The sequence below is a fragment of the Pongo pygmaeus genome, chromosome 5 (assembly GCF_028885625.2).
Source record: "Pongo pygmaeus isolate AG05252 chromosome 5, NHGRI_mPonPyg2-v2.0_pri, whole genome shotgun sequence".
Taxonomy (NCBI): domain Eukaryota; kingdom Metazoa; phylum Chordata; class Mammalia; order Primates; family Hominidae; genus Pongo; species Pongo pygmaeus.
In genome coordinates, this window is record NC_072378.2 from 49,921,222 (window position 1) to 49,993,310 (window position 72,089).

General features: G+C 39.2%; 2 protein-coding genes across 2 annotated transcripts; both read left to right on the plus strand.

Annotated features, from left to right (window-relative positions):
- Positions 1 to 4,927: 4,927 nt before the first annotated feature.
- GLYATL3 (glycine-N-acyltransferase like 3) lies at positions 4,928 to 34,657 on the plus strand. Its single transcript, XM_054491763.1, has 6 exons — positions 4,928 to 5,046; positions 16,942 to 17,047; positions 20,635 to 20,742; positions 22,440 to 22,566; positions 28,218 to 28,344; positions 33,064 to 34,657. Exons 2-6 carry the CDS (start codon positions 16,970 to 16,972, stop codon positions 33,488 to 33,490), a joined length of 867 nt encoding a protein of 288 aa, XP_054347738.1. The 5' UTR covers positions 4,928 to 5,046; positions 16,942 to 16,969; the 3' UTR covers positions 33,491 to 34,657.
- A 20,695-nt stretch (positions 34,658 to 55,352) lies between these two features.
- C5H6orf141 (chromosome 5 C6orf141 homolog) lies at positions 55,353 to 60,141 on the plus strand. Its single transcript, XM_054493017.2, has 2 exons — positions 55,353 to 56,393; positions 59,624 to 60,141. Exon 1 carries the CDS (start codon positions 55,511 to 55,513, stop codon positions 56,243 to 56,245), a length of 735 nt encoding a protein of 244 aa, XP_054348992.2. The 5' UTR covers positions 55,353 to 55,510; the 3' UTR covers positions 56,246 to 56,393; positions 59,624 to 60,141.
- The last annotated feature ends 11,948 nt before the right edge of the window (positions 60,142 to 72,089 follow it).

The following is a 72,089-nucleotide window of genomic DNA, read 5'->3' on the forward strand; positions in this document are numbered from 1 at the left end:
CTCAGAATGGTAGAGCAACCAACAGCTTACAATCTCAGCCTGGAAGAGCTGCAGGTATTGGATTCCAACCCACGAGAGCAGCTACGTGGGCTGCACCCAGCAAAGCCATGGAGATGGGGATGCCTGAGGCTCTGGAACCTACCCCTTGAACCAGTGTTCTTAGGATGCGGGACATGGAATCAAAGCAGATTATTTTGGAGCTTTAATATTTAATATCTGTCCTGATAGGTTTGGGACTCACATGGGGCCTATTACCCCTTTCTTTTGGCCTATTCCTCCCTTTTGGAATGGGAATGTCTGCACCACCATTGTATCTTGGAAGTAAATAACTTGTTTTTTTGTTTTCCAGGTTCACAGTTGTAAGGAACTTGCCTTGAGTCTCAAATGAGACTTTAGACTTTTGAGTTGATGCTGGAACAGTTAAGACTTTGGGGGATGGAATAATTGTATTTTGCAATGTGAGAAAGACATGAGATTTGTTTTTCATGCCACCAAATCTTATGTTGAAATTTGATGCCCAATATTGGAGGTGGGGCCAGATGGGAGAAATTTGGGGACAGATCCCCCATGAATGGCTTGGTGACATTCTCCCAGGAGTAAATAAATTCTCTTGGTTCCCATGAGAACTGCTTGTTAAAAAGCCTAGCACCTCCTCATCTCTCTCTTGTTTTCTCTCTCACCACATGATCTGCAAATGCCAGCTCCCCTTCACATTCCACCATGAGTAGAAGCAGCCTGAGTCCCCGGCCAGAAGCAGATGCTGGCACCATGCTTTTTGTGCAGCCTATAGAACCATGAGCCAAATAAATCTCTTTTCTTTATAAAATACCCAGCCTCAGGTATTCCTTTATGGCAACACTAAAGAGACCCAAGACAAGATCCAAATAAAATTAAACTGCCGGGCGCAGTGGCTCACACCTGTAATCTCAGCACTTTGGGAAGCCGAGGCGGGCAGATCACCTGAGGTCAAGAGTTCGAGACCAGCCTGGCCAACATGGAGGAACCCCGTCTCCACTAAAAATACCAAAATTAGCCGGGCACAGTGGCGGGCTCCTCTAATCGGGAGGCTGAGGCAGGAGACTCGCATGAACCCGGGAGGCAGAGATTTCAGTTAGCCCAGATAGTGACACTACACTCCAGCCTAGGTGACAGAGTGAGACTCCATCTAAAAAAATAAAAATAAAGAAATAAATAAACTTTGACTATACATGGTCCCAATATTTCAAATAACAGTCCTCCTCTGTAGTGCCCTCAGGCATCTAAGTTCTCCCATGCACAGCCCATGCCAACTATGATACATCTCTTCTCTAGTGACTGATAAATGCCAATGCCAGAAACTTAAACAACAACAAAAAAATATATACTTTTGGGATAGAGGATATATTGTATTAAAATGTAGCATATGATAAAGATAACATTTCAAATGAAATACAGAAAAATATTTATTAATCAATAAATGGTCTTCATAAAACTCGCTAACTACATGATAGAGGGTGAGAGGATGTTTAATATTCCTACTTTATGCCTAAATACATTCCCAGTAAATAAAGTTAAATATAAAAATAGAAGCTAAAAAGAAAGAAATGAACAGTGGATGTCAGGGTAGCAAATGCCCTATTATGCATATAAGCAAAAGTAAAATCATGAAAGATTACATAATATTTTGAACTTTTTGAAATTAAGATCTTTAAAAATACAAAACCGGCCGGGCATGGCAGTTCATGCCTGTAATCCCGGCACTTTGGGAGGCTGAGGTGGGTGGACCACCTGAGGTCAGGAGATCGAGTCCAGCCTGGCCAACATGGTGAAACCCCGTCTCTACTAAAAATACAAAAATTAGCCGGGCATGATGGTGCATGCCTGTAATCCCAGCTACTCAGGAGGCTGGGGCAGGAGAATCGCTTGAACCTGGGAGGCAGAGGTTGTAGTGAGGTGAGATCATGCCACTGCACTCCAGCTTGGGCAACAGAGTGAGACTCTGTCTCAAAAAATAAAAAATAAAAATAAAACAAAATTAAGCCAAAGACACATCACAAACAGGAAAACATCTACAATATAAATAAAATAAATAAAACTTTTTTTAATAAAGAGCTCTAAAATATCATTAACAAATAGGTTAAATACAAATAGGAAAATGGGCAATTCTCAAAGGAAGACATCCATAAGTATTTGAAAGATGATCAACCTTAACTTCACCATTTAAATGCAAATTAAAACATGTTTTCACCTATCAAATTGACGAAGATGGGAAAAACTAAAAGAAAATTGCTGAACATACTGAAAAATGGGCACCGAGTACTTGTGCTGAAGGAAGGTAAATTGGTAGAACTGTTTTGAGAGGCAGACTTTACAGATATGTTGCAGAACCTTAGTGTAATGTCAGCCACTTAAAATTCTTACTTTATATGAGCCCTTTGATTTTCCCCAACTCCCAGTTGGGCATATGTTCAACAAACAGGCTTTGTTTAAATATGAGCCACCTGCACTGGAACCTAAAATTAAAGGATTTACTTTTGTTTATTTGGTTGGATAGAATTTCTTGGCATTCCCTGTTTACCAAAAATATGCAGTTGCACCTGTCAAAATTAGTGTTTGAATTATACGGGTTGGCTTAGTTTCTAAACATAAGTCTAAATCCTCTCATGTTTCATTCATTGTTAAGAAATATTTAGCTTTGAGAGAGAGAAAGGAAAGAAGGCAAGCGAAAGCAGACAGAAATTTTAATTTCTCAGTTGGGTTTTATTATGTCAAAAAGTGAGCTATTTTTGTTTTCTAATTCACAATTTTGGTTAAGAGTTGTTACTAAATATGTTTCTTCACAACTAAGCCACCATAGAACCAATTTTTCTTGACTTAGGTGTTTGCTGTCTTATTAAAGTAGCCTCTGTTCTTATCAGGGCTGTGAAGTTGCTTTAGCAACCATATCCAAAATTGGATATAATAGTTGTTAAAACTAGACAAAGAAAAAGATAAAAGAGGGACATTTTCTAAATTCATTAGAACTACAGTAGAGCACATTTTTAAAATTAAGTTGTTCATTTTTTTTTATACTTTAAGTTCTAGGGTACATGTGCACAACGTGCAGGTTTGTTACATATGTATACATTTTTAAACTAATAGAAATAAATATGCCTTAGCCAATTTTGCCCCATTTCTACCCCCTAGAGGTGTCCTTAAAATTACCATAAGTTTTCAAATAGTACAACAGGGATATAAGACAGTAATAGCAATGAGAAAAATGGCTGACATTTATTGAGTGCTTGCTACATGCCAGGTGCTAGTCCAATCCCATTACATATATACATGTATTTATGCCAATGTTTAATCTTAATGACAACCCTATGGGAATTAAACCTCATAACATTTATTATTATCTCCATCCTGCAGGTGAAGAAACTGCGGCACAGGGAGGCTAAATAACTTGAGATCACACAGATAGTAAATGATAGAACAAGGAAGTGAAAAAATAATTGAACCTCTTAGGAGTTTTCTGATAAACTACAAGTAGAAGGGGCTAGTGAATCTAATGAGTAACCCCTATTACAGCAAAGTACAATCTGACGTATTTTTCTGAGTAGAGTGATAATATGTATTGCGGATTTGTTCACCTGGGTTTTCAGAAGACAATTCCTTTAAATTAATCTTACATTGGGAATCTCCTTTTTTCCTCCTTTTTCCATTAATCTCAGAGTTAAAAGTTTGCCTTAGCCTAATATATATAAATATCTCAAATTTAATTACCTTCAACCATACTTTCCAGGAAAAGGAATGTTTTGCCTTTTTATTATTTTTTTCTTCAGGCAAAAATTAGTTCCAATTAGTTCTGATGTTTTATAAAGAACAAAGAGCTCAAGTTTCTGTTTTAAATGCACTTGGAAACAAGATGTAATCTAAATTTGGGGAGACTTTTACATGTCTCAGAGTTTATAAATAACCAGACCCCAAACTTTTTAAAGTTTCCCCTAGGATATTGCACTTACTGTCTAAAGGAGTTCCTGTTTTGCAAATAAAAGCCTTAGCTTAACTTTTAAAAAATCTATTTTACTCAGTTAATATTTAGAAAATTATATATAGGCTCCTTAGGGCCAAGAGTAGGTACACTTTGTTCTCAGTAACATCTTTTAAAAAAGAAGTTATCAATGTATACAGCAAGATCAAAAACTCTTATTTTGACATCTAGTAATTGACATCTAATACAATTTCTCCACTCGCTGTCAACTACTAGCGGCCCATTGTATTACAAAGCTCAGTGTCCTCTAGTGAAGAATGCCCTACCTTAGCATTTTATGAGACCTAAAGGTGGTAAACAGAATCCTCCCATGTGACCGCATTCAAATTGAAGCACTCTGCATATGCCGTTGAGACATTTGTGTTGCATATTATTTCAAGATGTAGATATTGAGTGCTGAGATGTCCAAGTAAATACTTACATGGTGGTTGAAATTGCAGTTTTTTGAAAGAAGTGAGTAAACTCTGAATGACTTTTCATTTAAAAGAATAGGCTGAAGTAATTAAAATTCTTGAAATTACTCTCATGTGCTTATGTATCCTCTGTAGAGATTACCCCCTTTCAGCCTTGGAAGTTTAGGACAGCAAAATCATTTTCTTCAGAATATATAAAAAATAACTAAGGGGTCAATACCTTTATATTATTTTCTTATCGTACTACCATTTGCCTGGGTTCCTTTTCTTTTTATTCTCGTTCATGAGATACTGATTAATAGACAGGTTTTATGGCTAGAAAATACCTATCGCTAAATCAAGATTAGTATTCATTGGCTTTTACACCATAAGGCTAAATGTGATAAAAAGGAAGAGATGGAGTGGAAATGCCTGTGTTGTATGTGAGATGATTTTCACCTGATCAACATCATAAACTCCTCCCCCTCTACAGGTGTAGGCACTTTTTTTTTAACTCTCCCTCCTCTTTCCACTAAGGGCTAATTAGGGAGGTTGCCTTGAAGAATAAACTTACCATTTATATAAAAGGGCTACTGGACTGATACACAGCTGAAAACCCTCAGTTCTGGACTGAACTCCCAGCAGGTAAACATTTATTCATTAATATAATACATTTCAAGTCATAGTTTATAATTGCAGAAAGGGATGGGAAAAATAGAAAAGGGATGAAATCCAACCTTATACAGAACGAATACATTGCAATTAGGTTTCAAGGAAAGATATATTTTGTTTTGTTTCTTGGTGTGTTTTTGTTTGGGTTTTTTTAACTCTTAAATTTTGATATGAGGAAAATTTTTACTCTTAAATTTTGATGTGAGGAAAATAAGCATTACCAAGTATAAATTTGTTTGCATTGTGATATGGGCACAACTAGAACAACCTCTCTGAACAAAAATCCTAACATATGAAAAATAATTACTAGCATTGGATTGCAAGTGCTTAAAAAAATGTATTTCCTCATTAACAAATACCCACCATTATATTGTAAATATTGTATTACATTACAAAAACAGAGGTCTTATGTTTTATTGCTTACAAGACTTAAAAGTCTCCCAGGAGAGTGTAATGCTTTCATTGTTATGATAAATATTAATCAATAAAATATTTTAGATGCTTGCTCTGTGCTTATAAACACTCAAATGCCCCCAAAGAAACTTCAGTTTCTAAAACTTACATGATCATAATTCTTTTTCTTGACAAATACTTTCAAACAGTGAGTCTATTGGTTATAATTTGGTTAAAGGAGTTACCAACCTTTAACTTCCAATTCCAGAACATACTGATTATGGACAGTAGTAATCAAGTGGTAAAGATATGACATTCTGCTCTTGTAGCTTTCAGAGTTAATCATCATTATGACTCTCTAACATGTTACAAAAATGTGTAGAAAATATTTTCTGCATCAATGAGAATTTTTGCTCTATTTTGTGGCATTAAAAAAATTTCTGTTTAATGAAAGATCCTTATGAAATGAATCACTGTTTACTGAAAGGGTATTGTCAAATGTAGATTAATTGTAGTGTCCTCTCTGCATGAACCCATGGGGCAATGTCTCTGATTTTAGTTTGTCACCCTGAGTAATTTGTGAGTTGCAAGAGTATAGTCTAGAAGGGTAAGTTGAAGCCAATTAAGTAGAGGTTTTACTATTAAGAAGCTAGAGGCCAGGCAGGGTGGCTCACACCTGTAATCCCAGCACTTTGGGAGGGCAAGGCAGGTGGATCACATGAGGTCAGGAGTTCGAGATCAGCCTAGCCAACATGGTGAAACCCCCATCTCTACTAAAAATATAAAAAAACTAGCCAGGCGTTGGTGGTGTCTATTGCGGGAGCTGGCTAGCAGCCCGCAATGCAACGGGGCCCTCTCTTTGTTCCTAGGTGGAGCCGCAGGTCAAGAAATAATAGACTCACACAAGGTAGTGAAAGCAGCTCCCGCAGTGCCGCCAATGCACTGACTATACCAGCATCTATTATTAAGTTTAGTGAGGGCGGCGGTAGGTTAGTGAGGGATTTAGGGTCATTCGATTATAAGGTGAGATGGTCACATGGGGATGAAGTAATTCTTTAACATAATATCTGTATGCAGAAGTACAGTATACAGAGATAAGAATTTACAATATAGTGTGTGCATCAGTAATTTCTAACAGAGCCTTAAAACAGAAACACAGTCTTTCCATAACCTATGATTAGCAGGATATTAATCAGCAGTAACAGTTGCAGCAAAAGCTGGTTACAAACAATCCACAGAAACAGGATGTGAAGCTAGACAACTGGCTAGACTAGAAATCCTCAGAAGGAAATATGTCTTAACCCTAAAGAGGCCTAGAAGAGCTGTGGCAAGATGAGGGTGTTATAGCCCTAGCTTATCCATATGGACAGGTGCCCCTCATTCGTCCATTTATAGGCTATCCATAAGGGTCGCATTCCATTCCCAGTGCTATGAACATCTGCTCTTCTGGGATAGGAATCTTGTTGATGTGAAACCTCCCTGAATGCACGTCCATTCATAGGCTCTCTGCAGGGGGAAGCACATCACGTGCTATTGGCTCGTTCTGGCAGTCCAACCTGGCATTGTCTTTACACAATCCTGCATGCAATTTTGTATTTACAATAATCAGGAGCATTTCATCTTTTATTCCATAGCAATAGTTTCAGGGGATCTCCCTACATCTCCTCCTTTCCTCTGATTTAAATGAACCATAGCAATCATAGCTTGGCACTGATCACGATTGGATTGAAGAATATTTTTTCCAATTTTGCATATGAACAATAAACCAATAGCACAAATTATACACAGAACAAAATTAACAATAGTGGATCCTCCCAAGGATTTTACCCATTGAATGGGGTTGAGATTAGATAACCCCTCAGAGATACCATCTAAAACTTCAGCACCGGGTAAAGCAGTTAAGTGTGCTTGAAAGGCCTCAAAAATCTGTTCTTTTAGCTTGCTTATGTCTAAACTTAAATGATCTTCACTTCCTTGTAAATGGCATTTTACTGATTCCCAATTGTGAACAGACTCATTACACTGAAACAGATTTATAGAAAATCAGAAGTATTCCAATCACATTGCATTTGTAATCTATGTTCTAAACTTATAATTCTATCTCCCATCCATATAACAGTTTGTCAGGTTATTAATTTGATTGGTCAATTTTTGATCAATACCTGACTGAGAATTCCACATCCAAGTAGAATCTTTTTCCCATTTATCCACAAAATGAAGTTTGAATAGATTGAGGTAATGCAACTCCAGCAGCAGCAGCAGTCGCAGTAGCAGCAGTTGCAGTAACAGCAATCAAACCATTATTACTGCAATTAATGTAAAAATAAATAATTTACTCCTTTTAATAATTTTCTGTAGAATATTATTAATAACATGGATAGAAGGGGAAGATTCCCAAGGCCTATGTAAGGCTACGGGAAGCCAAATACCTTCTCTGGCTCTGACTATTAAAATACTATGATATTGATTAAAGGATGAGTCAATCCAAGTATACAAGTAACAACTAACACATGTAATTACATTGGTTTTTGAACTAATATGCATCTTTCCTACTAATAACATATATGGTGGTTTAACACAACTTTTAAGTGGTATAGTTTTATTGTACTCCATATAGATAGCATATTTATTTTGGGATGGTACTCTTTTTGTGAATGTGTGGTGGGGGGAATAGGTTGTATGAGAGGTGGTGAGGGGACATTAGCAAAGGGGGGGGATATAAGTCCTCATCATCTTTACTGTCCCATCTTTGAATTGACCTTTTGACGATTGCCATAGTGATATTTTTGGCTGTGTGAAAATAGTAGTGTAAATCAATCTGTTGTCTTAGTTTTCAAGGTGACAAGGTGGATTTACTTATAACACTTTCTCCAGCCCAAACTCTCATACCAGTCATAGCTATGGTTAATCTCCATAATTCTGAATGTTCAGGTCCTAAGTGGGGAACAATGAGCCTTGGCTTTGGAGGGACAACCCCTGCCCCTTTCCACCTAAAAGGAAAAAAGCTGTTAAATCTATGATATAATAGGGGAGGGTTGTCACTACTTTTTTGGTAAGTAATATCATAGAGAAAGTGTTGACAATCTCTGTGACCTTGAGAGCAATCATTAGTGATATGACTTTTAGGAGCCCAATCAAGAACGGTGTAGTGAGAAGAATTAAATAACACACTCCTTCTGAACTGACGCAATCCTTCCATATTAATTTGTCAGCATTTGAAGACAAGTTGAGAGGACATGCAGGTCCTAAAGGCTTATATTGGGATGTGTGAATATAATCAGAGATTCCTGTTTTGATCTGTCTTAGAGGTTTTAATGAGAGCCCTGATACCAAGTGTCCTAAAGAGTGACCAGATGGTAGTGTGACTGCCCAAATTTGAATATCTAATGAGAGACATCCATTTGTGGTTCCCAGGCACAAAAGTGGATACCTAAAACCTAAAGTGATAATGAAAGAAGTTCCTTCTTCTGAAGGTTGGGCAGGACAATGATCATCTACAGAACCAGGCATCCAAATACTATCATTAACATAGACCTCAGTAGGAGCGTCCATCCATGTCATGGCTCGAATAAGAGGAAGAAAAGGAATATAGGCCCAATGTGTATAGTTTTTAACAGTCTGTGGGGTGACAGAGGGTAGAAGGATCAGTGTAATCAGGAGGAGGCAGAGGTTGAGCCAGACCTGGATCACTGGAGGCAAGTTGTTCAGGATGGCTGACTGGATTGTCTGTTGTAAAGGAGTTAGCATGGTTATTTTTTTTCTTTTCTTTTTTTTTTTTTTTTGATGGTTGGATGTGTTAGTTGTTTTTTGCTGTGGCATTTTTTCAGCAAATTTCTCTGTCTCGTTGTTGCATGCATCTTCAGGACACAATTTCAGGTGTCTAGCAGGAACCAAAACAGGAGATTGGTATTCACTTGGGGAAACACAAGCATAGCCTCTACACCACGTTAAAATAGAGCCTTTTGACCATATATTAGATCGAACATCTTTCCACCATACTTCCCTTCCTTGGTTTACCGTGGGACAGTTACCAGAGAAATGTTTTTTGGCAGCAGTAACAGAACTAGATTTAGGAATATTAAGAAAATTTAATGTGAGCAATGCCAAGTTTAATTGTATGTGAGGGGTAGACAACCCCTTATCCCCCTGTTTTTGTTTAAGTAATTGTAATTTTAAAGTTCTGTTACTTCTTTCTACAATAGCTTGGCCTTGTGGGTTATAAGGAATACCAGTAATATGTTTAATATGCCACTGATGAAAAATTTTTTTAACAGCTTTACTGCAATAGGCTGGATCATTGTCTGTTTTGAGCTCACTAAGAATTCCCATAACCGCAAAACATGAAAACATATGTTTTTTAACATGAGAAGTGGCTTCTCCAGTTTGACAGGTAGCCCAGATGAAATTGGAAAAGGTGTCAACTGTGACATGCACATAAGCTAATTTTCTAAAAGAAGGAACATGAGTAACATCCATTTGCCAAATAGCATTAGGAGAAAGGCCTCGGGGATTAACTCTGGGAGATTGTGTGGGTAAGACAAGAACCTGACATTGAGAACAGTGTTGTACAATTTGTTTAGTTTTTTTCCAGCTGAGAGAATATTTATGTTTAAGACCCGAGGCATTAGTGTGAGTGAGTTGATGAAATTGTTCTGCATCTATAATGGCTAGAGAAACTAGAGTATCAACTTTATGATTACCACTGGATAAAGTTCCAGGCAAATTAGTATGAGAACAAATGTGAGTGATGAAAAAAGGGTGGTTTCAGTTTCTAACAGTTTTTTGTAACAAAGAGAACAAGGAAAATAGATTAGTGTCAGTAATATTTTTGATGGTAGCTGTTTCTATTGCCTTAGTGGCATGGACTACATAAGCTGAGTCAGAGACAATATTAAGAGGCTGATTAAAATCCTGTAATGCAGAGATAACAGCAAACAACTCGGTTTTTTGAGCAGAAGTTTATGGAGTAGAAATGACTTTATCTTTTGGTCCTACATACCCTGCCTTTCCATTACTGGATCCATCAGTAAAAATGGTAATGACTGCCTCTTCATGGTGATGAATGAGTAAGTTTTGGTAGAATCCAGGAAGTATTTCCTAGAAATTAAAAGAATTTTGACTTAGGCAAATGATTATCAATAGTGCCAATGAAGTCAGCCAGATTAGTCTTCCAGCACAAAGATGTAGAAAAGGCATTTTAAACTTCATTTTTTGACAAAGAGACCACAATAATGTTTGGATCAAAGCCAGAAATTTTAGTGATACGTTGACATCCTAACCCAATCAAAGTGGCCATTTCATCAAGATATATTGAAAGAGTCTTAGAGGCTGAATTAGGAAGAAATACCCATTCAACTAGAGAATTATTTTGTACTATAAGTCCCGTAGGAGAGTGGATGGAGGGAAAAACTAAAAATTGTAAAGGGAAATTTGGGTCAATACGAGAGACTTGTGCCTCTCTCACTCATTGTTCTACAAAAGACAACTCTTGTTTTGCTGGTTCAGTTAGAGAATGAGGACTGTTTAGATCTGTATTTCCTGATAAAGTAGCAAATAGATGAGATAATGCATAAGTAGGGATGCCTAGGGTTGGTCTGAGATAATTGATGTCACCTAGTAATTTTTGAAAATCATTTAAGGTGTTTAAATTGTCAGTACGAAGTTGGACTTTTGGGGGCTTAATGGAGCGAGCTTCTAGCTGCATTCCTAAGTACAGAAAAGGAGTGGCTTGTTGAATTTTATCAGGAGCAATGTGGAGTCCTGCATTGGCAACAGCTAATTTTAAAGAGGTAAAACATTGAATTAATTCATCTTTAGTGGGGGCAGCAATTAGTATATCATCCATATAATGAAGAATGTAATTATTTTTAAAAGTCTGTTGGATAGGTTGTAACACAGTACCAACAAACAACTGACAAATAGTAGGACTTTTAATCATTCCTTGAGGTAAAACTTTCCATTGATATCTAGCTGCAGGAGCTGAATTGTTGATGGAAGGTATAGTGAAAGCAAATTTTTCACAGTCTGACTTGTCTAAAGGAATATGAAAAAAGCAGTCTTTAAGGTCAATGATAATTAAAGGCCATTCCTTAGCAATCATGGAGGGGGAGGGCATACCAGATTGTAATGCCCCCATAGGTTTAACAACTGCATTAACAGCTCTTAAATCTGTTACCATCCTCCATTTTCTTGACTTTTTTTTGTACAACAAACACAGGCAAGTTCCATGGAGACAAGCAGGGCTCAATAGTGTTTGCTTGTAGTAAATCATTAACAATTTAAATGAAAGCCTCTAATTTGTGTTTGGAAAGTGGCCACTGCTCTACCCAAACAGGTGACTCACACATCTATTGTGAAAGGGCAGAGGAAAAGAAGGAGAGTGAAGGCACCGGGACGTGGACTGGGGAAAAACAGGATTCTAAGCCTCTGAAAGAAGGGGTCCCAGAGTGTTGAAAGAAACAGTAGGCTTAGAAGAGGGGAGAGGTCCAAAAGGATGATGGGAATGAGAAACAGGCCATTCAGATGAATGCCACACATCCTCCTCTGGCAGAGGGGGCAACGGCTTAGTAGAAGAAGAGTTAACATATAGAGGTTCCAAGATAGGAGGCAGAGGGTGGGGATCATCACCAGGTTCCTTCTCTTGGGGAGAAACCAAGGAGAGATCAAATTCTTCCTCATCATCAGAAGGAGGACTAGTAGGGGAGTCAGCTACCCAAGGTAAAGGGAGCAGTTCATCATCCACGTTAACTTGTGGCAGTTGAAGAGGATCACCAGATGGAAAAGGAAGTAAAGCAACATGAATAACAGCCCAGTCAGTCCAAACAGAAATAGGAAGTAAAACACCATCTCTCATGAGCTGGTGGAGAGAGGCACCAACTCTATCCCAGTCTAACAGGTCCATAGAATCTTTGTCAGAGAACCAAGGACAATATTTTTCAATAGTCTGAAATAAAAGAATAAGGTTGCTGGAATCAGCCTTGATTCCACCCTGTTTAAGAAGAAGTTTAATAAAAGACAGATAAGCCTGGTGTTTAGACTGTGATTGTCGCATAATAACCCTGGAATAATACTGGTCGACAAACCTGAAAAGAGGGGAGAGCCGGAAAAGCATACCCAGGGACCTTACTGTCGAGACTGAAGACTAGTCATCATGAACCTGCATTCGGAGTGCACTGAGCAGAAGAACAAAGAAGGCCACCTTGGGCGCCAGATATTGCGGGATCTAGCTAGCAGCCCGCAATGCAACGGGACTCTCTCTTTGTTCCCAGGCAGATCGGCAGGTTGAAAAATAATAGACACACACAAGATAGTGAAGGCTGGGTCCAAGGGGGTCACCACATTCTGGTCCCGCAGTGCCACCAATGCACTGAATATACTAGCATTTATTATTAAGTTTAGTGAGGGCGGGGGTAGGTTAGTGAGGGATTTAGGGTCATTTGATTATGAGGTGAGATGGTCACATGGGGATGAAATAATTCTTTAACATAACATCTGTATGCAGAAGTACAGTATACAGAGATAAGAATTTACAATATAGTGTGTGCATCAGTAATTTCTAACAGAGCCTTCAAACAGAAACAGGGAGGCTGAGGCAGGTGGATCACAAGGTCAGGAGATCGAGACCATCCTGGCTAACATGGTGAAACCCCGTCTCTACTAAAAATACAAAAAATTAGCCGGGCATGGTGGCGGGCGCCTGTAGTCCCAGCTACTCGGGAGGCTGAGGCAGGAGAATGGCGTGAACCCAGGAGGCGGAGCTTGTAGTGAGCCGAGATTGCACCACTGCATTCCAGCCTGGGTGACAGAGTGAGACTCCCTCTCAAAACAACAACAACAACAACAACAACAACAACAAAAACCAGAAACACAGTCTTTCCATAACCTATGATTAGCAAGATATTAATCAGCAGTAACAGTTGAAGCAAAAGCTGGTTACAAACAATCCATAGAAACAGGATGTGAAGCTATACAACTGGTTAGACCAGAAATCTTCAGAAGGGAGTATGCCTTAACCCTAAAGAGGCCTAGAAGAGCTGTGGCAAGATGAGGGCGTTAACAGCCCTACCTTTTCCATATGGTCAGGCGCCCCTCATGCATCCATTTATAGGCTCTCCACAACGGTTGCATTCCTTTCCCAGAGCTATGAACATCTGCTTTTCTGGAATAGGAATCTTGGTGGCATGAAACCTCCCTGAATGCACGTCCATTCATAGGCTCTCTGCGGGGGAAGCACATCACGTGCTGTTGGCTCATTCTGGCAGTCCAACCTGGCATTGTCTTTACACAATCCTGCATGCAATTTTGTATTTACAATAATCAGAAACATTTCATCTTTTATTCCATAGCAATAGTTTCAGGGGGTCTCCCTACAGGTGTGCGCTTGTAATCCCAGCTACTCAGGAGGCTGAGACAGGAGAATTGCTTGAACCTGGGAGGTGGAGGTTGCAGTGAGCCAAGATCATGCCACTGCACTCCAACCTGGGCAACAGAGCGAGACTGTGTCAAAAATAATAATAATAATAAATAAATAATAAATAAAAATAAGCTAGAGTATTGGACTTTAGAGATGGCATAAGTGAAAAAACAAGTAAATGTTAGAGGAAAGAGTGTAAGGAGGACAATTTTCTGGGCAAACTGAATCATGAAATGAATCATATTTGTTTCTCTTTGTGTTAGAAAGTTTAGTGTCAAAAGTGGCCTCTCACCTGCTGCAAGTACAATTGATTCTCATTGTGGTAGTTATTTTCAATAAAATGATACCAGACACTGACTTAGTCAATACTGAAACATTGTTCCAAGTAGAAATACAGTTAGGTTCCTGTCAGCCTCTGGTTATGGTATTTTCATCAGCCGGTCAGTAGTAACCTTGTTTTATATGTGTTTTTGTTGAAAGACACATTAATATATATTGTTGATTCAAGAGCATTGTAACTCATGTCCAAAGGAAACTTACCTAACACATGTATTTCCTCCATTATTCACATCACAGCCTTTTTGCACTTAGAAACACCAGTACAACCGATAAGTGCTATGCTTTTGGTCCATTTTTAAACAGCAAAATCAACACAAGGCACAAAAACTTGAAAAACTTAGCACTAAACAGACCATGAAAAGGGCACTTGTTTACAGTATGAGAACAAACAAGAAGACAGAGCATTCCCTGTTCAACCTTAGCTGGAAACATGTGAGTTAGGAAACCCAGTTCTTTTTGCTGCTGTATGCATGACTGCAAATGACTGTAAAAGTGCCACAAGTATTGAATTGGGAATTACAAATAAATTTTAGAAAGCAGGTAAACTTTCAAATATGAAATTCATGATTAAGGATGATCAATTGTATACATAGGATTATGTTCCATGCTCCATACTTTGCATATTAACCTCACTTTTGACTCCATATTACTTTGTCCCTCTATTTCTCCTTTGCCAAATTTTAATTTAAACTTAATTATTTTTCTTGATATATTTTACATATTTTCTTTCTTTCTTTCTTTCTTTCTTTCTTTCTTTCTTTCTTTCTTTTTCTTTCTCTTTCCTTCCTTCCTTCCTTTCTATTTTTTTTTTTTTTGACGGAGTTTTGCTCTTGTTGCCCAGGCTGGAGTGCAATGGCGTGATCTTGGCTCACCACAACCTCGCAACCTCTGCCTCCCAGGTTCAAGCGATTCTCCTGCCTCAGCCTCCCTAGTAGCTGGGATTACAGGCATGTGCCACCACACCTGGCTAATTTTGTATTTTTAGTAGAGACAGGGTTTCTCCATGTTGGTCAGGCTGGTCTCGAACTCCCGACCTCAGGTGATCCACCCGCCTCAGCCTCCCAAAGTGCTGGGATTACAGGCATGAGCCAACACGCCCAGCCTATGTATTTTCATAAATGGCTTTAGATCCTTCAGGGAACAAACCAGGTAATAAAGAAGCAAATTATCAACAAATATTCTAATTCCTACTCTTTTCATTAGCTACTTCAGTATTCAGGCATAAAAAAATCTCTAGACATCAAACCTAATTAAGAGGTTCACATTCCACTGCCCTTTGAAATAATTTTGTTTTGTTTTCTATCAGGATATATTGAATTAGAATAAATAAATGTATTTCAAATAAGTATCTATTACAAAGTTAAAATTATATTTAGAGATGACACAAATGAGTGAAAAGTCAAGCAGATGAAAAAGTGAAGAGATGATGGCTGTACTTCTTTCTTTGCCATCCTGAAGTCTGGAAACTCGATCTTTTCAAAGTTTCTAATATTGGTCCAGACTGGAATTCAAAAGCCTCTTAATGTTTGGGTGCTGCCCTGGCCCGTGCAATCTCTTCTGACTCCTGCAGAGAGCACAAACACCTCAAGTGTACCACTCAGTGAACTAGAGCCCACAGGGCTTGATCATATGCTTTCCAGAAGTTCAGGCTTACATAAACCTCATGATAGAATTTTACAGCAGATTTTATGTAGATTACAATTGAATATTCAGGGTATCTTGTAATCACAGGGGTATGCCACATAGAGAAATTGAGTAGAATTTTCTCTACCTGGAAAATATGTTGTAAAGGAATGATCCCAGCTCTCCACCACAACCCCAGAGGCACCACGTTCTCCTGTCTAGCTGAGTTCTCTTTGCCATCCTAGTGCCTGTCTGCCAGATGTAAGTTGATAAGCTCTGCTACATTTAATGTAGGAAATATTTTTTTTCTTTAATTCAGTCCATCCCTGATTGGAATGCCAGAAAAAGTTTTCTTTGGAACAAAGCAGGGGAGGTGAAGCCCCCAAATCTAAAAAAAAATCTAATTGCATGAGAACAGATGACTTTGCATACATTATATTTAGGCCCTTCTTTTTTCTTTAATTTTATCAGGCTAAAACGAGTCTCAGCCTTTGACCACTTCTGATTCTTCACTTCATTCTAGGTATTTCTCTCCAGTTGTTCCTCATAACGACCTGACCCACTCAAGTCTTTCTCTAGTCTTTGCCCCACATTGTGAAAAAGATGTTTTCCAACTTAGCTCGAGGTTCTTACCCTGAGCTTCATATTTGCCATTCATCAAATATTTAGAATGTCCCTACTGTGTGCCAGGTCCTTTGGCAGGTGCTGTGGATACAGTCGAGCACAAAGAAGGCATCGGTCCTACTTTCATACAGCTTATAGGTTACTCAGGATGGATTTAGATCAAATAAAATACAAATAAATACAAAATTACAACTGTTATACATGCTCTGAAGACAGAGTTTAGAGTACAATCAATGTATATAATAGACTTAACCAAGGATAGATATGCACAACTGTTCGGGATTAGGTCATTAACACTTCCCGTGTATTCTCCGGTTTACCCATCCCAGTGCCTCCCCATCTTCCTTTTCCCTCTTCAGAGGGAGCAATGGCAGTCAGAATTATACCCAATGAAAATAGAATTACAAGAATACTCCTAAATAGATCCAAATATTAACAGGCAAAAATTAAATGCCTACCTTCAAGTTTCTAATTAGGTGTGGAGTTGCAAGAGCTCTGGAAAAGATGTTGGTGCTAAACTGTTCTACCAAATTACTGATACTGGAGAAAATGTTGAAGAGTTGCTTTCCTGAATCACTCAAGGTACCATAAAATTAATAATTTTATTTTATTTCTTTATTGTGTTAATCTTAAAATAATGTCAAACTTGTGGCTATTTTCCTTTTTTTCTGATAATAAGACTCTCTAGGAGCACTTGTTAAACATACAGCTTCCCAGCTCCCTCCTGCTGCAGACAGATTGAATAGATTGTGGATAAGGCCCACGGAATTATACTTTTCTTTTTTTTTCTTTCTTTTTTTTTTTTTAAACTTTAAGTTCTGGGATGCATGTGCTGAATGTGCAGATTTGTTACATAAGTATACATGTGCCATGGTGGTTTGCTGCACGTATCAACCCATCATCTAGGTTTTAAGCCCTACATGCATTAGGTATTTGTCCTAATGCTCTCCCTCCCCTTTCCTCTCACCCCCTGGAAACTATGCTTTTCATAGTCACCTGGATGACTCCTAAGGAAATTTAGGTAATTTCTAGATTATTTCTAAATAAATTTGAGTTCTAAAGTATTTTAAATAGCAGAAGGGTATAGACTAGGTGGCACTGCAGTTAAGAACATAATCTAGTTAAAATAATAGAACTGAGGTTTAGATCTTGTTATAAATGCAGTGAAATTGCCTTTAAGAGCTGAATTTCTTGAGCAAGGAGACTGCCCTATGCCTGGTTTTCAAATGTGAGTGGCATGCGAATCACCCATGAGAGACATAACAAATAAGAATTTGTGAAGACAGAGACTTGCATTTTTACCAAAGACCCTATTTAATCCTTATATACATTAAAATTTGAACAAAAGTGATCTAGAAGGAGTCCTCTAATGCACTATACTGTGTGAATTAAATCTGGCCATCTTGCCTTATTGATCATGCTTAAACTGTATGTGGTAACGAAAATGTGAATAATAATTTGGAATCATTTGGCTAAAAAATAAAATGTACCAAATTGACAATCTGACCCAAATTTTCCCAAGATCAATGCTGACACTGAAGTGAATTAATAGAATGAAATGGTAGGCTACTTTGCCTTAATAATATGTCCAAATAATTATTTTGCCAGAGATAATGAAAAAAATTTCAGTGACCTTTACAGGGTAATAAAAGATGTTAGAGAATTAAAATATTAAATAAAATACAGTTTTGTTTATTTACACTTCCACCATTTTTGGAGTTTTTGGCTATGGATTTTGTAACCTCAGCTTAGTGTTTAAGTGATTAAATATCCTTCCAAAGTTCCTTCATAAGCTCTCATCTCATTCCCCCAGCACATTGACATCCTTCTAGCCACACCCCCTCAACTCGACATTCACTCTTTGGATAAATAGCTTTTGGAAGAGTTTGTATTTAACCAGTGTCAAATATTTCAGTTGGTTCCAAATCCTATACAAATAAGTTACGTTTTTCCTTTCCAAATCTGAATATTGAAAGGGTTTTTGCCTTTTAAGATGCTGAGTATTCCAATCATATTTAGGTTACATTCTTGAGTAAGAATGTATAGTTTCCTCATGTGAAACTATATTAATAAACATTACTCTATATGCAAGATGAGCAGCCACATAATTTAATGATTAACAGAACAAACATGACCCTTCCAGGTTACTTTAGATCTTGCATTTTCACTAAGGGTGATCCATGTTACACAATAATATAAGCCAAACCCAATTTGGAAAGACTCCTTCTATGAGGATATGTGAATGAGGTCCAGATTGGGTAATATAGAAGAAAGTTGTACAATTCTAGGCGTTGAAGAAAATGAGTGATTTAGATTACAATAGTGATAAAGACAGGTGCGGTAGCAAGCTTGTAGTCCCAGCTACTCGGAAAGCAGAGGCAGTAGGTTCATTTGAGCCCAGGAGTTCAAGGCCAGCAAGGTCGCATTTGTTTAAAAAAGTTGTTTTTTAATTAAACAAAAAAGTGATAAGGTAGGTAAATGTAGGTTCCAATGTCCTTATAAACAAAACAAAGCAAAACAAAGTCCATTGAAATCTAACACATGCTAGCTACAAAGTGCACACAATTTAATTATATAGCTCAATGAATTTTCATAAAGCAAATGCCTACATAACATCCACTACTACAGAGAAAGAAAATTACTTTTGACGTCACTCCTTCCCACTCGCAATGCCCCTTTCCAACCACTACCTCTCCCTGTTCCCTAAAAGTGACCACTATCCTGACTTCCAAAGCCATAATTTAGTTTTGCCTGTTTTGAATGTAACATAAATTGGATCACACAGTAAGTATCTTTTTCGTATCTAACTTCTTTTGCTCAACATTATGTTTGTGAAATTAATTTCATTGCTGTTTTGTAATCTATAGTACCAATGTGCCACAATGTATTTATTCATTTCACTGTTGACGAACATGAATCGTGGTAAAAAGGATTCCTATAGTTCAGCAGTCTTTGTTATCACCAACTTTGTCCAACCTCTACAAGCATACATGTGACATATGAAAGCTATTTTGTAGGACAATCATCTTTCGTAGTAGAGAAAAATATGTGGCTGCATATGGTGGCTCATGCCTGTAATTTCAATACTTCGGAAGGCCAAGGTGGGAGGATCACTTGAACGCAGGAGTTCAAGACCAGCCTGGGCAACGTAATGAGACCCCATCTCTACAAAAAAATTTTTTTTAATTATCCAGGTGTGGTGGTGCTTGCCTTAGTCCCAGCTACTCAGGAGGCTGGGGTGGGAGAATCGTTTGAACCCAGGAGGCAGAGGCTGCAGTGAGCAGAGATGGTGCCACTGCACTCCAGCCTGGGTGACAGAGCGAGACTGAGGAGTTCAAGGCTGCAGTGATCTGTGATTGCCCCACAACACTCCAGCCTGGATGACAGAGTGAGACACTGTCGCAAAATAACAATAATAATAATAATAAAAGAAAGGCAAACTTTAAAGAAAGAAAAGAAAAAATGTGAAAGGCCACAGAAAGAATTCTAATATTATTCCAGTTTGGTTGAGTCACCAAGCATTCAATCATCTATGTCAGGCTCCATGGACATAAGAATGAATGAGACATTGTTATAGCCCTCAGGGAATGCTTATAAAGCCTTGCTCCATCAAATCTAAAGTGCAGTTTTTGTTTGTTTGTTTGTTTTATTTGAGTTGGTGTCACCCTCTAATGATGTCTAATTGTAATTTAGGGTTGAAGAAGTAGTTGCATTTCACAGGTTATTTTCAAGTAGTATCCCGGGCTTGAAAAGCAGCTGAGCACCAAAATTATTTGCGGAAATTTTTAAATATGCATGAACCCTAAGTACATATGTTATCCTGATTCATTCAGCAAGTATTTACTGCTGACCTATGTGCTAAGTACCCACCTAGTAAGCCTATGAATTTGGTATCTCTCACTGCTATCATATAAAAAACTAGGTTTGGAAAGAGTTTTTATAGGATTTCATAGACTTTTTACCAGTTTTCATGTGCACTGATAAAATAACAATAGAAAAATTAATATGTGTGTCTATTATGTGTCTGAATGTATGTGTATATATATATTTATAATTTCCCCTCTCGTGGACATGATTACACAGTAGAACAAGAGGTAAAGAAGATAATATGTGACTGAAACAGCTTATGTAAGTATGATTGGCTTGTCTCTCTGGGTTATCTGACTCAGGTTTACGGAGCGGTGATGAACATAAATCGTGGGAACCCCTTTCAAAAGGAAGTGGTGTTGGATTCATGGCCGGATTTCAAAGCTGTTATCACCAGACGACAAAGAGAGGTACAGTTTTGAAAGGTAAAAAGTTTAAAAATAATAAGAATTGGAAAGAAAAAATAGGTAATGGTATTTTATAACCATAGTAGCCATTTACATTAGCTTGCAACACTGTTTCACCATTCATTTCTTTTCTTTCTTTCCCTTCCTTCCTTCTCTCCCTCCCTTCCTCCCCTCCCTCTCTCCTTCCCTCTCTCTCTCTCTCTGTCTCTCTCTCATTCTGTCACCCAGACTGGAGTGCAGTGGCATGATCTCAGCTCATTGTAATCTCCACTTCCCAGGTTCAACCGATTCTCCTGCCTCCGCCTCCTGAGTAGTTGGGATTATAGGCACCCACCACCATGCCTGGCTAATTTTTGTGTTTTTTGTAGACACTTTAGTAGAGATGGGATTTCACCATGTTGGCCAGGCTGATCTCGAACTCCTGACCTCAGGTGATCCGTCTGCCTCGGGCTCCCAAAGTGCTGGGATTACAGGCATGAGCCACTATGCCCAGCCTCAGCATTAGTTTCTAATTTGACTGGCCTCAGAGTGTCAGGAACTTGAAAAACCTCTAGTCCAAACATGTTCAATAAAGTGGTTCCTTAGTGTTTCATGATCTCTAGAAGGATGAAGCACAAATGGCTGACTTATAGATACTAGCTTTTTCCCTGGGTGAATGATTCCTTATGACTGATGACTTTGGTCATGTGGGTATTTGGAAGAAGAGTGAAGACAACATCTGCCCCATTCTGCCCCTGAGACCAAGGAGAAGCTCATGTGGCCAAAGAGGTACTGTCCTGACCACATTAGGAAGATTCTGAGAGTTGTAATTCTTGGAGGTGAAGCCACTGAGTTATATACCCTCTTTATTTTTATAAATAAACAAAATCCTAGAAAAATGTGAAATAGATGTCTTAAAACCTTCCTAGCCAGATGTGGTGGCTCGTGCCTGTAGTCCCACCTACTTGAGAGGCTGAGGCAGGGGGTTTGCTTGAGCCCAGGAGTCCGAGGCTACAGTCAGCTATGATTTCACCACTGCACTCCAGCCTGGGCAACAAAGCAAGATCCTGTTGCTAAAAAATAAAAAATAATTTTTAAAATTTTTAAACAAAACAAAACCTTTCCTAATCCCAGAAGAAAGCATCAAGAAAAAATCAGCTGGGCGTGGTGGCTCATGCCTGTAATCCCAACACTTTGGGAGGCCTAGGCGGGCGGATCATGAGGTCAGGAGATCAAGACCATCCTCCTGGCCAACACGGTGAAACCCCATCTCTACTAAAAATACAAAAAATAGCTGGGTGTGGTGGCGTGCACCTGTAATCTCAGCTACTTAGGAGGCTGAAGCAGGAGAATCGCTTGAACTGGGGAGGCGGAGATTGCAGTGAGCCAAGATCATGCCACTGCACTTCAGCCTTGCAACAGAGCAAGACTCCATCTAAAAAAAAAAAAAAAAAAAAAAAGAAGAAAAGAAAGAAACAAAAAGAAAAAGTCTTTCCTAATCCCAGAAGAAAGACTCAAGCAAAAGCTACAAAACTTCATTTTCCCCTCACTATAGCATATTAGCCCCATTCCCATTTAGCCATTGTTTTATAGGGGGCTAATTTTGTTAGCCCCCTATAAAAATTAGCTAGACATGTCCAGCTAATGGTATCTAATCTACCTAAGATTTGGATTATCCAGATAATACATTTATGTTTTTGTGATTATGTCTTCTGTCCTAGGCTGAGACAGATAACCTTGATCATTATACTAATGCCTATGCTGTGTTCTACAAGGATGTCAGGGCTTATCGACAGCTGTTGGAAGAATGTGATGTTTTTAACTGGGACCAAGTTTTTCAAATACAAGGTGAGGTCAAGTGCAAGACTTATATTATGCAGTCTTTTTTTTCCTCCTTAGCATATATCCAGATAGATATGGATATTTTATATATATGAAAATATATAGATTATGTATACACACATATATGTATAAATACATACACATACATTTTATGCATTTACCATTTCTATATTCTAGTGTTGTAAGAACACGTATTTGTCACTTCTAATGAGGCACGCATGGCCTTCAGGGTAAAAAGAGACCATTTAAATGGAGCTGTTCTTAGGTGACATATTTCTTCTACTATTACTGTAATATAGATGGATATCAGTGAGAATCAGAGACTATTTTTCCTTATTGGTTTTAATCCTTTTCTATCACATTTTTAAAATAACTATCATTTAGGTCTTAGCCAATAGGTAGGCCTTTTACTTTTTCTGAAGCAGATGATTCTGGAAAGAAATAATCGATTGATCTGCATAAAATATCCTCAAATGACTGTCTGTTTTTTTTTCTGAGTCAAGGTCTTGCTCTGCAACCTACGCTGAATGCAATGGTGTGATCATAGCTCACTGCAGCCTTGAACTCCTGGGCTCAAGGATCCTCTCTCTTCAGCTTCCTGAGTAGCTAGGACTACAGGTGGCACCACACAGGGCCCTTTGTTGTTGTTGTTGTTGTTGCTGAGACAGGGTCTCACCCTATTGACTAAGCTGCTAAAGTGATTTTATACAGAAAGAGTTTATATGAGCTGTGAGGAGATAACGGCATGGCCATCAGGGCTTGGGGCAGAACTTTATGCCAAGAGAGAAGAAGATTAAGGGTTTCTGATAGTTTAGATGAATAGTTTCAGCATCAGTGTACACTTACTCTTCCAACTTTTCATAGTGATTAGGTGTTGGCACAGGCAATAATGTTGTTGTTTATGATTGTTCCAGTGAAATGAGTTCCTTGATCATTTAACAGGAAAGTAGGGAACCTCATATTGGAAATATAAAGTCTAGTATTTTTTTTCAACTACAGAAAGCTGAGGACCTCCAATAAGGAAAAGCTTCTATCCACCTGGAAAATTTACAAATAATGATTAACACATGGTCATAACCCAAAGATTTCAGATGTCATATAAAATTTATTCATAGGTGCAGTGGCTCACACCTGTAATCCCAGCACTTTGGGAGGCTGAGGCGGGCGGATCACGAGGTCAGCAGATTAAGACCATTCTGGCTAACATGGTGAAACCCTATCTCTACTAAAAATACAAAAAAATTAGCCGGACATGGTGGCGGGCGCCTGTAGTCCCAGCTACTCAGGAGGCTGAGGCAGAAGAATGGCGTGAACCCAGGAGGTTGAGCTTGCAGTGAGCCGAGATCGCGCCACTGCACTCCAGTCTGGGCGACAGAGCAAGACTCCATCTCAAAAAAAAAAAAAAAAAATTATTCGTAAATGCGCAAAAAGACCTTATGCAGGAAGCTCTAAACTATCTCTCACCTTTACAGATTTGCCCCAGTCATGCTGGTTAGAAATGAGACATGATTCTATCACTTCCACAGCCAATTTAGGAAAAAATGTTCTGACCAGTATTACTTTAACACGGAAATGAATAAATTTCCTCATTGGTGTGAAAAATCATGGTAGTAATTGGATGGATCTTGGGGCTACAGGCCTATTATCACCTCAATCCATCATTATATAGAAAAAAGTTATATAATTTCCAATATCCTTTTCAGAAGGCTGAGCTGATAGTTGTGAGTAAGTTATAGTCATCTAAATTGACCCAATCATTCTTTCTGAAGGTTTGGTGGGGACAAATGTGAATTAGTATCACCTAATATAGCTGGAGTGGTAAAGGTCCCTCATTTAGCACATAAGTCAGCCTGGACATTACCGTTGGCTTCTCCTGTGGTCTTTTGACTACAGACTTCTGTGGTAATAGCTGTAATGTTCTTGGAATACTGAATACCTTCTAAGAAGTCATTGGTATGTTTACTGTTCCTAATTGGAGTATCCAAAAAGGTCATAAATCCTCTCTGTTTCCATAACACAATTCCAAAAGCCTACCTACTGGCCATATACATGATCAACATTTGCCACAGTGCAGGCTCCAGTCACAGATACTAATTTGGCTACTGGATAGATCAAGCATTAGGTGGTGGAGCTGCTTCAGGACTTGATGTCCAGAGGAATGACACATCCTGCATAGGAATGCCTTTGTCATTTTTAATCTGAAAGCCATTAATGAACAATATTAAATCATGTTTAACACAACAAGCTACCCAGAGTAGCTAAACCCCTTTAGTTTGCCATATGAAAGCAGGAAGTGAAAAAGTATACAGCTACCCACACAGGCCAGGCTCTTCTGCTCGCTACTGGTTGCACCGACGTGAAAAAGATTATCTACATGTGTACTAACCTGAGAGTTTCAGAAGCCTGCTTATTGGTAACTAGTCTAATAAATGTCCTGAATTCTGGCTTATCCAGTTAGCCACTCTTCTCAGGAGAAGGTAGGTAGAAAGAGGCAGAGCAAGATGGGTAGTTCCTTTCACTTGTGGGAAAGGAGAAAATCATTTGTTAAAAGTCGTAACTTGTAAAGAAGACAAAAGGACATGATCAAGAACACTATGAAGAGGAAATCAACAAAATCCAAGACTGTGAAAACTGCACAGCAAACACGTCGGTTTTTTAAACAAATAAACTGTAAGAATCAAAGAGTGGGGATAGGGATTGAAGGAAAACATGTAGATTAAAAATTTGAGACCAAAATTAAACTACAGTGTGTTTAAGAACACACACTTGAAAAGTAGGCACTGCCTCCTTTTTTCTCATAGTCTTTTGAATTACTTAGATGGAATTCAGTGTTATAATATGAGATACTAGCTAGCCACAGCATCTGTAATTTTAGTAACATTAACTCAAAAGCCTACTTATCTTTTCTGAGGCTTAACTCCCTGAGGGAGGAGCCAAGGCTCAGATACCACACTGTGTTCAATACACCTTCCCACTCATGCATTCTTCAAGAAGTCCCAAGCCCACACTGAAGAGCCTTACCAGAGGAGAAGAAACAAGCCATTAGTCATGGGAAGAGGGGAAGTCAGCTTGCAGAGAATTCAATCCATCAGGACACAGACTGGAAAGGACAGAGTAGATGGTGATTTGGAAAGGTGGAGAAAGGAATCATACTATAACCTCTCTAAGAACAAAGACCAGGAAGGGCCAGGCATGGTGGATTATGCCTGTAATCCAAGCACTTTGGGAGACCAAGGCAGGAGGATCACTTGAGGCCAGGAGTTTGAGACCAACCTGGACTTATAGGGAAACCCCATCTCTACAAAAACAAAACAAAACAAAACAAAAACTTAAAAAATAAATCAGCCAAGTGGTGGCACGCACTCAGGAGGCTGAAAAAGGGGGATCATTTGAGCCCAGGAGTTCATGGTTATAGTAAGCTATGATCATTCCACTGCACTCTAACCTGGGCAAGAGAGCAAGACCCTGTTTCTAAATAAAATAAAGAATACAAACCATACCATTTTTGTGTACCACTATGAACATTGTCTAGCTCAGCACTTTATATATATACAACACCTACTGAGTCAAGATTTATCAAATAACTATGACAAGTGGAATCTGGGTGAGGTAAGTTCAGGGTAAATCTCACCAACACTGAGTTACACCTGGCGTTCTGTAATGGCGAGGTGTAATAGAGAGTCTTTGAAGTTGGTTTGCCATGCCAAACAAATCTAAGCTCTTGTATACTTCATAGACTTTTAGAGCTCTAAAATGTCATCCTTTATTTCGTAGAGCTTAAGGTTAGTCTGAGAGTCCAAAGTATCAATATTCTCCCAAGAAATTCTAAAGTCCCATGAGATATTCCCATCATAAGTTTCTATGAAGATCCTGATGAGTGGTCCCAATGGGCAACATCATGGGAATTTGAAACTCCTACAAAAATTTGAAACTTAGACAATAGCTGTAATAATTTATTTTTTTGTTTTGTTCTGCTTTGTTTTTTTTGGTTTTTTTAAATTTTTTTTATTTTATTATTATTATACTTTAAGTTTTAGGGTGCATGTGCACAATGTGCAGGTTAGTTACATACGTATACATGTGCCATGCTGGTGTGCTGCACCCATTAACTCGTCATTTAGCATTACGTATATCTCCTAAAGCTATCCTTCCCCCCTCCCCCCACCCCACAACAGTCCCCAGAGTGTGATGTTCCCCTTCCTGTGTCCATGTGTTCTCATTGTTCAATTCCCACCTATGAGTGAGAATATGCAGTGTTTGGTTTTTTGTTCTTGCGATAGTTTACTGAGAATGATGATTTCCAGTTTCATCCATGTCCTTACAAAGGACATGAACTCATCATTTTTTATGGCTGCATAGTATTCCATGGTGTATATGTGCCACATTTTCTTAATCCAGTCTATCATTGTTGGACATTTGGGTTGGTTCCAAGTCTTTGCTATTGTGAATAGTGCCGCAATAAACATACGTGTGCATGTGTCTTTATAGCAGCATGATTTATAGTCCTTTGGGTATATACCCAGTAATGGGATGGCTGGGTCAAATGGAATTTCTAGTTCTAGATCCCTGAGGAATCGCCACACTGACTTCCACAAGGGTTGAACTAGTTTACAGTCCCACCAACAGTGTAAAAGTGTTCCTATTTCTCCACATCCTCTCCAGCACCTGTTGTTTCCTGACTTTTTAATGATTGCCATTCTAACTGGTGTGAGATGGTATCTCATTGTGGTTTTGATTTGCATTTCTCTGATGGCCAGTGATGGTGAGCATTTTTTCATGTGTTTTTTTGGCTGCATAAATGTCTTCTTCTGAGAAGTGTCTGTTCATGTCCTTCACCCACTTTTTGATGGAGTTGTATGTTTTTTTCTTGTAAATTTGTTTGAGTTCATTGTAGATTCTGGATATTAGCCCTTTGTCAGATGAGTAGGTTGCGAAAATTTTCTCCCATTTTGTAGGTTGCCTGTTCACTCTGATGGTAGTTTCTTTTGCTGTGCAGAAGCTCTTTAGTTTAATTAGATCCCATTTGTCAATTCTGGCTTTTGTTGCCATTGCTTTTGGTGTTTTAGACATGAAGTCCTTGCCCATGCCTACGTCCTGAATGGTAATGTCTAGGTTTTCTTCTAGGGTTATTATGGTTTTAGATCTAACGTTTAAGTCTTTAATCCATCTTGAATTAATTTTTGTGTAAGGTATAAGGAATGGATCCAGTTTCAGCTTTCTACATATGGCTAGCCAGTTTTCCCAGCACCATTTATTAAATAGGGAATCCTTTCCCCATTGCTTGTTTTTCTCAGGTTTGTCAAAGATCAGATAGTTGTAGATATGCGGCGTTATTTCAAAAAGCCCATATCGCCAAATCAATCCTAAGCCAAAAGAACAAAGCTGGAGGCATCACGCCACCTGACTTCAAACTATACTACAAAGCTACAGTAACCAAAACAGCATGGTACTGGTACCAAAACAGAGATATAGATCAATGGAACAGAACACAGCCCTCAGCTGTAATAATTTAGATGTAAATATACAGTGGTTAGGATAATACAAGGTGGCAAACTGCTAATATTGATGATTCTCAGTATAAAATTACTGCAAGAAATTACCTTTTTGCTTTTTCTACTAAAATGCCCACATACTAAATTATGTCTTTCTATACCCAGGGCTGCAGAGTGAGTTATATGATGTTTCCAAAGCGGTTGCCAACTCAAAGCAGTTGAATGTAAAGCTAACTTCCTTCAAGGCTGTTCATTTTCCTCCTGTTTCAACTCTGCCAGATACCAGTTTCCTGTATGTAAACCAAGTTTTTGCATTTGGGGCAGGACTTACTGCTATAGAAGTACATGTAGCAGTAACTGGAGTACTTAGTATCACTATGGAATATCTAGGCACTTCGGATTTCAACCATTGAGCACAAACAGCGGTGTGTGTGTGAGTGTGTGTGTGTGTTTACTCTTCTCCTCTCTCCTGTGCTTGACTGCTCATAATTTCATTGAAAATCAAATCAGTATCTTTGTCCATAGTTATAAATGAACTCAGAATTCCTGTGTTTTCATAGTATCCATGGAAAAAGTATTCTTTGGTGTCCTTATCCCTGAAATAATTCTAAATAATTTATACTGTCTGAGTCCAAGGTTGTTATTGATTTTGCTGTTTCAGGGATGGGGGTATATAGCTGACTTATGTTGAGCTCTTATGTGTCAGGGACTACATATCTTAAATATATTATCCCATTAGTTCTTTCCACAACCCTGTAAAGTAGGACTATTATTATTGCCCCTCCCACCCCCACACATCTTTTTAAACAGAGATGAAGTAACACACAAGGGTAAATTATAGAGCCAAGAAGGAATCCCAAGTCCAACTCCAGATGCAATCTTTCAAAACATTGATTAGTTTGTATCTGCATTTATTCTTCTTTTGGAGTCCCTGCTCTGTCATTTACTAATTACCTTTCTGAGTCTCAATTTCTTCTGAATTCATTCCTTTAAGTGTTTTTTAAATTAATATCATTTTAAATCAACAAATAATAATTGTACACATTCATGGGGTACAATGTGATGTCTTGATAAATGTATATACTGTAGAATGATTAAACAAAGTCAGTTAATATTAAAAAAATTGTTATAATATTTTCCTGCCACATTGTTTTGCAAGAGACTGAAGCAAGATAATTAAAAATCACCCACCTAAATGAATGTTAATTTTCTTTACTCCTACAGTGAATATTGAAGAAATTGTTGAGCAAAACAGCACTAAACCTTAAGAATGTACATTTTAAGTCATAGGAAAGCAACTGGATTTTCTTTTATTGTATTTTTAATTATGAAAATTTCAAACACACATAAATGTTTAAAGGATAGTATAAAGAACCTCCCACCAATATGTAGCTGACCTTATTTAATTCATACAACTATAGATTCTTTCCACTTCCTGCATTATTTTGAAGAAAATGTCCCAGACATTATCCTTAAATATTTTAATATGTAACTCTAAAAAATGAGTCTTAAAAAAAAAACACCCACTATATGGATATTACTCCTGTGTTCGAGGTCCCCAAGAACACCCACAGGTTCTACGGTTCACTATGTTGACATACAGGACTCAGCAAATGTATTCATGGCTATGATTGATTACAATGAAGAGATAAAATGCAAAACCAACAAAGGGAAAGGGAGCATTGGGTAAAGTCCAGAGGAAGCCAGGCACAAGCTTCCAAGAGTTCTCTCTTAGTGGAGTCACACAGAATGTGCTCAGTCCCTAAGCAATGACCTGTAATGATATGTGTAAAACGTTTCAAACTCCTGGCCTCAAGCAATCCTCTTGTCAGGGTCTCCCCAAGTGATGGGATTACAGGCATGAGCCATCGTGCTCTGCTAAAAGTTATCTACCACGGAAACTTATTAATAGACACTCAGTGACCAGGATTTTATTGGCAGCATCCTCTGCCTACCATAGACCGATTTCCTAGACTCGCAGAAGGAAAACCAGTGTTCAGCAAAACCCACACTGTTTGCACAATTTAATCACAGTGAGCCATTTATGTGAGTCCTGGAAATGGTAGCCCCCCTCCAGATCCACATTCCCAGACACCAACCAAGGGTCAACCTTGCAATTAGGACTTTTTAAGGGCGATGGCCTCAAGCCTTCTACATTAGTCTTTTCTGCACATTCCCTTAAAATACTGTTAACATATTTCCTTAAAGTAAAATAACAGTATTCATATTTCCAATATCGTCATAATACTTTTAAGTTTGTTTTGAATGAGCATCTAAACAAGGTTCATACATAGACCTCTTTAATACATCTGAAGTTTCCTTTGACTTATAAGTTCCCCTTCATCTTTATTTTTTGCATTACTTTTCTGTTGAAGAAACCAGGTTATTTGTTCTTTGAAGTATCCCATAATCTGTTTACTATTGTATGCCTGAGGTATTATTTAAAAATTTACTCTGTCCAGTCAAGCCTTTTGAAATGGGGTTTTAACTTGAATTGATCTCTTTTGCATACAGTTAGACATTTTGTCTTTTTTTTTTTTCTTAACTTCCCACACAACACTGATGCAAACAATTTGCCTTTAACACCTAAGTCATTACCCAGCTGTGTGAACTCTATTTTGAACACCCAGCCCTTTGGAAACAAGGTCAGAGTCTCTAACACAACTACTCCTGAAACACTTGCTTTAGCAATGATTTTATTTGCAGTGATATTTCTGCCTGAAGCTTCTTTGCCCTTGCTTTAAAGTTCATTTTCAAAAACTCAATTGAAAATTCCATTAAGCCAGCTATTTTTTTCCCTCTGCTTAGTGGATAGATGACTGGCCCAGTTCCATAGCTGATAATATGCCTGAAATGTGCAATAACACTACACACCTCTAATTAAAAGAAAACACAAATTTTTACTTTATAAAAATGATGACAAGAACATTATCAGTCTCTTACCAGTCACTGGGGATAGTCTTATGATATTAATAGCTTTAAGACTGAGAGCAAATTCTGAGGCATTGTCAGCCTCATAGGCTTTCAACTAAGTAATCCATTTCAGTTTTTAGAAATTGCAGCAATTCTCTTTCTTTATCTTAATATCAGGGGCTTTATATAGTAAATTAATAAAAACTTTCATAACATTAGAATAAATACAGTGAAAGCTAGTGGCCTATACAAATACTGCCAATGGAAAAGTTGAAGGTTGGTACTATTTAACCTAGAAAACAGCAGGCCTAGGAGACAGTTTTAAAGAACAAATATGGTCAGGCTCAGTGGCTCACACCTGTAATCCCAGCACTTGCCGAGGCGGGTGGATCACCCTGAGGTCAGGAATTCCAGACCAGCCTGGCCAACATGGCAAAACCCCATCTCTACTGAAAATACAAGAATTAGCTGGGCATGTTGGCACGTGCCTGTCATTCCAGCTACTTGGGAGGCTGAGGCAGGAGAATCGCTTGAACTCAGGGGGCAGAGGTTGCAGTAGGCCACTGCACTCCAGCCTGGGCAACAATGCGAGACTCCTTCTCAAAAAAAAGAACAAACATTTCTAAAGCATGCACATAAGCTTGGCATATTAAGAGATTTTATTTATTTTTTGACCATGGATGCATAACCACAGAAGTTCTATTCTAAAACATTTTTTTTTTTTTTTTTTTTTTTTTTATTGAGCAAAAGATTAGGGCTTCAAGAATCGGGACTTACCAAGGCTTCAGAGAGGATTTCAGCAGAGTCACGACTAAATAAAAGCAATTCTGAGGGTTTTTGTTGTTGTTTACAGAAAGTGTTAAAAGAAAAACTTTAGACAGATTAAATTTAGCAACGTTGGTCTGGGTGCAGTGGCTCACACCTGTAATAATCCCAACACTTTGGGAGGTCTAGGATGGTGGATCACTGGAATGTAGGAGTTGGAGACCAGCCTGGCCAAAATGGTGAAACCTTGTCTCTACTAAAAATACAAAAATTAGCCAGGCGTGGCGGCACACCTGTAATCCCACAAACACGGGAGGCTGAGATACGAGAATCGCTTGAACCGGATGGGTGGAGGTTGCAGTGAGCCGAGATTGCACCACTGCACTCCAACCTGAGAGACAGAGCAAGGCTCTCAAAAAAAAAAAAAAAAAAAAAAAATAGCAACATTTATTTGAGCAAAGAACAGTTCATGAATCTGGCAGCACTCAGAATGAGACGTTCAGAGTTACACCCACCAGTAGGAGATTTTATACGCCAGACACAGAAACAAAGTAGGTAAATCCTCTGATTGGCAACAGTTAGGTATCTATATATTTGGGCATGGTCTGCTCACTTACCTGCCTGTGATTGGCTTGTATAACAAACTCTGCTGTTCATTATACTCCTAGGGTTGGTTTTGTGTCAAGTTAGGTTGCAGTTCAACACGTGGGGACTCAAGGTATGGAGGGAGCTGCAGGCCAAACTTAATTTATTTAACAGCAGAAACACTTTCCTTAACCTGTGCTGAAGGCAAAAGCAAGTGAACATAAAATTAGAAGCAGCGACTTAAATTTGGTGTAATAAGTGTTTTGTCTTCTCAGAAATGAAACCCGGAAAGGTGCTTGTAAATCGGGAATGGTGGATTCTAACTCACTGAAAATCTTAGGTGCCCTCTCAGGGATGGTTTCTCAGTTTGAACCAATATGAAAAGAATAGTTATAGGTCGGGCACGGTGGCTCACGCCTATAATCTCAGCTCTTTGGGAGGCCGAGAGGGGTGAATCACGAGGTCAGGAGTTCGAGAACAGCCTGGCCAACATTGTGAAATCCCGTCTCTACTAAAAATACGAAAATTAGCTGGGATGGTGACGGGTACCTGTAATCCCAGCTACTTGGGAGGCTGAGGCAGGAGAATTGCTTGAACCCGGGAGGCAGAGGTTGCAGTGAGCCGAGATCACGCCACTGCACTCTAGCCTGGGCGACAGAGCAAGACTCTGTCTCAAAAAAAAAATGTGTAGTTATGTATAACCACATGAGTCTGAGGTCCTATTTGTTCTTGTGTCATTCTGGTCTAGCAAGGGGCCTTCCCCACGACTAACCTACCTGAGTGTTGCCGATGCGGATCTACTCAACCGGACTTGGTCGCGGGGAGGCAATGAACAATGTCTCCGGTACATCGCCAACCTCATCGCCTGCTTCCCTAGTGTGTGCGTCCGGGATGAGAAGGGAAACCCGGTCTCCTGGTCCATCACAGACCAGTTTGCCACCATGTGCCATGGCTACACTCTGCCAGAACATCGCAGGAAAGGTTACAGCCGGCTGGTGGCCCTCACGCTGGCCAGGAAGTTGCAAAGCCGGGGATTCCCCTCTCAGGGGAACGTCCTGGATGACAACACGGCGTCTATAACCCTCCTGAAGAGTCTGCATGCTGAATTCTTGCCTTGTCGCTTCCACAGGCTTATTCTCACCCCTGCGACTTTCTCTGGCCTGCCTCACCTCTAGCCCAGTGAAAAACTGCAGTGGTTTTCTTACTTTCCATGAGCATACACACACTCTTGGCTGCCAACGAGGGGAGAGTTAAAATGGGAATCAGGAGACTCTTGAGTTGTTGGAAAGGGTCTGGAGAATACATACAGGATCCACTTGAGAAGCCTTAATTTTTCGTATCTCAGGTTTCTCCATTAAATAGCTGTGGGGGCGAAGAGTAACTGTGGCTGAAGACTGAGGACGATTGTCCTCCTTTAGGATCCACTGTAGGAGAATAGGTTCTAAAGCCAGCAGTTTTAGTGTACTAGGAGAAATTACTGCATGAGAACAAATGATTTAACAGAGGACCATGTGGCTACTGCTTTTTGATTGCTGCTTGGACCTCTGCTCTGTATTCTTAAAGCCACACCGCTTCCCTACTGCCATCATATTCCCTTGTCCCCACTGCTATGTCTCATCAACCTCTGTTCCTAACACCTCTGCCACCAAGTTCTCTGTAGAGTAACCTCCTTTTTCCCCTTTAATTACTTGCTCTTTACTTCTGCCTAGGACTCTAGCCTATAGTTCACTGCCCTGGGAATGTTCAAATGTAGTGGTTCTTACATTTTAGTGTTTATCAGAATCACCCAGAGGGCAGGTTGCAACACACATCACTAGGCCTCTTCTTCTACGAGGTAGGGCCCAAAAATTTGCATTTCTAACAGCTTCCCACTGCTTATTTGCCTTGGATGAATGACAATATGGGCATTTTGATGCTATAAACAAATGCTGTCACCATAGGACTAGACTTTACCTATAATCTGTTTCAGCCCCCTTATTTATAGTCTACTTTCCCATATAAAACTAAGATTCATATATAGGGGTGTTTGGGGGTATGCAAATGAATATATAACATATATGCATACACATATATATACATTGTATTCATTTCTTCTATATGTATAGGTATATATACTCATAGAATTTTGATAAGATAATAAATTTTAACCCTCTGATTACATATGAAAAATTTGAGGACCAGAGAAAAGAAATGACTTTGGCAAGATTATATTCTTTATAATCAGTACTGGAGGCAAAGCCAGAATGCTGCCATTTTAATTCCAATCTGTTATTTTCACTAAATCATGTATCCTTTTTTATAATGAAAATTAAAATGCTTACATAATTAAAATATTAATTTTATTGTTCTTTTATTCTTGTCATTATCTCTTAATTTGGGTTCCAATTCCTTGTGTATGTATACCTTTCAAGGGCAGTAAAGAAAGAGATAAGCATCACCAGCTGTGTTCTCCATTTACAATAAAAGCAGGCACTAACACAATAGTTGGATTTGCCTTGTCTTGATAATGTTGACTTAGCTATATAGAAAATATTGGTTTCTTATCCCCAAGGAGGTCACAAAATTCTGACTACAAAGATAAGGGAAAATCCAACTTTTAGGCATTTATTCTGAGAAAAGGAAACAAACTGGCTGAAGTAAAGCACATTTTAATTAAAAAAATAGGACTCAGTAAGAGCAAATATATGTTTAGTTCATCCTGAGCCCGCGGTTACCTGGAAACTTATCTAGCCTTGGATCCAGAGAGGAAAGCACCAAGTAACCAGAGTCCATAAACCTCTTAGGAGAATATGCCCTAAGGACGCTAATTATCTTTAGCATTGCTTAAGCGTGAGTTACTCCTGCTTGATAGATGGCAATATTATTATAGCCTTATTTTCTTCCTAATGATAATTTGCCTAACATTTAACATTTAACTGTGTGCTAATAATTGTACCAAATATGAGATGTATATAACTTAATCCTGGTGACGGATAAGGTATTGCTTTGTTGTGGGAATTCTTGCTTAGAGGTGTTATGAGTCACCAAAGTCATGCAGGCTCTAAGTGGCCAAATCATGATCAGAACATGGGTTTGTTGGATTGCAAAGCCTATACTACTAGTCATTATGCTAATTGGCCTCTTAAGCAGCTTGGAACACTTTGTAAATAATTATTCCCTTATCTTGTTACATTCTGAATTTTCTACCTTCACCTCCACCTCCAAAACAGACCCCATATTTGAAAGATTTTTGTTCCTACCAAATTGCTCTTATACTATTTTCTTACTTTTGTCTTCCAGCTAACTATGTTAGATATAATTGCTCAACTTTTAACACTGTTTCTGACCCTTTTAAGGCATGTGCAGAGAAATGTCTGGAGTAAGGAGAGGACAAGAAGAGAAAAACTCAAGAAGTAGAAACGGGGCCAGGCGTGGGGGCTCACACCTGTAATTCCAGCACTTTGGAAGGCCAAGACAGATGGATCACTTGAGACCAGGAGTTAGAGAACATCCTGGCCAACATGGCAAAAACCCATCTCTATTAAAAATACAAAAATTAACTGGGCATGGTGGCACATGCCTGTAAGCCCAGCTGCTTGGGTGGCTGAGGCATGAGAATCACTTGAATCCAGGAAACAGAGGTTGCAGTGAGCCAAGATAGCGCCACTGCACTCCAGCCTGGGCAACAGAGCCAGACTGTGTCTCAACAAAAAGAAGTAGGAAGAGGCTTGATTAACATAGGTTTTATTTGTTGATTTAAGGAAATTCTTCAATGTAATGTAAAAACCAAAAAAAAAAGCCTTAAGCAGCGCATTAATCTGTTTGGAAATTAGTTGGGAGGCTATAGTCTAAGCAAAAGGTGGTGGTAGCTTGGATCTGAATGCTAGCAATGATAATGGTGAAAAGTGAATAGTTACTTAAACTAGAAGGAAGAGTCGTCAGAACTTAATAATTTAGTGGCTGTAGGGTATGCTTAGAGAGAAATGTCAAGGATGACTACTGGGCTTCTACATTGTGAAAGCCACAGCTGGTGGTAGTTTTCACTGAGACCAGAAACCCTGGAACAATCCCAGATCTGGAGCAATTTGTAGCAGGGAAAATTGTTTGTTCAGTTTTGGGATGTTGAGTTTTGAAACATGCAAGTTGGATATCTGAATCTAAATCTCAGGGAAGTTATTTGGGATAGATGTATTGATTTAGAAGTATATAGATGATAACAGAAGCCATGAATTTAGCTGAGGTTGTCAAGGACTGAACCTTAAATGCATCAGCTATTTAAGGCAAGGGAAAAGAAAGGCTCTGGAATAGGAGAAGGAGCAGCCAGAAGATAGGAGGAAAGCCAGGAGATGACTGTCATGGAAGAGAAAGAAGAAAAATTTTAAAATGGAGGGATGATCAATGGTGTCAAATTATGCTGAGAGGTCAAGAATACATTAGGAATGAAACATCTTCATTCCATATTTCACTCTCAAATATTTTAAACATATGTACCAAAAAGAAGCCAGAAACTGCATATTGCATAATCCTGTTTCTATAAAGTTTAAAACCAGGCAAAATGAATCTATATCTGTAGAAGTCAGGAAGTAATTACCCTTCAGAAGGATAGTAAGTAAAACTGGACATGAAATGGCTTCTGGATTTCCAGTAATATTCTGATTCTTGACTTGGGTGGGTTACAAAGGTGTGTTCACTTTGTAGCAGTTTGTTACACAGCTGTATTCCACTTTGTAACACAAGTATGTTCCCTCCAGCCCTGACTTAGCCAGGCCCTTCCCTGCTGGGCTCAGTCTTTCCATAGGCAAATCTGCATGACTAACCACCTCCTCCTTACCCCCTGTGAGTCAGGGCCTAGAGCATATGATTATCAAGCTATACAGTTATGATATATCTACTTTTCTGTATGCATGTTATACTGCAATAAGGAATATTCGTTAATAGAACACAGGCCTGAAATCTGGAAAAAAAAATGCATATTTCCATTACATAAAAATTCCACTTTTTAAAATTTGTCATATTGGTATAATATAAAAGTATGCAAAGATTTGTATAAAAGGATGTTTATTACAGCATTGTGGGTAAAGGTGAAAAAACTTAAATATTTTAAGTAATTCACTGGTTAAATATAGTACAAGCATTCAATGAAATTTTATGGAATACTAGAAAACTAGGTTTGGTGATACAGAAAAGATGTACATAATAACACCAAATGCAAAAACAATTACAGAAAATATGTGTAATCCATTTGAAATTCAACTGTGAAGGTAAAGAGGGAGCAAATATGTAGGTAAATAGCTTTGAAGGCAGTTTAATGAGTTTTATTAAAGGTAAAAGTTGGTAAATGGTGGCATATATTTTATGGTGTGGCCATGGCTAGATATAATGATAAAGGGAGTCAGTACAGGAAACATGCTCAGCTTCCTGAGACGTGTGTTTCTCTGTTTGGGATAAATCTTGACTAGGTTTTGTAAGCATCTGTATATTTTAGCAAGAATGAGTATTCAGTCTGCCTAAGATTCACTGAAGAGACATAGAGGGGAATAACTGAGAATTCAATCTGCTGAAACTTTGAGAGCAAGAGAGGGAAGTGCAATTGTGGGGAACATTTATACAGCCTCTAAAATAGAATCTCATTTAATAATACAAGATTCGATTCTGTTAATTTTGCATTTTTATAGTCACTAAGTTTTGTTCAGTGATTTGAATTTTCAGAAAGAACATGAGGTAAATATATATTAAATTTCCTTAAGCTGTCTTTGATACACCTCAAATTTTGTATCCCTTTTTCTAACCTCAATAAATACTAGGGGCAAGGAAAAAATGACAATGAAAGTAAAAGGTAGCAGATGGAGTAACAAAACATGGAGTGGAGTACAAATATTATTTCTTCCTTCTTGCCTGAAATGATGGATTAAAATTATTTATTTCAGTGGGGAAAATGAAGATAGTAGAAACATAAAATACAGATTTTTTTTTCTACATCAGTGTGGCCAGTTAACATTTCCTAAGCTTCTCATAGCCCAGGGTTCTCAATCTAAGCTTCAACAATAAAACCTAATCGTTAATAACTTTGCTTTTTCTGATCTTGGCCCTGAAGGATGGAATAAAAGAAGGAAGATAGTCATTCCTAGTGTCTCCTTTTTTCCTTACCCCCTCCCACCTCAGCAGTTCTAGTGTCATACGTATTCCCAGGACTGTCTCAATTTTGTTCACCACTTGAGGAAATGTTTTCCTTGAGACAACTTGTTCACTTCTTAATCTTGCTCTAGTGACTTAAAAAATTACAAAACGCATAGCTAATGTCTGAATTTTCCTCTTACTAATTTATGTGCAATTTTCCCTTCCACCAACAGATGTATGTGTTTCCAAGGCAAAATATGCTTTAGGTTTTAAACACTGTTTGTTACAAGACATTGCTTATGATAGGACTATGAGACATTCAGTTAATACTATGCAGTTATTGCAGCGAACACTAGATGTCAGATTTTACTTCTAGATTATTTCCCAACAGAGGGCGCACTTGAATTGTTTCTAAACATTTCATTAGAATTTTTGCCGCATTTTGAACTATTTCCTTTCAGCAGATTCCTATAAGCTTAACTACTACATCAAAGGATATGAACATTTTTAAATCTAAACATATAATGTGTAACATTTGTTTCAAATGAGTTCATCATAATTAGTTCATCATAATTAGTTCTTATGAACTCATAATTAGTTCATATGAGTTCATCATAATTAGTTCTTACCTATTTATTAAAAGATATCCAAGGTCTTATACTGAAGCGATTCTACTTTGCCTTACTTGCCAGTTTTATTGGTAAAAGTAGAAAAATGATGTTTCTTTTAAAGTGTTCCATTATTTGTGGAAAGATCTTCTTTTGAATAGGACACTCAACATTTATTATGTTTATTTTATTATATGTCAATTGTATGGGGAAAATACAAGTTTTTTTAATTTTTGACTTTCTGGGGCTAGATAAGTTTATTCTAAAGTTCGTATGTAAAATAAATAGGTAAGAGTAGCAATACAAAGTCTGAAACAGCAGGATAAAAGAATAGGTTAACCTCACCAATATTAAAATACACTATAAACCTTCTATAATTTTAAACAATGTAGAATGGTACATGATTATGCAGAACAGTAAGACAGGAAAAAAGTTCAGAAATAACAACAAATAGCTAGGAAAGTTTAGAGAAAGATAAAAGTGTAATCTCAAATCACTTGGGTAAAAATGCAATTTTAAATAAATGATAATGAAACAACTGTACAGTAATTTGAAAAAAGTAAAATAAAATTGGATTCATAACTCACACTCTATACCACAATGAATTCCAAATTAATCCAAGGTATAAAAAATTTAAAAGCCAGGCAAGGTGGCTCATACCTGCAATCCCAGCATTTTGAGAAGCTGAGGCAGGAGGATTGCCTAAGCTCAGGAGTTCAAGACCAACCTGGGCAACATAGTTAGTTAGACTCTAGTCTCTACAAAAAAAAATTGTTTTAAAAAATTAGCCAGGTATGGTGGTGTGTGCCTGTAGTCCTAGCTACTCGGGGGGCTGAGGAAAGAAGATTGCTTGAGCTTGGAAGGGAGAGGCTGCAGTGATCCGTGATTGTGCCACTGCACTCCAGCCTGGGCAACAGAGCAAGACCTCGTCTAAAACAAAAATAAAAATAAAAATGAAAAATAAATAAACAAATACTTTTAAAAAGAAGTCACACATTTACTAGAAGAAAACATGGGTTCGTTTTATTATAACCTAGATATGAGGTTATAATATCTAGGTTATAACAAAAACTACAAAACCAAAACAAATTTAGAAGCAATAAAAGAAAAAAATTAAGCTCAGTACCTTGAGTAGAAATGTATGGTGCATGTATGTAATTGTTCAATTGCAAAACAGCATAGCTACAGCAATAATACAAATGACAAACTAAAAGAAACAATTAGCAACTTATGTCAGAGATAAAGGGCTATTTTCTACAACATGTAAACAGTCCCAAAAATCGAGAGATGAAAAATATTTAAAACCAAACAGAAAAATGGGCAAGTGACGTAGTTAATTCACAGAAAAATATAAACAAAGTGGCTGCTAAGCATATGAAAAGAAGCTTAAATTCACTCAACAGAAAAATGCTATTTAAACTATAATGAGATACGATTTCTAATCTATCAGATGGTCACAGTCAGAAATCTTGAAAATTAAATATTGATGAATTGTGGAAAATTGGCCTATATATACATTGATACTGAGCACATAAAGTATTACATTTCCAGTGAGGGGAATTTAGTAATAGCTAACAAAGTACGTATGCATTTACTCGAGCAATTCAACGTCTAGGAATTTACCCTGAGATTTCCCCCGTGAATATAAAACAAATGTTTGCACAAAGTAATTCATGCTGATATATTATTTGTAGTTGCAACTTTTGGAAACAACCTAAATTCCCATGGTTAGTAATCTAGTTGAATAGATTATGATACATGCACATAATGGAGCACTATTCTCCATGATATTTTTAAGTAAGAAAAAAAAAGCTAGGTGCACAAGAATAAGAAACATGTACATCAACATAGATCTCTACTTATTTTGCAAATAGCAACTCAAAAAAATTAAATCAGAAACTTTTAACAAAAAATGTTAAATAGTGGAGACTGGACTAAGGACACACTGCCTTGAATACATCCCTTTTACATTGTTTTAAACTATGTATACATTTTGAACAATGTATAAACCTGTGATTAAAAATAATATCAGGCTGGGTGCAGTGGCTCAGGCCTGTAATCCCAGCACTTTAGGATGCCAAGGAGGAATGATTGCTTGAGCCCAGGAGTTTGAGACCAGCCTAGGCAACATAGTGGGACTCTGTCTCTACAAAAAATTAAAACAGAAAAACAAAAATAAAAATAATATCTACTCCCTAGTTCTATCCACTGAAAAGACCTACAACTACCCCTGAGAAACAATGACCATTCCTAGTATCCAGATCTTTGTTTCTAATACATGTTAGGGAGGAGTAAGACTTTTGATAAAGTCTACTTCTAGGTCCCTGGCAAGGAAAGATCATCTTGGGCAAGAAAGTAACAAAGTGGGGGCCGGGGCGCAGTGGCTCAAGCCTGTAATCCTAACACTTTGGGAGGCTGAGGCAGGTGGATCACCTGAGGTCATGAGTTCGAGACCAGACAAGCCAACATGGTGAAACTCCATCTCTACTAAAAATACAAAAATTAGTTGGGCATGGTGGCACACGTCTGTAATCCCAGCTACTCAGGAGGCTGAGGCAGGAGAATCACTTGAACCCGGGAGGCAGAGGTTGCAGTGAGCTGTGATCGCATCACTGCACTCCAGCCTGGGTGACAGAGGGAGACTGTGTCTCAAAAAAGAGAAAGAAAAAAAGAAAAAGGTAAAGAAAGAAAGTAATGAAGTGTGTGGACTAAATATGATCCTGTCAAAAGTAAACAAAACTGGTGTAACAGAACTCTAACTTGCCAAATTTGGTATAATTTGAGCATCAAAAATAACAATAATGGCAATGAATAACCGACTGATTTTTAAAAAATACTTGTGTCCACAATGATATAAAAACAGGGGTAGGATAGGTAGCAGGCCAAAAAGCTTCTTTTCTTTTATAATTTAGAGACGGGTTTTTGCTCTATCGCTGGGGCTGGAGTGCAAGGACACAATCACAGCTCATGGCAGCCTCAACCTCCCAGGCTCAAGTGATCCTCCCATCTGAACCTCCAAAGTAGCTGAGAGTATAGGCACTGCCACTACTCCCTGGTTAACTTCTGTATTTTTAGTACAGATGGGCTTTCTCCATGTTGCCCAGGCTCGTCTCAAACTCCTAGGCTCAAGCGATCTGCTCACCTTGGCCTCTCAATGTGTTGGGATTATAGGCGTGAGCCACAGCACCGGGCCCAACAGCTCTTCTTTATAGAAGAATATCTACTAAGAAATGAAGAAGGAATGACAAAATTAAAAAATTCCCATTTCAAAGAACTCAGTTTAATAATTGATTCAGGAAAAGATTATCAACGGATGGTTAAGTCAGTGCATGAGTGGCTGTTGGGAAACAGGAAAACATAGTGTCAAACTCTAATCTCACAGGTTATTTATTAATTGCAAACGGTAAAATGTACCTTTATAATGGGATATCTAGTAATTATCATCTTAAACAAGTAATCAAATTAGCATTAGTAATGGTGGAACAACCTAATACCGTGAGTCTTCTGATATGATACAATGAGAAGTGCCATATGTTGCCTATGTAGAATTCTTGTCTAAAGTGTTTAAGCAGAATCTAATCAGAAAAATCCAAAAGGTGGAACATTCTATTAGACAATTGGCCTGAACTCATAAAAATAGTCAATGTCATAAAAAATTGAATGCTTCCTTCATCCTAGATTATAGGGAACTAAGGATTCTTAACCAACTGTAATTTATAAACCTGCAGGAGAATAAAATCTAAAATACACTTTTTGGGGACCACTGGAAAAAATTAAATATGGACTCTATATTAAATATTATTGGATTAATGTTAACTTTCTTAGGTATAATATGGTAGTGGTTACATAGAAATTGATTTTTTTAATTCATCCTTGAGTATTTAATGGTAAACGTGGCATCTGTAATAATTTCAAATTGTTCTTAGTGAAGGGATGTATACATGGTTGTATGTGTAAGGGAGGGTGGGAGACAGGGAGAGATGTGGAATAAAATATTTTAATGATAAAATATTAATAATGAATCCAGATCAAGGTTATAGAACTATTTATTATATCATTATTTGAACTATTTTTACGTTTGAGCTAAACTAAAGCTATTGATAAAAAGTAGCAGATTAATATGTACAAAAGACTGAAATAGAAGTCATCACAAATTTAATATAAAATATTATACTAAAAATGGTATTTTATTTTTAGTTTTCCTTGACTAAGGATTTCTTCTTTCTCTATCTCTTCATCATTAACCCTATGACTACTAATTATTAACAAATATTTACTTTTTAATGTTTTATTCTATTCAAAAACCTTAAACCCAGACATAAAAGAAAAAGTGTTAGCAGTAGATGATAGAAACCTAAGAAGGAGGCTGGGCGCGGTGGCTCACGCCTGTAATCCCAGCACTTTGGAGGCCGAGGCAGGCGGATCACGAGGTCAGGAGATCGAGACCATCCTGGCTAACATGGTGAAACCCCGTCTCTACTGAAAATAGCAAAAAAAAAAAAGAAACCTAAGAAGAAAAAAATGCAGTAGAACAAAGATGAATCACAGAGGAAAGAGGAAGCAGAGCTCCAAAGAGAAAAGAAATAGTAAGATAAATATGATAGAAATAAGGAGGAAAATGCCAAATTAATTAATTCAACAATGGTGTCAGGCTGAGTGCTGTGGCTCATGCTTATAATCCTAGCAATTTGGGGAGGCTGAGGTGGGAGGATCACTTGAAGCCAGGAGTTTGAGACCAGCCTGAGCAACATAGTGAGACCCATCTCTACAACAAATAATAATAATAATTAATAATAATAATGAGGAAGAGAAAATAAACAATGGTATCAGGCACTGTTCTAGGTATTAGAGATAGAGTGATAATGGTTAAACTGCGGTGAACAAAAGAAACAAAAATCCCCACTTTCTTTCTAGGAAAAAAAGGCATTTACTAAGTAGTAGGCACTATTCTAGGGGCTTTACATATATTATCTCACTTTATGAGATTTGTACTCTTCTTCACTTACTTTTTCATGTGATGAAACTAAGGCAAAGAGAAGGTAAGTATCCTGCCCACGATTACACAACTAGCATGTAGCAGAGGTAGGAACTGCATCTAGGGAGTTTGGCTCCACCATTCACTATTGAATTCTGCACTACACCACATTAGGAAGTAAGGAAGGGATTGTGCTATGGTTTCAATGTGTCCCCCAGAAAGTATGTGTTGGAAATGTAATTCCCAATGCAACAGTGTTGGGAGGTGTGGCCTAAGAAGAGATGATCAGGCCATGACGGCTCTGCCTTCATGAATGGATGAATGTTCTTATTAAGGAAGTGGGTTTATTATTAAAGAGGAAGTTTGGCCCCCTGAACTCTCCTCTTTCTTGCCCTTCTACTTTTTCCTGTGGGCTGATGCATCAAGAAGGCCCTTGCCAGATACTGGCCCCTCAGTCTTAGACTTTCCAGCCTCCAAACCATGAGCCAATAGATTTCTATTAATTGTATATTGCCTATTCTGTGCTATTCTGTTGTGGCAGCACAAAATGGAAAAATGGATTAGGAAGGATTACGTAAAAACTAAAATAAATAAATAAATAATAAAAATAAATAAATAAAAGTGGAGGAGGAGGGAAGAGTGAGAAATTACAGAGAAAGAGTAAAAAAGGTGTAAATCACAGCCAGAGGAAAAGATTGCTATCAGTATTTAACTGAGAGAGGGCTAATTCCATGGTTTTCTTAATAAAATTATAGTATAGAAAATAAGAAAATAGCTATGTGCAGTGGCTCATGCCTGCAATCCCAAAAATTTGGGAGGCTGTGGTAGGAGGATTGCTTGAGGCCAGGAGTTTGAGACCAGCTGGGACAATATAGGAACATTTTATCACTACAACAAATTACCTGGGTGTCATGGCTCACACCTGTATTCCCAGCTACACAGGAGGCTGAGGCAGGAACACTTGAGCCTGCACGGCCAAGGCTATAGTGAGCATGACAGTGCCACTGCACTGCAGCCTGGGCAACAGAGTGAGACCCTGTCTTTTTTTTCATTTTTTTTTTTTTTTTTAAAGGGACCGGGCACAGTGGCTCACACCTGTAATCCCAGCACTTTGGGAGGCCAAGGTGGGCGGGACACAAGGTCAAGAGATCGAGACCATCCTGGCCAACATGGTGAAACTCCGTCTGTACTAAAAATACAAAAATTAGCTGGGCGTGGTGGCATGTGCCTATAGTCCCAGCTACTCAGGAGGCTGAGACAGGAGAACTGCTTGAACCCGGGAGGCGGAGGTTGCAGTGAGCCAAGCTCATGCCATTGCACTCCAGCCTGACGACAGAGCAAGACTCTGTCTCAAGAAAAAAAAAAAAAAAAAAAGGAAAAAGGAAAAGGAAAGAAAAGAAGCAAATAATACAAGTTTATCCTTAACAAAGAGGTTGAGAAAGAAGGAGGAGCAGAAGTAAGGAGCAGAATTGATTAATGACCAACTCAATGACCACAACTCAGCCTGCCTTGCCATTTTTCCCAAGCCTTGCCCTAGAGGGGTGAATTATGAAGTATATGTAAGATAATGAAGGATTATTACTAACAGTTTCTTTGACTTCATGGACATTCCAGATCAACTTGTTTGCAAACTTGCCAAACAACAGACAGTATTTTCCACCCACCCACTCTTTGCTTTGTTGATATAACATAGCACATTTGTACGTCTTCACATGGAGCTAAATATTTGGAAAATGAAGTCTCTGTGGATATAATATATTATTGAAGATTCCTCCAATTGTTATAACCTAATTTGATCTTGTACATTGATTATGTAATAATATAATTGGAGGAAAAATTGCCTTGATTTTTAAAAAATTTTTAAATTATTATCTAATCCAGGTTTGATATTAAGATTGTGACCTTTTCTTTAGAACTATAGTGAGTGATTATTTTATTTGAAATATTTAATATTAACTGATGTTGAGTCAAAGATTAAATTCTGTCTATTGGAGAGGTAAATTTTTGTGCTCAAGATGGAGATGGGCTAAAGAACATTGGTTTTTTATTATCATCATTGAATGCTGACTCAATTACTGGTGATGCGATTTCCTGTTTAGTAATTGCTTATTCAAACTCAGTCAGAGCCTCATCTTAAATCTTGTTCTCTGACAGGAGAGAATGGTGATGAATATACTTTAAAACTTTGGATAATGCAGGCAGCTGACACGGAATTACACTTTTAAAATCCCATTAAAGCAACAACTAATCAGAGTACTACATGAGTCATCCTTTGCAGTTATCTAGCTAACCTCATATTCTTTGTCTTTTAACCTGCAATTTCAAAATGTCTTGCCAACATCATTTAGGAGTTGCCACATCTCTATGGAATGAAAGTGCTTTTGAGAGAGAAAAAAGAGAGAGAGAGAGAAAGTCTCAGGGCCACAGGCTAAGTAAACTTAAGCCTCTTTTATATTTTCCCAGGAAAAAAGAAAGATATTAGTCACTCAAAATTTAAGCTGAAGAAACCTTTTTAAAACAATTACTTCACTTTCCATTTAATCTCAGACCACTGGGGATGTTTACAGTATTGCCACTCTCCCTCTTTTCCTTTATCCCCCTAAATTTATAACTTCCAACATTTGCTCTTCTATCCAAAAATTACGAGTCTCATTCTCATTATCTAGCTTAAGTCCCTGACTTCTACATCTTTCCCTGAGGACCTCATAAAAAACTATGCTTTGGGTCCACAATTCTAAAGAACAATGAACTTTAAAAATTAAATTTTAAAATTTGTTTACAGGTTTTATAATTTACAAAGAGTTATCAGAAGAATTGTTTCATCTGAACTCCATAATAACACTGGGAAGAAAGCAAGGCTGGTATTCTTTATACCTCAGAGATGAGAACATAGGGAGACTTGCCAAGGTAACATGACCCATTCAAATCTCCTGACTCAGTACAGAAAAACAGCCAGGTGTTTTCCTTTGCATAGTCTGTGTTATCCAGGTCATGAAAACCTTAGTTATAAGAGGAAATATGATTAAGATCTCATTTTAAAGGCTTGCTGTTTTTAACGTCTGTCCATAATCAGGTTGAATTTTGTTTATATAGAGTAATCTCACTCTATCCTCAAACCCGTGCTTTGTGTTCATTTAGGCTGTTTGTTTATTCTTTTTATTAATATTTATTCACCTTCAACCATATATAATAACCATTCAGTGTAGGATTATGAAGCTCTTTTATGTCATGTCTAAAAGTTTGACTTTATTTTTGTAGCTTCAGGGGTTGGAGTAGAAGGCATAGAAAAGAAAAAATATTTTAAAGCCAGGCGCAGTGGCTCACGCCTGTAATCCCAGCACTTTGGGAGGCTGAGGCAGGTGGATCTCCTGAGCTCAGGAGTTAGAGATCAGCCTGGCCAACATGGTGAAACCCCATCTCTGCTAACGATACAAAAATTAGCCAGGCATGGCAGTGCATGCCTGTAATCCCAGCTACTCAGGAGGCTGGGGCAGGAGAATCGCCTGAACCTGGGAGGTGGAGGTTGCAGTGAGCTGAGATCATGTCACTGCACTCCAGCCTGGGTGACGGAGTGAGACTCCATCTCAAAAATAAATAAATAAATAGTTAAATAAATAATTTTTAAGTAGGATCTACAGCACTTGGCTTAATATTAGATATACGGGATACAGATAACCTCTGACAGAAAGGGAAGATCATACAGTTTCCAGTTATGTAACTTTCGAGCATAAGGAATGCAGAAAGAGAAGACAAATTTAAGTAATGATAAATTCAATTATAGAGATTTTGGATTTAGAATGACTGCAGAACCCTCAGAAAAGAGTCCAGTAGAAAACTCAGTGAAACATTTTTCACTATATTAGACTGTGATAAGAAACAATCCCCAAATTTCATTGGTTTTCAATGACAAAAATTTACTTCATGCTCAAAATACGTATCAGCTGCCACAGCTTCACTGGATTCTACTCAGCTCTGTCCTATGTGTTGTCTTCATTCTGGGATTATAGCCAAGATAGCAGCGTGACATGGGGCATTCCCAGAGCCAACCTTGCAATGACTCTTTAAACTTCTGCTCAGATACATCCAATGTCACATCTGCTTACATCCTATATGCTGCAGCAAGTCACATGACCAATGTCACCGTTAGTGGAATGGGCAAGTGTATTTCTATAGAGGAAGCATTGCAAATCACATAAAAAACAATCTCATAAGTATGATCCTCCTTCAGGAAGAGGAAGTAAATAATTTGAGGCAATAATAAAATCTACCACAAGTCTAGTCTAGAGGTAAGCAGCGTGGTCTAGAATACAAATATAAATTGGAGAATCATCAGTGTACAGGTTGCAGTTGAAGCCACGGAGATAGTTAAAATCATGGAGAGTATTTTAGATTTATGATAAAAGAAATATCAAGAACAAAATTGCTCTATTCATATGCCTCCATTGCATCATAGCCTATAATGTTGCTTTGTTCAGAATACCCTATTTGTCACTTCCATATCCAAATTCTACTTCTAATATATTGTACGGATTTGTTGTTCAGCTGAATGCTTTTCCATTATAGAAGCCAAAGAGGTCCCCAAAGTTTTTTTTGACTATATCTTTTCTTTTATTGTCCTGTATTATCAAAGGGTAAGAAGGTGGTATAAACTCAGCCAAGTGGATACCTCTGAGTGGGATTTTGTTTCCTAAATGCCTCAAGGACAAGTGAGAGAGTTCAAGTTTATTGACTGGGCATGGTGGTTTATACCTGTAATCGCAGGACTCTGGGAGGCTGAGGCAGTTAAATCAGTTGGGCCTAGGAGTTTGAGACCAGCCTGGCCAACATGGCAAATCCCTGTCTACAAAAAATACAAAAATTAGCTGGGCATGGTGGTGTGCACTTTAGACACAGTTATTAGGGAGGCTGAGGTGGGAGGATTGCTTGAGCTGGGGAGGTTGAGGCTGCAGTGAGCCACGATAGCGTCACTGTACTCCAGCCTGGACAACAGAGCAAAACCCTGTCTCAAAAAAAAAAAAAAAAAAAAAAAAGAGATTATTCAGCCTAGTGATGGAATGTGCTTCCACTGCAGAGACTTCTCCTGCAATATTATCTGCAACAACTTTCCTTTTTACCTATTTTAAAGTCTGCTACATCTGCTTTCCCAACAAATCTGTGAGCTACTAATATCCTTATGTTAGTTAAGTCTATTTTCCTTAACTGACTTAGGGTTGGTATATTAGCTCAGACTGCTCCATAATAAAATATCATAGATTGCATGGCTTAAACAGCAGAAATTTATTTTCTCACAGTTTTGGAGGCTGGAAGTCTGAGAGCAAAGGGTCAGCATGGTTGGGGATTTTCTTCCTTGAGAACAATCTCTCTTCCGCTTCTTCTAAAGGTCACAGTCCTATGGGATTAAAGTCACTACTCTTATTACCTCATTTAACCTTATTATCACATTAAAAAAACGCTAGCTCCTGATACATTCACATTGAGGGGCAGAGTTTCAACCGAGGAACTTTGGGGGGATATCATTCAGTACATAGCCTTTGGTTTCTGTAGCTTCCAACTAAAGTATCCAAACCACACAGACAGAATTTCCCTGTTTCCAAGAAGCCTGTCTCAACTACTCTAGCTCTCACCACTTTCTTTCCTTTACTAAATTTCATTACTTTAAATTCCCTTTAGTAAATTGTGGTCCCAAATATACATGTTATTCTTAATTTTTCCTTATTTGATAACCTTAAAGGTAATCTAATTTGGTGGTTGTCAGACTTGGTGGCATATTAGAATCATCTGAGCAGATTTTTAAAATGCCAGTGTCCTAAGGTCCACTCCCCGTCAATTACATCCAAACCTCTCAGAGGAAGCCAAATAACATTTTTCTTTACAAGTATTCCTCTAGGTGATTTCAGTGCATAGCCAAATGTGAAAACTACTGAAGTAATTCAATCTTCTTTGTAAGTTAGAAAATTTGGCTGTTTTATGTCTATTAGTTTTGTTCCCCCAACCTGATTATAAACTCTAGTTACAGAAATTTTTGCATTTACTTAACAAGAATAATGTAGTTATATAGGATGGGTGCATATCTAGCAACCAATTAATAAGCTTCTTTATGCAAAGAAGGTTTATTATCCATTTTTTTTTTTTTGAGATGGAGTCTCGCTTTGTTGCCAAGGCTGGAGTGCAATGGTGTCATCTCAGCTCACTGCAACCTCCGCCTCCCAGGTTCAAGTGATTCTCAAGCCTCAGCCTCCTGAGTAGCTGGGACTCCCGGTGTGCACCACCACACCTGGCTAATTTTTTGCATTTTTTAGCAGAGATGCAGTCTCATCATGTTGGCCAGGTCAATCTCCAACTCCTGGTCTCAAGTGATCTGCCCACCTCAGCCTCCCAAAGTGTTGGGATTACAGGCATGAGCCATCACACTTGGCCTATGCAATGGTCCTTAATCTTAGTTACACGTTGATCATTTCAGATGGGGTGGTGCAAAAAATGGTCTTGCCTGCACCCCCTCATTCAGTCTGATTGATTAGTATCAGGTGAGGCCTGAACTTCATGTACAACCATAGTTGAGAACAACCACTAATCTATTTCTTGATGAAATTGATATGTGAGTGAGCACAACCTGTCATAACATGGCAGGCTCATTTATCTCTAAAGATGAAAAATATTATCTGAATATATTTATTTATCAACTGACCTAATAAGAGTAAGTGGGCCTGAGAGTCTTTGCTGAAAGACTCTTGTCTGAATTGTGAATTCTGTTGCCAAAAGCACTAATGGACAACTACTCTGCCAATATTGTATAGATTCTCATAGGGTGTCACATTAACTCTACAACCAGATACAGAAACAAAAACTGTAGCTAATATGCTCAAATAGAAGAGTTCTTCTTTGTCCTTCTACTTGCTACAACTGTGTATTTCCCACTCAAAAGTAAAATCCTATTAATGTATTGTTTTATTTGATTGATATATTTATTCAATTGATGCATTGCTACATTTCTTAATCAGCCACTTCAAGCTGATTGTAACCAAGTAACTACAAATCCATTCCTGCTCCAATGTGTCCCCCTCACTTTCTACCCACAATGTATGTGCCTACTTCATTTGGGAGTACAACATTATATGTTTTCTAAATTGACAAGTTTTACGTTTTAGTAAACAAAGACCAGCAGGAACACTCCTGTACTAAAGAAAAATAAGTTAGGTTTATTTTTCTTGCTTCAGCATCTAAGAATGCACCCTTGAGTAATTATGCGATAATTCACTAAGTGGATTTGGGAGGGGCTTTGTATAGGATTTGGGCTAGAGATGATAGTCCTAAATAAGATTTAAGGAAGCAGGAGCCAGTGCTGCATTAGATGTTGTCAAGAACTGGGATCAACTCCGTGATAGGGTACCTTGATGACTTTTATCTAGGAAAGGAGAGGATTAAAGTAGATGTAGACCAGAAGTATCATTAGTAAAGGGTTGATAGTCATTTCTGTTAGCTATGAGAGGGGGATGTTTAATCTTCTTTACGGTTTTTAGTGTCCTTGTCTGTCTTGTTCCAAACATGGTCACAGAGTGGCTTTATATAAATGATGCTTCTATTCTGAATTTTGATAATGTTCAGTTGGGATCACCATGGCCTGGCCACCTGAAGGGCCACTTTTTGCTTTCTCAGAAGTTAAAAACTGTTGACTAGACAAGTTTTTCAACTCAAGAATGTTATATCTGATTGGGGGAAAAAAGCTATGAAATATTGCTACGGGTGTAAATTAAAGGCAGAGGTCTGCAAGAGGAGAGTAAACCTTTGAAAGGCAGAATTGCTCAAATAACTAAGAGTGTCGTAAGTATGTAAAATAACTTCTAGTTCTAATAGGCAAAATAAGAGGGAGTGGTCTTTGGTTAGATTGGGCTATTAATTAAAGTCTTCTTCTTTTGGCCCTACCAGGGCAGAGCGTGTGCTGATGATCCCCAATAATTTTACAGATCCCAGGAATATAAATTGCTTTATGACCCCTCATTGGCCTGCATATTTGCAGCTATAATGGCCACATCAGAGAGGAAGTAAATGGGTTCACTTTAGTGTCCTCTATCAGTCTTTTAGGCACTTTGAGATATTAAAGCACAACAGACACCACTATCCTAGAGGCAAGCTGCCTGTTTTTCTGGTTGATACTCTTTTTAGACTTTACCTTTTTGAAGATTGATTTATTTAGCATTTCCCTTTCATGTTCTTTCATGCATTAATACACAACTTCTTGACATCTAGAAATTCAAGTGCAATATGACAAATGAGTCTGCTTCATTCTTCAGCAAATAACTTTTCCTCTTTTCTCATCCCCTACTCTAATATCTCATACAATCCCCAATGGCAAGTAAACTATTTGAAAGCAATAAATGTTGTGGTTTACATTATATTTCCCTTAAAATATAGACATCTTATTGGAATTCTCCTAATATTCTTCAAGGAAAGAAAATATAGTATTCTTGTTGCAACTCTAAATAAGCAAAAAAGTGTTAGAGTTTATCTATACATATTTTTGGAAATGCTTCTCATAATGTCCATAAACCACTAGGTTAGAATTACTGAGGTATTTGCTAAAAATCTGTATCCTAATCTCTACCCCAAACCTATAAGAACAGAATCTTTGTAAGGAGGGTAAGACTTGAGCTGCAGGTAATTTTCATGTATATTAAGGTTAACTGATTATCTCCTAGTTCTGGACAGAGGATTGATGTATGTTACTGCATATATAAGAATAAAAACTTTAGGCCGGGTGTGGTGGCTCACGCCTGTAATCCCAGCACTTTGGGAGGCCAAGGTGGATGGATCATCTGAGGTCAGGAGTTTGAGACTAGCCTGGCCAACATGGTAAAAGCCCGTCTCTACAAAAAATACAAAATTAGCCAGGCGTGGTGGCACATACCTCTAATCCCAGCTACTCAGGGGGCTGAGGCAGGAGAATTGCTTGAACCTTGGAGGTGGAGGTTGCAGTGAGCTGAGATGGCGCCATTGTACTCTAGCCTGGGAGACAAGAGTGAAACTCTGTTTCAAATAAATAAATAATAAAATCTTTAAGAGGATAAGCAATTTGGCTTGTTCCTCCAGATGTCTCTATCACCTAGAAGAGCAGCGTATAGTTAGTAATTAGTGGTTATGTAAATGAACAGAAAAGAACATGAAGTCACAGGCTTAAAATATGAAGGTAACTTAGAGGTCATTTTGGAGCAAGCATTTAAACAAGTTAGAATCTTGGCTCCACTGTTTATTGGTGTTTGACCTTGGGCACACACTTAACCTCTTCTTGCTTCAAAGATTTCAAGGAGACCAAAGAAATATTACTACTTTCACAGTTTATTGTGAAGAATAAATGTGTTTAAATATAGAGTGCTTAGAACAATTCCTGGCTAAGACACTCAAAAATTTGAGTTCATTGTGATTGAGGAATAACCAGCCCAAGGTCAGGCATGTATATTTTTTGGTTGCTTTTGTTGTTGAAGAGACAGGGGTCTCACCATATGGTGCAGGCCAGATTCCAACTCCTAGGCTCAAGAGACCCTCCCACCTCAACCTCCCAAGCAGCTGGGATTACCAGTAGGTGCCACTGTGCCCACTAAGGTCAGGCTTCTAATCAACCAGTTCTGACCCAGATTTTCTCACTCCTCTTCTATCACTTTATTTCTTTATATGATTTGGCAGATATCAAAAGTCCTCCCTTTCCAAATATCTCCCTACACTTCTTTTGTTTTTTACATATGGGCAGAATTTTTCACCATTGCACTCATTTTTCTAAATCAGGCAGAATTTAGATTTCTCTTTCTTTCCTTTTTTTTTTTTTCTTTTTTAGACAGATTCTTGCTCTAACGCCCAGACTAGAGTGCAGTGGTATGATCTTGGCTCACTGCAACCTCCCCCTCTCCGGTTCAAGCGATTCTCATGCCTCAGCATCCCAAGTAGCTGGGATTACATGTGTGTACCACCATGCCTGACTAATTTTTGTACTTTTTGTAGAGACGGGGTTTCACCATGTTGACCAGGCTGGTCTCAAACTCCTGGCATCAAGTGATCCACTGGCCTCAGACTCCCCAAATGCTGGGACTACAGGTGTGAACCACCACATCCAGCCATCAGTGGGTTTTTAATAAAATAAACAGCCAAGGATGAACTGGAAACCACAAACTGAGCTCCTTTTCTATGACCTAGCCTCCCCGATTAACCTTAGGCAAAGAGTAGTGGTCAGCGGGCCTGCCTATGGGTAAATTCTAAAAGCCTCGCCAGAGACACCTACTTTTTTTAACCCCTGTGGTTAAAGAGGACGGGTGGGTGCGGAGGGAATTTTATAAACGACACAAACACAAACAATTTTAAGTCCTGAAAAAATTCATTTGGATGGTCGTTTTGCTTCTGTTTTATAGCTTGTTTTAAATCAAAGACTACACCTTCCTGAGACAAGCGTTGATTACACACAAAATGAAGACTGGCCAGGGCCGTGGCTCAAGCCTGTAATCCCAGAATTTTGGGAGGCCCAGGCGGGTGTGTGGGTAGGGTGGGGGATCCTGGGTATCTCATAAGCCCAGGAGTTCCAGACCAGCCTGGGCAATATAGGAGAGCCCCACCTGTACCATCTCTTAAAAAAATAAAAATAAATAAATAAATAAATAAAAGCCGGGCATGGGGGTGCGCGCCTGTAGTCCCGGCTACCTGAGGGGCTGAGGTGGGAGCCTGGAAAGTCGAGGCTGAGCCACTGCACTCTATCCTGAGCTACAGAGCGAGACCATATCTAATGGGGGGGGGTAAAAGAGGGAGGGGGAGCGGGGAGAGGGAGAAAGAAAGAGAGAGGGAAAAAAGGAGGAGGAAGAGGAGGAGGAGGACACAGGTGTGACCATTGTCCTCGAGAGCTACAGATTCTGGCATTCTAAAGAAAGAAGGACAAAGAAACCAAAACCAGTTTCTCCAAGGCTTCAACTTTTCAGTCTGACCCTTTGATCTACATTCCATTATTTTGGCAGCATGGCGGGAATGGATTCGGAATGGACAAAAACCCTTTTCAGAATTAGATCTGATAATTAAAATGCACACAAACGTCTTTGTTCCTTCACCTCAAGGAGCGTCCTTGGAAAGCAAACATACTTCGGGGCATTTCGGGGGGGGGCGGGCGCAGTGCGAGGGTGTCCTTTGCGCCTCAGCTCCGGAGAAAAACGAAAGGTGGGTGAGAAACTAGGATAGAGGTGAAAAGTAAGAGGGGACTGAATCAGCGAATGACAAAGGGAGCAGGGCTCCGGACAGGGGTAGGAGGAAGAAGAGGAGTGACTGGGGCTTGTGTCAAGCTTCCTCTGAATGGCTAGACAGCCGCCAGGTGGGAGAGGCGGAGGGTGAGGAGGCGGGTTCCGCACGCGGTTAGCCTGGGGCTGATCCAGTCTTCAGCTCTCGCGGACTGGGAGTCCGGAGCGGCAGCAGAGGCCACACCCAGGGCTTGGTGGTCCCGCGCTTTCCGGAGCTCAGCAGACGCTTGCTGCTTAAATCGGTCAAAGAAGGAACGAATGAATGACCCTTTTGCCAGGATGGAGACCCGGGGCCCTCAGGGAGCTGCGAATCCCATGGACTCCTCCCGCAGCCTGGGAGACCTCGGGCCTTTTCCGCGGGAGGTAGGGCGGGGGGCTCCGCTAGCTCCGGGCGCCCGGAATCCCGCGACAGCAGGGGCGAGCCGAAGCCGGGGCGGCGGCCACGAGGACAGATCGGCAGATCGGGCCCTCGGACCTCGGGCTGGGGAGGAATTCGACCGTGAGTCCTGGATCAGAGAGAAAGTGCTCTTTCTCCTGCACCCAGAGAGGTGGTTAGGGACTCGAGGGGACTCTGCACGGGAAGAGGTGGCCGGTGCAGAGGACCTTCCTCATGCGAGTGGAGAGGACCACGGCGAGGAGCCCAACTACCCTTCTGTCTTTCAACGAGAAAAGCGAATTTCTGGCAGGCGTGTAGCCCCGCCGCGGGACCCAGCAGACCCACCCAAATACGTGCTTGTGCGGGTGGAGGATTATCAGGTAACACAAGAAGTGTTGCAGACCTCCTGGGCCAAGGGTCGCATGACCACGAGGACTGAGGAGCACTCCGTGACCGCGCTTACTTTTCGCAGCAGTAGAGAGGGACAGCCTGGGGGACACCGGGGCCTTGCTGAACCCCGGGTTCTCCAGGCACGAACAGGGGCACCCCGCGTCCACGCCGCGGAGAGGAGGGTTTCACCGTCTCCAGGGACCTGGCTCGAGGAAATTAAACTCTAATGAGTAGCCCGAGAAATGTTCCGGGATGGTGGATGAGTGATCATCCTTAAAAGAAAATGCTATTCTGGGAGCTCCAACCTGCAATTAACCTACAGAAGGAACCTTTTGAGAGGCTGGCGCAGCGCTTCGGGGAGGCAGATTAAGAACTGTAAGCAGCATAATACCTCCTTTGTGGCTTGAATTCGTTGGCTGTCTGGGGACCTAAGTCATTCAGAAGAGGGGGAGAAAAGATATTTTCAGATTGGCAGAATGTGGGAGTTTTGAAATGAGAAAACCTGTTGTTAATTTGCATTTTGGAATAACTCTCAATTGATCTCTTTTCTGTTGCCCCCACCCCGCCCCCAACCTCTTGTTTCTCTTTAGGACCTAGAAACAGAAGTGAAGTTTGAAGTCTGCTCTCTGCAAAGAGAGTGGGAGTGGGTGGAGAAGAGGCTTGTTTTAAAAGCCAAAAACAGAAAGTAAAAAGAAATGAGAAAGTAAAACCAAAGCAGCAAGTGACTGTCTTCTGATGTGCCCTTTTCGTTTTTCTCCCCCACATTTCAGTGTTAGAAAGAAAAAGAGAGGAGCTAGGGAAAGAAGGAGTTGGGGACAGAAGACTAAGATTTCAACATGAAATTCCATTTACAAAGGCTTTACCGCAAACAATAGCTAATTTAGTCCTATAAACATGCATTTATCATACATTTTAATTTTAATATTAAAAATACTGCATGCAAATGTTCTGATCTAAAGGTAGATAGCAATATGTAGTTTTCCATAAAATGAATGCATGTCTTATTCTTTTCCATAGTTCTTCATTAGTGAGACTTGTAGTCAAGAATAGATTGAAAATACCGTTCTCCTGGTATAGTTAAAAAAAATCTCCTCTGGTACTACTGAAACAACTAATTTTTCTTATTTTGTTTGTTTCTCTTTATTATTAAATACTATCTGAATTAACTCTTTAGTAGTTGGCCTGGTTGAAGCTCTGTGAGGAGCAAAGCAGCCCTCTCTAGGTGAACTGCTTGACTTTACCACCTGAAGGAGTATTTACTGCAAGAATTAACAAAGCATGTAGGACTCTGGCTTTTGATGAGCAAACGGTTGAAAAGTGCCTCCTTCCCCAGTCTTCCCTTTTGCCTTCATTTTTAGTTTAGAGCTTGAAATGTTCTCAAAAGATCATCTGATCCACCTCTTGCCTCCTGGCAGGCCGGATAGATAAGATGCCCCTGTTTTACTCATGAGCCAACCTAGGCCTAGAGGTCTTGTAGCATGTCTAAGTCACACAGCTAGTAATTGCATATGCTTACTAAGTGGATGAAGAATGTGATAATCTCCCTCCTAAAGGTTTGGGGCGGCCTTTAGAGGATTTATTTGACCCTTACTTAGGGGTCAAAAGATGCCTGAGGATATCCTAGGTTTTCTTTCTTTTTCTATTGTTTTTTCTTTTTTTTTTTTGAGACGGAGTTTCTCTCTTGTTGCCCAGGCTGCAGTGCAATGGCACGATCTTGGCTCACCGCAACCTCTACCTCCGGGGTTCAAGCAATTCTCCTACCTCAGCCTCCTGAGTAGCTGGGATTACAGGCATGTGCCATCACCCCAGCTAATTCTGTATTTTTAGTAGAGATGGGGTTTCTCCATGTCGGCCAGGCTGGTCTTGAACTCCCAATCTCAGGTGATCCTCCTGCCTCAGCCTCCCAAAGTGCTGGGATTACAGGTATGAGCCACCATGCCCAGCCAATATCTTAGGTTTTCTAACTCATGTTTGTGAGAAGTACTAGAATCACCTTAATGTTCCTGAATTCTGCAAGGCCTCTTGGCTGGAGAATCATCACTAGCAGTTCTTAGGCCTGTGAGACCCTCACTTGGGAGAGGAATTCAGCATCGGAGCTCATCTGTGTTCAAAATTGCTTGACAGGTAGAAAAGATTCATCCCTTAAAATGAATCTCTTTTCCTTAACAACCCTCCCTGACTCCAATGGGAGATTAACTTGCTTGGCATATAAGTTTCAGACCTGAGCTTATTAATTTGGTTGAATCATCACATGTCCCAGGTGACTGATCATTGAATACAGAGAACAAAAAAAGTCCCTTTCACAATAACCAAAAATGGTAAGTAGCATCACTCAGCTGCCTTCTCTGGAGGCAATCTCTGGAGTTCAGCTGCTTGGGTTCAAAACTGGCTCTACCTCTTTATTAACTTGTGTCCTTGGGCAAGTTGCCTTATCTCTGTGTGCCTCTGTATCCTGATTTGTTAAGTGGGGACAATAAATAGTATCAACTTCATAGAGGGTTTTTTGTTTTTTTTTTTTTAGGGTTAAGTTAAACAAAAATACTTAGAACCCTGCCTGTCATACAATAAATCCTCAAAGTTAGTTACATTTTTTATTATTAGCACGGTTATTATTTAGTTCACTTTTCATCCTAACTAGGCTTTAGTCTTTCGTTTAGTAACAAAGAGCAGAAATTGTATAACACAAGAAAGCTAATGAAAGTCAAACTGGTGGTTTTTAATAAGACTCTTCTGTACTCCTGAAAGAAAGGACTTATTTCTAGCTTTTCCCAACCTTTAATGGATCAGTAAGTATATGTCTTAAATTCTTTAGAAATGACCTTCACATCTTGTGTAGGGACTCATGGTAAAGCTCAAAGGACTAAGGCACACTATGCTTAACAGTCACTGAAAAGAGTTTACAGACCACCTAGTTCTGGGCAGATGAGAGCTTTGAATACTTTCTTTGACCTGTCAGGTTAGTTTGTCTTCCCTCTGGGATTTTAAATCTGATGCCCTTTGTCTGGAAAAGCAGAATAGACACAATTTGTTTTCATTTTGTCTTTCAGCCAAAATTGTATTTAGTCAAGTTAGCTTAACTCCTTTAAACCAAATATGTTTGAGTTAATTTTGTTTTGTTTTGTTTTTGAGACAGAGTCTTGGCTCTGTCGCCCAGGCTGGAGTGCTGTGGCAGGATCTCGGTTCACTCCAAGCTCCGCCTCCCATGTTCACACCATTCTCCTGCCTCAGCCTCCCGAGTAGCTGGGACTACAGGCACTCGCCACCATGCCTGGCTAGTTTTTTTGTATTTTTAGTAGAGACAGGGTTTCACCGTGTTAGCCAGGATGGTCTTGATCTCCTGACTTTGTGATCCGCCTGCCTCGGCCTCCCAAAGGGCTGGAATTACAGGCGTGAGCCACCATGCCCGGCCTGTTTGAGTTAATTTTAAGTGAATTTTTTTTCCTTTTCGGACTGTGTTTCAAGCAATGAAAATTTATTTTTAAAGTGCTTACTCAACTTCCCTATTAACTGCCTACAACATGTTTATAGATTTCATTTAATATAGAGTTCCTTTTCATTGGAAACAAAAAGTAGTAAGTCGAAATACTGTTGAATTTGCTTCACAGGTGTTCCTGATCCAAGCAGAACCCTGTTATTTGAAGAGCCTGAGAAATCTTATCCCATTTACAAATATCCTGGGAGTGCATCCAAAGTGAAACTTGGGCATCCTCAATACTAAGAAATCTCTGAGAATGGCTGGGTCTTGGCTCTTTGATCTTACCTCTACTCCGCTGAAAAACATGATTATCTAAAATTGTATTAGGTGGATGAACCACATCAAAGACTTCCAGAAGCCACTCCAGTGACGATAAGATAAATGTCAGAATCACATAACCCCCAGGATCAGGCAAGTGTTATCCTCTCTTAAAACTGTTTACAACCATAATCTCCTTTTGGGAATCATTACATTTGACTTGCTGCTTATTTTTGTTGGATGTTACCAGTGCTTGGTGATAAAACTTGATGTGGCTCTTTGCCTTGAAAAAGAAAAAAACTTTTTATTAAAAGAAACAGTTATATACACTGCATAAAAATTGGAAAAATATTATGAAGAAAAAGAAGATTATAATAAAGGAAACAAAAATTTACAGATGACCCCAAATCTCTTTTAATATTTGGCATGTTTCAAGCATGAGTTTTTTGTTTTGTTTTGTTTTTGTTTTATAGAGACAGCACCTTGCTATGTTGCCCAGGCTAGTCTTTTTTTTTTTTGAGACAGAGCCTCGCTCTGTTGCCCAGGCTGGAGTGCAGTGGCGCGATCTTCGCTCACTGCAACTCCGCCTCCCGGGTTCATGCCATTCTCCTGCCTCAGCCTCCCGAGCAGCTGGGACTACAGGTGCTCGCCATCACCCCAGGCTAATTTTTTGTATTTTTAGGAGAGACGGAGTTTCACCATGTTAGCCAGGATGGTCTGCATCTCCTGATCTCGTGATCTGTCCACCTCAGCCTCCCAAAGTGCTGGGATTACAGGCGTGAGCCACCGCGCACCTGGCGTGCCCAGGCTAGTCTTAAAATCCTGGACTGAAGCAATCCTCCTGCCTTGGCCTCCCAACATGCTGGGCGTATGGGCATCAGCCACCATGCCCGGCCAAGTATGGTTTTATTTTATTGTGTTTTCATGTGTATATACCTACATATATACATACATCTTTCTAAGCATAAACTATATAAAGCAGTATTAATGTAAACTCTGTATATTTTCTGAATATTGTCTGTATATAAACAAACATATACTGATGCTACTCAAGACGTGTTCTGTGAAACGGCAGCATGGGCATCTCCAGGAAGGTTTTTAGAAAAGTAGAATCTCAGGCCCCATTCCAGATCTGCTGAATCAGAATTTGCATTTTGTCAAGATCATTGGATGATTCACATTAAAGTTTGAGAAGCACTGACATATTCTCATATATTTAGTTATGTATCCTATTTTGTCACTTACCAAAACTGAAAAGTTTTTTTAATTCTGTATTCCCAATTAATTGTTAACAATGCCATGAAGATGATAATTCATAGAGTTTTGAACACATTTAAAGATTACAGGAAGGTGAAAGATAGAGGATATGAATTGGTAAATTGGCGAAGAGATCTCTATGAAGCTTTATAGTGTCTTTTTTAAAGAGCCTTATTATTTGAAAGTTTGTCCTAATGAGCCATTGACTCATCATTGAATTTCAAACTATTTCAGAAATGTGGCTATTTTGTTGTCTAGGAATATGAAATAATACATTATGAAAAACTCCTGTAAAGGTGAAAAAGCAGGAAGTCATTAACACATTGCACAATTGTAACTCTGCAGGCTGAGTCAGAACTTGTCAGCCACTTGTGATGAATTGAGAAGGTGGGGAAAAGGTGGAGCCAGAATTTGAATCAACTGATTCAGATAAGTAAACAAAGGGCTGTGACTCTTGAACACCATGACATCTCTATAACTGCAGTCAGTACTTTGCTCTGTAATTAGGGAGGGCAAATCTGTGAATTTACTTCTCTAGATGAAGATAAAGTCCAGATTACTTTGGAGAGAGTAAGGAGTTATGATTGGTTTTCAGGCATTATGCAGCCAATAGTCACAAACAAAACATTAAGACTTGGTTATCTTCAAAGCAAGGAACTAACCAAATTCAAACTTACATTTCTAACCTTAAAACAGAACAAGAGGCCAAGCGTGGTGCCTCACACCTGTAATCCCAGCACTTTGGGAGGCCAAGGCAGGTGGATCACCTGAGGTCAGGAGTTCAAGACCAGCCTGACCAACATGGAGAAACCCCGTCTCTACTGAAAATACAGAATTATCTGGGGTGATGGTGCAGGCCCATAATCCCAGCTATTCGGGAGGCTGAGGCAGGAGAATTGCTTGAACCCGGGAGGCGGAGGTTGCAGTGAGCTGAGATCGCGCCATTGCACTCCAGCCTGGACAACAAGAGCAAAACTCCGTCTCAAAATAATAATAATAATAAATAAACAGAACAAGAGTATTTTGAGGAGACTACAGCCCTCCCCAAAATAGAACAAACAGAGACTGTGTTTGCAGAGCTTGCTATAATAAGAGAGTCAGCCAACATCATTTATGCTTGGCAGGAAAGCGAAGGCAGGTAGGGCAATAGGAAAGCTTTGTAGTGGCCAAGATGATCTTACCCATTCCTCAGCTTGACTAAATTTTAGATAAGCTTCTTCTTGACTTAGGTCCCTGACTTTCCTTTTCTTAGAGCATTTACTTTAGAAGACTTTCAATTGTAAATTCTTTCTCTGCCCATTTGAAATGTAAATCTAAGAAAGATCCAGGTATGTCTTTCTTAAGGACCTAGGAGCCATTCCTTTGAAGTGTAATCACCGAAAACAAACAAACAAACAAACAAAACCCAGAGGTCTCTAACTATCAGTCTCTGTGGGAGGGTGGAAGCCCACCTTCTCAAAGTGCCAATCAGCAAACATAGATGGCATAATCACATTGACCAAATGTCCCTTTTAACATTGTCTTGTAGTTTTTCACTAGCTCACCTTAATGCTTAAAACATTCCCACCTTTTGTTTCAAAGGAATTAAGTTCAATCTCTCTCCCCTAATGCAATAGTTTTTTTTTGTTTGTTTGGTTTTTGAGACAGTCTCACTGTGTTGTCCAGGCTGGAGGGCAGTGACGCAATCTTGACTTACTGCAACCTCCGCCTCCCGGGTTCAAGCGATTTTCCTGCCTAAGCCTCCTGAGTAGCTGAGACTACAAGTGCATGCCATTACGCTCAAATATGTTTTGTTTATTTTTTTCACTCTTTTTTTTTTTTTTTTAGTAGAGACGGGTTTTGGACATGTTGGCCAGGCTGGTCTCAAACTTCTGGCCTCAATGATCCACTTGCCTTGGCCTCCCAAAGTGCTCGGATAACAGGCGTGAGCCACCATGCCTGGCCTCTAATGCAATAGTCTTGAATAAAGTTTTCCTTGCTGTTTAACTCTGTCCCATGCAATTACTCTTTAACAATAGTGGAAAAAGAAAGGCTTTAGTTATGTTCTGCTTGGAGCCTATTGGCATGGGGGAGCTGGAGGCAGGTGATCTAGAAGGACAGCTTCTTACATGATCGGTTTAGGGATTTCTCAGGTGGGCCCTGAGTTGGAAACAAAAAAAAAAAAGAGAGAGAAGCTGGCAGTCACTGACCAAGTCCTGACCTTTTGAGCTGATTGCTCCAGAGGCTGTGTTTTGACTTTCCAGGTTGTGACTTCCTTGTCACAAAACCTGTAGGTTGGAATTCTGTAATAAATGGTATCAACCTCATAAGTTTTTTTCAAGGATTAAGGTGAATAAGAAATTCTTAGAACAGTGTCTGGCATACAATAAATACTCAAAATTAACTATTATTATTATAATTAGCAGTAGCGGTAGTGGTAGTGTGTTCAGTGGTAGTGTGTTCAGTTTACTTTTCATTTTTTTTTGGGGGGATGGAGTCGCACTCTGTTGCCCAGGCTGGAGTGCAGTGGCACGATCTTGGCTCGCTGCAAGCTCCGCCTCCTGGGTCCACGCGATTCTCCTGCCTCAGCCTCCCGAGTAGCTGGGACTACAGGCACCCGCCACCACGCCTGGCTAATTTTTTGTATTTTTAGTAGAGACGGGGTTTCACCGTGTTAGCCAGGATGGTCTCGGTCTCCTGAAATCGTGATCCACCTGCCTCGGCCTCCCAAAGTGGTGGGATTACAGGCATGAGCCACCATGCCCAGCCTTCAGTTTACTTTTCAATCTAATTAGGCTTTAGTCTTTAATGACAAAGAGCAGAAGACATACAGCACACACACAAAAAATCAAATCCAAACCAGTGGTTTTTACTAAGACTCTTTTCTGTTTTTTTTCATATTTTACCATATATGATCTGGTCATTGTCCATATATATATATATAAAATATATATATATTATATATTATATATATAATATATAAAATATATATAATATATTATATATAATATATAATATATATTATATATATTATATATATAAATAATATATATTATATATATTATATATATAATATATAAAATATATATAATATATATTATGTATATATTATATGTGTATATATATTTTATATATGTATATATATATTTTTTATATATATATGTATATTCAGTCTTTCATTTATGTTAGACCAATCCTAAAGACAGAGTTAGAAACTGAAAAACCCAGTCATAAAATTCTGGACGATTTAGTCACAGATTTCTTTTATGGAGATAATCACATTATACTTGTTTATTAGAAACATCCAGAATGCAGCCTTGTAAGTAGCTTTTTTATGGAAGTGAAATATGCTTTGGCATAGTTTAATCCTGTTGACATCCAAAATGCTATGTAATGGATTAGTGCCACTTACTGAAAGCAAAGTCAAGTCTGCATAAGTCCACCTAGGTATGGGGTATTACCTAGTGGTCACTGGGGTTATAGCATACATAAGCATTACCTTAAGACTGCGTGACTCGTTCCTGGCCCAAACCCCTGAGTGTTAAATTTGCTTTGTGTGACCATTGGACCATCCTTAGGACATTTTCTACCTTCAAAACATCTTGTGACTTTGAGCTTATTTGGAAAGGCCATGAGGTCCATGGAAAAGTGGGCACAATTGGATATCTTGAATTCAACTTACTTGGAAGAGGAAAAAGGAGGCATAAGGGGTACCACATAATTTTTAACAAAGCTAGAGAACTTTCAGGGAGGACTTCGGAATGCAGTCAGCTTCTGTAAGGATCCTCTAACTGGTGTCCCTGTGTCAAGAAAAGCCCTAAGCCTGCCTATGGACTTTCCAATCCAGCCTCAATGTTATCCCAGGCCCCTGAGGTTATAGGGTTTATCCTACAGTCTTTCTATCCTAACTGGGTGGAATAACATACAAAGTTACAAATGAAATAACCTTATATTAGAAATTGATCACGCTGGGTGCGGTGGCTCATGCCTTTAATCCCAGCACTTTGGGAGGCTGAGGTGGGTGGATCACCTGAGGTCTGGAGTTCGAAACCAGCCTGACTAACATGGTGAAAACCCTGTCTCTACTAAAGATACAAAAAATTAGCCAGATGCAGTGGTGTGCACCTGTAATCCCAGCTACTCGGGTGGCTGAGGCAGAAGAATAGCTTGAACTCAGGAGGCAGAGGTTGCAGTGAGCCGAGATCGCACCACCGCACTCCAGTCTGGGTGACAGAGTGAGACTCCATCTCAAAAAAAAAAGAAAAGAAAGAGATTGGTCATTTTTCTCCCTGTTTGGGATTCTGTTGGAGTGGAAGAAGGGATTCTCTGACCCATATATTCAGTGGCATGCTAAGGACCAGGCAATGGGTGGGGTTTGCTCGGGAGAGAACAATAAGCAGTGCATCGTCATTAGAGATTTTAAAACAATGATAAAGCCAGACTAAAAGTCTTTCTGCTTTCTTTTTTTAGCCTGTTGCCCAGGCTGGAGTGCAATGGCACGATCTCAGCTCACTGCAACCTCCTGCCTCCCGGGTTCAAGCTATTCTCCTGCCTCAGCCTCTTGAGTAGCTGGGATTACAGGCGCCTGCCACCACACCCAGCTAATATTTGTACTTTTAGTAGAGATGGGGTTTTGCCATGTTGGCCAGGCTGGTCTCGAACTCTTGACCTCAGGTTATCTGCCCGCCTCAGCCTCCCAAAGTGCTGGGATTACAGGCTTGAGCCACCGAGCCTGGCCTCTGCTTTTTATTACTGTCATGTAGTTAGTGATAAGATGCTTCTATCTGAAAAAAAAAAAAAATTATTTTTCTAAATTCTAAAAAATTCTCATGATTATTGCTTAAATTTTAATAAAGCAGATGTGATTTTCAAATTACCACATTTTTATTTTTCTTTACTATGTTTTTTCTGTGTGGAAGATCATTGACAAGCCTCTGTGTTGTCCTCCTAATATCTGTGTCTCTCTGTCACCTGTCACTCTCTCTGTCTCTCTCTCTCTCTGTCTCACACATAAACTCAACTAAATGCATTCATTGTGAGAGTAAATTTTTTTTTTTTTTTTTTTGAGACAGAGTCTCACTTTGTCGCCCAGGCTGGAATTAAGTGGCACGATATCAGCTCACTGCAACCTCTGCCTCCTGGGTTTAAGCGATTGTTGTGCCTCAGCCTACCAGGTAGCTGAGATTACAGGTGCGTGCAGTGAAACCTGGCTAATTCTTGTTTTTTTAATAAAGACAGAGTTTTACTGTGTTGGCCAGGCTGGTCTCAAACTCCTGACCTCAGGTGATCCCCCTACCTTGGCCTCCCAAAGTGCTGGGATTACAGGCATGAGCCACCGCGCCTGGCCAGGTTCAGAATCTTTAGAGCTCACTTTGAGTGTACCTTGTGTCTCCAATCCCTACATACAAATACTTGCATTTCAAGAACAGATTTAACACAAACAATACCACAGTAATTGTGGTGTCTGAGGAAGAGAACTTGAGTTACTTCAATCCTGCCATTATATATGACTTATTTATGTGTAACATTTAAAATAAGAAAACAGCAAAATGTATTATTTTTGATAAGTGTAAATTTATTTCACAGCTGAACTGTTTTACTGGATTTGAGTGAATGTCTTTAATTAAAATTTATTCTTTTTTTAAAAAATGGAGATGGAGTCTCACTCTGTCACCCAGCCTGGAATGTAGTGGCATCATTGTAACTCACTGCAGCCTCAAACTCCTTGGCTTAAGTGATCCGCCCACCTCAGCCTCCCAAGTAGCTGGAACTATAGGCACAAGCTACCATGCCTGGCTATTCTTTTTTGTTGTTAATTTTTTTAAACTAAGGAATCAACCAAGAAAATAAAACATTACATGACTGGTACAATTTAGTTGTCTTGATTGTTTCTTGATATCATTTGGATCTGTGTCTCCGCCCAAATCTCATGTTGAATTATAATCCCCATGTTAGAGGTGGGGCTTGATGGGAGGTGATTGGATCATGGGGGTGGTTTCCCATGAATGGCTTAGCACCATCCCCTTGGTGCTGCTCTTGTAGTGAGTGAGTGCTCACAAGATCTAGTTGTTTAAATGTGTGTAGCACCTCCCTTCTCTCTTGCTCCTGCTCCCACCATGTAAGACAGCCTGCTCCCACTTTGTCTTCCACCATGATTGAAAGCTTCCTGAGGCCTCCCCAGAAGCAGAAGCCGCTATACTTCCTGTACAGCTTGCAGAAACATGAGCCAGTTAAAACTCTTTTCTTTATAAATTACCCATTCTCAGGTATTTCTTTATAGCGGTGTGAGAATGGACTAATACATTTCTTTTGCAGACATTTCAGTTTTATTAAAATTTTCTTACTAACTTGACATTTACATGAAATATTATTATATCAGACTAACCAAAAGAGCAAAGTTATTATTTGTTTTACTTTATGATTATTACTAAAAGTTATTTTCTCATATTAATGTAAAAATTGACCGTTTCTGCTGGCAGATACGCTAAGTACGTCACTGCCAATATATAGTCATAGAGTCCTAAATACGGAAGGAAGATAGGGTTGCAACTATAATTAGATTTCTTTTTTTTTTTTTTAGACAGTGTCTCACTCTGTCACCCAGGCTGGAGTGCAGTGGCACGATCTCGGCTCACTGCAACCTCTGCCCCCTGGGCTCAAGTGATCTCCCACCTCAATCTCCCAAGTAGCTGGTACTACAGGCTTGCACCATCATGCCTGGCTAATTTTTGTAATTTTAGTAGAGACAGGGTTTCACCATGTTGGCCAGGCTGGTGTCAAAGTCCTGACCTCAGGTAATCTGCCCACCTCAGCCTCCTGAGTAACTGGGACCACAGGTGTGTGCCACCACACCCAGCTACTTTTTTTTTTTTTGTATTTTTAGTAGAGATGGGGGTCTCACCATGTTGCCCAGGCTAGATTTCTTGATCTTTAATTAAAGCTGTTTCTATTCCCTGCAAGACAAAGTAGTCCACTATTTCAGGGGTCTCCACCCCCGAGGCCACAGACTGGTATTGGTATGTGGCCTGTTAGGAATGAGGCCACACAGCAGGAGGTGAGCAGCGGCAGGCAAGTGAGCAAGCTTCATCTGTATTTACAGCTGCTCCCCATCACTCACATTACTGCCTGAGCTCTGCCTCCTGTCAGATCAGCAGCGGCACTGGATTCTTTTCTGGGAGCATGAATCCTATTGTGAACTGTGCATGCGAGGGATCTAGGCTGCGTGCTCCTTATGAGAATCTAACGCCTGATGATCTGAGGTGGAGCTGAGGCAGTGATGCTAGCACTGGGAGCAGCTGCAAATACAGATTAGCATTAGCAGAGAGGGCTGACTGCACAGAGACCATAATAAATCAGTTGCTTGCAGACTCGTATCAAAACCCTATCAGTGAGTGGCAAGTGACAATTAACCTGCATTTGGTAGCAGGCTTTATAGTGGCAAGTGAGTTGTACTTCAGTTGTACAGCTGCATCTGGTGGCCTTAAGTCTGTTTGAAACAACTTCAAATCTCTGTATGTTCTGGATCAAAGTCAAGGTGGAATATCCTAAGATTCCCACAAAAGAAAGCACTGAAAAGCCTGCTTCCATTTTCAATATCTTATCTTTGTGAAGCAGGGTTTTCTGCAGTGGCTGCAACCAAAATGAGATTACAGAGTAGCCTGGACATATGGAACACACTTTCAGTGTCACTGTCTCCCATCGCCCCCAGATTGGACTATTACAGGAAACAAGCTCAGGGCTCCCACTGATTCCACCTTATGGTGAGTTGTATAATTATTTTCTTATGTAATACAATGTAATAATAAGAGAAATAAAGGGCACAATAAATGTAATGTGCTTGAGTCACCCCAAAACCATCTCCCTACCCACCCCTGGTTCATGGAAAAATTGTCTTCCATGAAACCAGTCCCTGGTGCCAAAAAGGTTGTGGACTGCAGAACTAATTAATTTTGACTTTGGATTCAGAATTAACTGATATGTTATTGAACACCATTTGTGAACTAAGTGTAATTCAAAAAATGGAACTACCCCTTAAATGTGTTCAAACAATGAACTAAGATTAGCAGCTTCCATTTTTTTAATTATTTACAGTTTCATTTAGTTCAACTGGGAAGTCAGGGAACCAGAGTATTTTCCAATGGACTTACCTAATTCACACTGTATGCCTGTATGAAAACATCTCATGTACCCTATAAATATATACACCTACTACATACTCACAAAAATTAAAAATACGAAATACAAAAAAATTAAATGCTTTATAGAAAATACTGGTTTTCTATAAAGTACTTATAGAACACCTAATGTTCCTCTCCGCTTAACTAAACTTTAAACAGTTTTTTTGGGAAAATTTTCGTTTGTAAATTCTTTCTCTTCTCCTTTGAGATGTAAATCTATCAAAAAGTTTGCTAGTTTTACAATCCAGAAATGTCTTTCTCAAAGGCTTAGGAACCATCTTTTTGAAAAGTAGTAATCAAGGGATAAAACCCCCCTAACTCCCAGTCTCTGCGGAAGGGTAGAAGCCTGATTTCAATGTGAACCAATTAGCAAGCACCGATAACCTTATCACAGGGGAAAATATTTGTAAATTTAGGAGTAACACAATGTTGTGGGCACATCCTACTAATGAAACTCTCCCTAACCTCCTTCAGTACTTTTTCATAGCTCACCCCACTGCTTTAAACCTTTCTGCTCTTTGTTTCAGTAGAGTTGCATTTAGACAATTCTGGCCTTTCTCCTCTGTTACAATAGCCTTAAATAAAGTCTTCTTTGTTTAACTTTATCCAGTGCAATTTTTCCTTTGACAAAAATCAGCTAACAGCAGGGGAGAAGGATTTATGTTGATGATGGGGAAGTATTTGATTTCATAAAGGCTGAAGATGCTTTGTGTCTCAAGGCAACTGACAATGATTTCTTTATGGTGCTGATAGGAGTCCCTTGCTCATGCCTTCGCTGGGACTTCAGAGCACTGAAAACAGGGACGTGGAGGTCTTCAAGTTCCAATTTTGCTAAAAAAAAGAGTGAATACTTTTGTTGAGACAGAGTCGCACTCTGTCACCCAAGCTGGAGTGCAGTGGCACAATCTCAGCTCACTGCAACCTCCGCCTCCCTGCTTCAAGCAATTCTCATGCCTCAGCCTCCAGGGTAGCTGGGATTACAGGTGCGTATGACCAAGCCTGGCTAATTTTTATTTTATTTTTTTTTTGTATTTTTAGTAGAGACAGGGTCTTGCTATGCTGCCCAGGAAGGTCTTGAACTCCTGGACTCAAGTGATCTGCCCGCCTTGGCCTCCCAAAGTGCTGGGATTACATGCATGAACCACTGTGCCCAGCCAGGAGTGAATACTTTTGATCTCAGCAAGCTGGCTGTATGCCCAAACAATTCTCTGTTATTAACCATTGTTTTTTAGTTATTCACAGAATAAAACCATTGCCTCATGTTTAGTATGATGTGATCCTCACTTAAGAGTTGAATTTTATCTATTGCTGTTATTTTCATTGCCATTTTGATGATGTCCATGATCTCAGGACAAAGTGTTATAAAGTACCTTCCCCTCCCAAACACACGTCAATTATAACTACTGATTGGTGACAGAAGGACCAAACCATTTCATGTTTGAAAGACAAAACCCTAAAGCTCTAAATGAAGGTTCTATTTGTGAAATGTTTTATTTATTTGTTGGATGAAGGATGGCAGTAAGGATGTTTCCACTACAGCAATTAGCATAGGAACTCATTCTGATGTGATATGAGAATGCTCTGTGATGGCGCAGCTGACCACCTAAATAATCTCAAACCGCTTGGAAGAATACTGTGGCCGGCAAAGTGCAGGAAGGAGAAATTCATGCTAAGGACAAGATAACAGTGAGAACTGAGGCTCCGGCACATATGCAGAGCCTAGGCCTGGGCAGAGCATAGGTCTTATGAGGCGCTGGTCAAGTGGTGAAGCCAATGTCCAGGCTTAGGTCCAGGTCCAGATGGGAGACTCTAGGGAGTGGCTGGAAGGTGAACTTTGCAGGAGGCTGGTGAAAAACAGGAAAAGCTCCTTCTTGCGAATGACTCACCAGCACACATCCGGCGACCTGGACAAAGACATGCTGGGGGGTTATAAAATATATTGGCACAAAAATCTGAAAAACAATCTAGACAAAGACAAAAACAGTCCACATGTGATTTCTTCTATTTTGGAATGTGTAGATCACTCACTTAACTTTCCCTGAGCTTCATGAGCTCTGCCTTCCAGTTTAAGCCCTGGAAATACATAATGAAGCACAAAAGCCAGCTTTGCTTTATGAGCTCCATGGAAAAGACACACAATAAAATGGTCATATTTTAATGTGAAAAATGTTAATGACAAGTAAAGCCAAGTGTGTCAGGGGAACATAGTAAAGGGGCCTAATGTGGCTTGGAGAGTCAGGGAGGGCTCGTGCTTTGTACAAGGGCTTTATATCTAAACTCTCATACAAAGGGTGAGAAGTTGGCCAGGCAAAGATGGGGAATTTGTGGAAGGGCTCATGACAGATTTGAGGGCTGGAAGAAATTTCACTCTGGCTAGGGCATAGAGCACGAACTAGGTTCTCAGACCTGAAGCCAGAGGAATGAGTAGAAACTACATCACGGGACCTTGGAAACCAACGTTAAGAAGCTGCCAAAGCAACTTGAGGAGAAATACTTGATTAATATTATCTTGAAACATGAATTATTTGGGAAATGTCAAGGTGTCTGAAAAGTGGAATGAGTTAAAATTGAGGAAGGAAGCATTCTAGGTAGGTTTTTATTAAAACAACTGTGGTCTTAATGATTATACATATGTATTTCTTAAGACATTGTGTTGAGAATGGTATTTTTTTTCAGCTTAAGTTTAATGAGCTTTATGGTTGTTTTACAGAGCAAAGATAGCCTACTGCACTGAAATGTAGTATTATTAAAAGTTTCTACTTCCAGTCCTTCAGAAGACCCAACCAGGTCTTTTCATTCCTGCTCCCATAGTCTGTAAATCCTAAACTTGCTGCTTGCTGCTTGTCAGTAAAATGTTGCAGATAATTTAGTTAGATTTCATGTTTCTGTTTCTTTAATTTACAAGGTAAGTGTGACAAGTGTACT

Excerpts from the sequence above, each read along its gene's own strand:
- GLYATL3 (XM_054491763.1), top strand. The coding sequence starts at position 16,970 with ATGTTGGTGCTAAACTGTTCTACCAAATTACTGATACTGGAGAAAATG. Across the intron at positions 22,567-28,217 it reads CCAAGTTTTTCAAATACAAG|GGCTGCAGAGTGAGTTATAT; the intron begins GTGAGGTCAAGT and ends TTCTATACCCAG. Across the intron at positions 28,345-33,063 it reads CTGCCAGATACCAGTTTCCT|CAAGGGGCCTTCCCCACGAC; the intron begins GTATGTAAACCA and ends ATTCTGGTCTAG.
- C5H6orf141 (XM_054493017.2), top strand. The coding sequence starts at position 55,511 with ATGAATGACCCTTTTGCCAGGATGGAGACCCGGGGCCCTCAGGGAGCT.